General features: G+C 46.4%; 8 protein-coding genes; 4 read left to right on the top strand and 4 right to left on the bottom strand.

Moving 5' to 3' along the window:
* Positions 1–24,691: 24,691 nt before the first annotated feature.
* Positions 24,692–29,409, top strand: GSTUM_00009648001 (uncharacterized protein; the record flags this gene model as incomplete). XM_002840835.2 has 2 exons in its annotated part: positions 24,692–25,658; positions 25,716–29,409. 2 exons carry the CDS (start codon positions 24,692–24,694, stop codon positions 28,208–28,210), a joined length of 3,462 nt encoding a protein of 1,153 aa, XP_002840881.1. The 3' UTR covers positions 28,211–29,409.
* A 4-nt stretch (positions 29,410–29,413) lies between these two features.
* GSTUM_00009647001 (uncharacterized protein) lies at positions 29,414–30,438 on the bottom strand (the record flags this gene model as incomplete). XM_002840834.2 has 3 exons in its annotated part: positions 30,273–30,438; positions 29,528–30,220; positions 29,414–29,480 (listed from the first exon to the last, which is right to left on the bottom strand). The coding sequence occupies exons 1-3, from the start codon at positions 30,389–30,391 to the stop codon at positions 29,414–29,416; spliced, it is 879 nt and encodes a 292-aa protein (XP_002840880.1). The 5' UTR covers positions 30,392–30,438.
* Positions 30,439–30,794: 356 nt separating this feature from the next.
* On the top strand, positions 30,795–33,949 carry GSTUM_00009646001 (uncharacterized protein). XM_002840833.2 has 5 exons: positions 30,795–30,980; positions 31,047–31,949; positions 32,034–32,057; positions 32,139–32,483; positions 32,545–33,949. The coding sequence occupies exons 1-5, from the start codon at positions 30,840–30,842 to the stop codon at positions 32,704–32,706; spliced, it is 1,575 nt and encodes a 524-aa protein (XP_002840879.1). The 5' UTR covers positions 30,795–30,839; the 3' UTR covers positions 32,707–33,949.
* Positions 33,950–42,552: 8,603 nt separating this feature from the next.
* Positions 42,553–45,417, bottom strand: GSTUM_00009644001 (uncharacterized protein; the record flags this gene model as incomplete). XM_002840832.2 has 4 exons in its annotated part: positions 44,729–45,417; positions 44,465–44,656; positions 44,314–44,353; positions 42,553–44,202 (listed from the first exon to the last, which is right to left on the bottom strand). Exons 1-4 carry the CDS (start codon positions 45,361–45,363, stop codon positions 42,553–42,555), a joined length of 2,517 nt encoding a protein of 838 aa, XP_002840878.1. The 5' UTR covers positions 45,364–45,417.
* Positions 45,418–45,603: 186 nt separating this feature from the next.
* GSTUM_00009643001 (uncharacterized protein) lies at positions 45,604–48,398 on the bottom strand. XM_002840831.2 has 5 exons: positions 48,345–48,398; positions 47,356–48,289; positions 46,106–47,139; positions 45,978–46,052; positions 45,604–45,918 (listed from the first exon to the last, which is right to left on the bottom strand). Exons 2-5 carry the CDS (start codon positions 48,164–48,166, stop codon positions 45,811–45,813), a joined length of 2,028 nt encoding a protein of 675 aa, XP_002840877.1. The 5' UTR covers positions 48,167–48,289; positions 48,345–48,398; the 3' UTR covers positions 45,604–45,810.
* Positions 48,399–49,686: 1,288 nt separating this feature from the next.
* Positions 49,687–51,686, bottom strand: GSTUM_00009642001 (uncharacterized protein; the record flags this gene model as incomplete). XM_002840830.2 has 7 exons in its annotated part: positions 49,687–50,360; positions 50,422–51,044; positions 51,116–51,220; positions 51,279–51,366; positions 51,442–51,526; positions 51,591–51,606; positions 51,667–51,686. The coding sequence occupies 7 exons, from the start codon at positions 51,684–51,686 to the stop codon at positions 49,915–49,917; spliced, it is 1,383 nt and encodes a 460-aa protein (XP_002840876.1). The 3' UTR covers positions 49,687–49,914.
* Positions 51,687–51,740: 54 nt separating this feature from the next.
* GSTUM_00009641001 (uncharacterized protein) lies at positions 51,741–53,187 on the top strand. XM_002840829.2 has 3 exons: positions 51,741–52,123; positions 52,193–52,477; positions 52,535–53,187. The coding sequence occupies exons 1-3, from the start codon at positions 51,989–51,991 to the stop codon at positions 53,141–53,143; spliced, it is 1,029 nt and encodes a 342-aa protein (XP_002840875.1). The 5' UTR covers positions 51,741–51,988; the 3' UTR covers positions 53,144–53,187.
* Positions 53,188–54,481: 1,294 nt separating this feature from the next.
* Positions 54,482–55,842, top strand: GSTUM_00009640001 (uncharacterized protein). XM_002840828.2 has 6 exons: positions 54,482–54,724; positions 54,824–54,939; positions 55,010–55,036; positions 55,096–55,426; positions 55,466–55,509; positions 55,568–55,842. The coding sequence occupies exons 1-6, from the start codon at positions 54,710–54,712 to the stop codon at positions 55,623–55,625; spliced, it is 591 nt and encodes a 196-aa protein (XP_002840874.1). The 5' UTR covers positions 54,482–54,709; the 3' UTR covers positions 55,626–55,842.
* The last annotated feature ends 14,033 nt before the right edge of the window (positions 55,843–69,875 follow it).

Below are 69,875 nucleotides of genomic sequence, written 5' to 3'. Positions count from 1 at the left end.
GGAACGTATCAAACCTTTTCCTCTTTCGCCCAGTTTCTGCGATCGCCAGAACATCGATGAAACCTGTGCTAGATGGGGCTCTCAGTTTGGCGTCCCCTACCCCCCTAAGCTAGCATTGAGTGACTTTTCGCATTACCATTTATTTCGCTGTCATTCTCAGTAGAGGTTTCCCAATGAATGGCGCTTCTCGGCTCTCGAGAACTACGCCATCGCGGCTAATAATTCCCTGGCCGTCGAAAGGAATTAGCCATACGTTAAGGGTATTACTTGTTGATGCAACCTACTTCTAACTTAAACTCTGCCAAAGATTCTCCCAGTGACTTCGATGGAATGCATAAAAAAAAAAGTTCAATTACGAAACACCTAGGTTGATTCCTCTGGAATAATGACGGAAAAAGTCGCCATTGTATTGTCTATGCCCCTATGATATGAGACGTCATTAATTATTATGACTATTTATGGGCCTAACATCGCACGGGCCAGAAGATAGCGATGAGTGCTTGAAAGTTTGAAAACGAGATCGAAAGCCAAGTTAGGGAGATTAAACGAAGTAGACAATTCTAATAAGCTTATTGGTTATTCTACACGAGCCAATGCACGCAGTGTTATTCGAGTGCGACTATGCCGATCCGGAAGACGTATGCCGGACTTGTCTGTCGTGTGCTTGCTCTGCAAAAGCCCTCAAACTGCCAAGAGCCGGTTGGTCCTGGAAGAACCTTCAAGTCCACCCCTCAATGAAGTGAAGCGAACGGAAGATCTACTTGAGCAGAGTCCAACCGTCATCAGAGTCGAAAGTGCATGCTCTGCTATCTGCCAGAACTTTTGTCACTCGGGTTGGATAAAACTTCCAGTGTTTTCCGTTTCCAGGCAATTGCCCCTCTAGATCACCAGCTGCTACACCTGGATTAGGTGATAATGGTAAGGGACTGGTCGTTGTGAGTCAGTTCAGAGTCCGTGCTGGGTCCCAGGAGTTTTGGGGAATCCCTGATAGTAGGATGTAAAATAAAATAGCGATACCACACGAGAGAAGGGATCCCTGATCCCCTGTAGCTGGTGTACCGGTATCTAACTGTGACGGACGGCTCATGTCCGGAGAAGATCTCAGTTTGAGGACCTACCGTATGGCAGTCTCCTTCAGGAAGAATGGCACTTCGCAATAGGTACTTGACCGAAAGGCCAATAGGAAATACGTACCAGGGGTTTCGCTAATAATGACCAGGCATGGGAGAACTCTCTGAGGAAACTCATAGCTAACGGAGGATATTCCTGTTGCATGGATAGTTAGACTAGCGAGTTTTAAATATTAAGCACATATCCAGCTGAACTGCGGCCTACCATACTCTATTGGTATAGGCCAGATATAAATGTGCCCTGACGGTTAGCTTTTCAAGACAATATGCCCTGTGAGAAACCACTGGTTTAAAGTTCTTGGCTGGGGTTCAATTATTTGACAAGCACACGTATCTCTGTGGCAATTCTGCATCCCCGCTGGTGCCGAAAGCTTGAGAACGGAACTCCTTGCCAGCGAGAGGGCATTGTCAAGCCAGAGTTAACTCACGTTCAGACTAGAGACCGGTTTGCTTATGCATACTGCGAAAGGGGGATTTCAGGATAGTTGTAGTAGGTTTTGGGGGAACTGCTCACTTTGTGAAATGACGCAGTTGGGCATTTGGTATTAGCTTTGTATTCCTATACTTGATGCCCATGTTTAGCATTTCGAGGAGTGCGCCAATTGTCCTACCTTGGCTACCAAGGGCGGTATTACTTGAGTAATCCTAGTGATAAGTTAAAAAGCAAAACGGGAGGCGCAAGGCAAGAGACCTTCTAGGTTTTGAAAAAATGGGGGCAGAACAAGTTCTCTTGGAGAGAGGAATGGAATGTCCCGTGCCCGTACGGCCTACGGTGCTTGCACCTGCCCTAATTGTGTAAATATTCCGAGGGTAGATCAGCTGGAGAAATTGAATACTGTATCTATAGATACAAATTTATGATAGAGGATGGACTCGGGTGCAGATCTTAGTGATGGGAAAGACGGGGGTTCAAAATGTCAAAATTTCTTACCACTCCCGGCACTTTTCATACCAAGTTAAATATATTTTTCCTTCTGACGGTAACGAGCGCCCGGGCTCAGAACCCCTGTCCATGCCATCACTAGCGTCCACCCCCGAGTATCGGTGGGTAGTCTTGACTGGAGTGGTACTTGAGTTTGTATGGGTGTTCAGATACGCACGGACTTTTTGACATATATTTTGCGAATCTCTCGTTTTCCGATACTTCTTGTCTGGGAGGTGTACCTCTTGGTTAGCTTCTAAAACCATCGGGTATCCATAGTTGAGTGATGATACCTGCAGGCATTCTGTGTGTCATGCTCTTTAAGCACGCTCTCCATGAAAAGACCATCCCGAGTCTCGCGAAACCAATGGTATATATGCCAAATAACTGAAGTACGAAATCGTTATCGATAGGCTGGAGAGAGGTTGTAGATGGATGCTGTCTAACGCTCCTATCTCGGCTCTGCATTAGTCGGAATGGGGTTGGTTAAAAGGACCGGAGAGAATCCCCGTGGATAGATCTAATGCCCACCGGTAGCGAATTAGGGTATGGTGTTGCCGCCGCATTGGGTACTTTTATGTCTTATGATATCAGCTCTGGCTCACTCCCAGAATGAGAACAGACCAAGTGCTACTCATCTTACAAGTGTAATAAACACGACCTAATGATTGAAAAAGCGACTCACCTACCATATGGTTTGCTTATGGGAATGGTGTAATCACTTCTATTGTGGTCTTGCAAGCAATAACAGTCTCTCATCTGAGCCAATGAGGGACTGTAATGTAGGATGCAAAATACAGTAGACGCTTTGTGCGTGGTGGTGGTTCTGAAAACCGTATAATTGTTTGCTGTATTTCCACTATCGTCATCGAAATCCTGTTGCGTAGAATATTGCCGGAGAGCGCCCGAATAAGGTCCTGTCCCCAAAATCTAATGACCTGGGCCTGGGGGATGAAACAATGGGTTTTGAAGTGCCGGTGTCAGGGTCCAGATTTATCGGCCATCGGGCCAAGAGGACCCCAACTGAGTCAGATTCTGGGATGTTGACTTTGGACAACATTGGGTCAGGTCTTTTGCTTTCCGGTCGACCTAGGCTATGAACGGTGTCGGAATCGCGCAGGGAGCAGGGAGGGATAATGGCATGCGGTTCATTGTCTTAGGGTATGATTTATGTCTTTCAAGATTAGCGCCCCCGGGCCAGTGCTATTGGCAACCACCTGCTCCCTCCTCGAAGGTGGTTATGGCTTGCAGGCAAAGCCTGGTTTAAATGAAGGTGCATGACCACTCTCTTGACCATCAGAATTCGCACCCATACCTCATTTCCAAAACCCACAAAGACTACTTCAACTTCCTAAAAGTTTCCAGTATAGCTCTTTCGATGGTAGATCAAGCACTTAGTTTTTCTACCCCCACTCATGCTTCGGCCATCAACCTAAATCACAATAAACACAATAAACACAATAAACACAATAAACACAATTCCCAACCCTTGAATTTTGTCAATGAATTCTTCGAGTTTGTTCCGGGGCAGATATCAGCTCCAGGCGTAAGTCCTCCAAGTGTTCAAATCCCCAATCCATTTAACTTGAAATTGGGTAAATATGGCTTGGACTTAACAGGTCGAATTTTGCAGGTCCCCGGTGTGTTATGTCCTACTTGCGATGCACAAGGCATTGAAAGTTGGGTAATACGTGGAAAGGTCTGCTCTAAGTGCGGTACGCCTTGCCAATGAGCCAGCAACATTGGGGGTGAACAGAGAGCGATTGTTGGCAGGCCATAAATCGTGAGCTGTTTTTGGAACGATGATTTCCTATGTTTCTGTCTGAAGCTTTGTCTATTGTTTTTGCAGGGAATGGGTTGCGTATAGCGAGCATAGCAGGGTGACTCGAGGGGTTTCATTATTCGCGTTTGGAGGGCTCCTTATATTTTTCCTATGTCATGAGAATTAGCATACTTCTGAGCTGTAGAAGTATCCGGAAGTCTTGGCAGGGCTTAGGCCTACGAAATCCGAAATTTCCTGATACTTTTGCAGCGTGCAGGTACATCATTGATATCAAGAAAGCATACACTGGTTGTTGAAACATTATCACACTCAAAGAGGAGAAGATAGGTACCCACTGTTTTCCTATTCCGAATATATTGATTCAGTGTCGGAATAAAGTAGATACAACAACCCACCCAAGTCTTGGGTTGGGAACCCAGCACCAAGTTCGGTCTTTTTTTTCTATGGTAATGTCGGTTATCTTGGTGGCGAAGTAGGTGGGAAATCAATTCGTAAAATTGATGCGGTCTTCCCCAGCAATAAAGCTCAATCTAGGCGTGAGATTATTGGATACTCTCTGATTTTTTTTTTTTTTTGATAGACGAGAGGAAATCGATTGGGGGAGCTCGCGGATACTCAAACACTGCTTTGTGAATTGCTTGGTTAAGGAATATTCGGGGGGGGGGGAGGAGTGGAACTATGGCAGTTGATCACTGTAACTCAGGTCTGATGGGTGTCATAGTAATTTGGGGCGGCAGATCAACTCCGACGTCCAAAGTTGTCCAAGCTGATGGGAGCTGTTTGCCCGAGAGCTGCCGTAGTGGTTAGGAATATCTAACGTTTGGTGAAGGAATTTGTATTTCCATAGTACCAGTGGTAGAAAGGCCCGCGGGTTTTGCGGCATGCTCTTATAGCGGGAACTCTCAGTGGGGCTTCGGGATTTGGGTGAACTAATATTCGCGGTGTTAGCAAGATTTTCTGGTTATAGAGGTTATAACTTATCCTAATCTTCCGCCGTTCTGGAGGCTTTCGAGACAGTGGGAACATCTAACACAACAGAACCGCAGCCCGAGGATGGTTGTGAATTGAGGCCTCATAACCAATAATGATATATGTCCTCAACGAGGCTTCAGAAGGCTACCTCCCTGAGGGGAAGCTAATTCTCCGGATTAGGTGGGCAAGTGCTTGTTTCTTGTTTCTTTCGACCCACTTCCATTGATATTCTATTTGCCGGGGTTCGTGTATCATTCCCTGAGGGGTATGCTCTGCAAATACCTTCCGTTTGAGGGGACGTTTATTAGTATCTTCCCTCAATATGAAAAGTTCCGGGGATATTTTTCTTTTTTTCCCCTTCTCGAAATCATGCTTCTGAGGTATCCCGAATATGTCGGTTGGATACCGTAAATACTCAAATGGGAGAAAAATGTGCCAGGACGTTGTAGTTTCCTCTCCTAGCAAGGCGCTTTGCATATTCCTTTTGCTTTGTCTCAACGGAGGCTGAGCCCGCAGCGTTCCCCCCTTGTGTGGCCTAGAAGGGGAATTCCAACGTCCTGGCACATTTTCTTCTATAATATTTTGGCACTTACGGTCGCGGCTCAATGGCTCCAGATAAAGTAGAAATCCAACATTTCAACATAGAAAAGCAACCGCAAAGTGCATGAATAATAAGCCTAATGAGAGTGATACCGCCTAGCATTAGCTATAAGTAGAGTTCCATTCTTCATCAAGCCTAATTCTTCTGCTCAAGAGTAAAGCCAATTATTCAACCTCGTGGAAGGAGCCATCCACAATCCACAAGCTCCGGGTTAGGTTTACTGGTGCTCCCGCATCGAGCAATATAGGTAATATGCTAATTTCTAGGTAGAATTTATGGGAGTCCTGCTACCGGTATCTCTTTCGCCATTCCGAGCTATCGTTAATATTTATATCTTCTGGGAGTAAGGCATCTAATATTTGACTTACTAAAAGAGTGTTTGCGCAACTGCGCAAGCCCACATTGTACTCCATATAATTATATTCTTCTTTTTTCATTAGCACACAACGACCAACAGCTAGACCATGATCGTATCAGTTCTGGTTAAAGACAGAAATGCTGGTGTTCGGACAAGCGCTAAACATGAAAACCCAAAACCTTCACGGTAAGGTACTAACACCAGCAGTTGAAACCGCTGGTTAGGAGGCGATATCCCGAGTAGAATTGCCGATACACATCCCTCAGTACAGCATTCGAGTGTACTACAACATCCAGTGAGATTGAGAAAACTCCTTCTAACGAAATTGGATAAAGTGTGGTAGTAGACCTGACATATGGCATAGTGCAAAACACCCTCCAAACCAGATAAATTGAATAATTCCTCGTTCTGTAGAAAATTATTATCATAAATTCTTTGCCCGGACTCTATTTGTAATGAGGAGTGCGCCGCAATTCTAGCTGGGTATCGGTAGGTGTTATATCTCCCTGGAGTGCGCCTCTTTCTGGGTATTTATTGGGGGTTTGGCGGCTTTCATGTTAATAGTATCATATGAGAATATTATGATAGAATGGAGGGTCGTCGACCGGTAATTCTGAGGGATGCGCTGAGCCTACCACAGGGGAGGCGGAATTGGGGATATTCGGCTGGGCTGACGCGATATCCTGTTGATCCGGTACTGTACTAATATTTTAGCCCGAATATCGAGCGCCATTGCTCCCGTAGCATCCAATCCAGTCTTTTCATTAGATATTAGATGTTACTTACTGCCCCAACATATGTGATACAGTTGCCACTCCGGTCTGCCCTTGTAGTAACAAGGACAAAAAAGCTAGCCATCAGAATCCCAATAAACCTGTCTGTGGGTATGGACTAGTGCAGTGTTACTCACCGCAAAACTCGGTGACGAACTATTTTTGCAGGAGTGGATCCATTTCTCTAGATTTTGAAACCAGTGCTTAGGACAGATTCTTTTAGCTTAAGGCGTCTAACACGTTATGTTGTACAGTTCAGTAGCAACGGTCATTTATTCTGTCCCATTTACACACCGACAACGCAATAAATTGCAGCCACTCAGCCTTGTTGGCCACCCCTTGTCGCGGCGCTTTTGTACTCCCACTATGTCACCCTAAGAACTCGAAGAGAGGAGAAAAAACGCACTGTACTAGGAAATTGGAATTCCCGTCTCGGCTACGAAAGGGGAAAGCACCGTCGACTCAACTCTCAGTTGAGACAAAATAAAAGTAATATGGAAAGCGCCCTACTAGGAGAGAGGGGCAGGTACAAGTAGGACTACTTAGCATTATCCCCTATTCGAGTTTTTTGGTAGTTGATAATGTGTTCCGTTAGCGAGAAGGCCTTGTCCCTGAATTGAAAAACACTTTTTCGAGCTCACATCACGATAAGGCTATGAATCTCAAGTGGCTCTCATGCCCTCAGGCATCAGCATCAATAATACCAGCTGGCAGTAGTTATCTCCTTGGATGTCTCTTTCCCCGAGTATATGATATGTCAATTACCGATTTGCACCTTGTTATGCACACTAGGTATCGCAACGGGGCGTGAGAGGAAACGCCAACTGGATCGTAAGACTGGCAGCTGTCGTCTCGTATATTATGTATGGTATTCTGCACAGAATTGGGACAATTAGTGTGCTGTTTCTAAATGTTGTTTGAGCTCAACAACAGATTTGGTCCCCAATGATTCGATGGCTTTTTCAGGCCTTCGACCGCTAGACGAGAGCAACCTTTTTTTTTTTTTTTTTGAAAAAAATAAAATAAAAAAGGAGCTGCGCAATACAGTACCCACAAATAGAGAGGTATTAGATGGCGATCATAGCGGGCGAATAAGTTACCTTCAGGTTTGAGAATAACCACCAATAGTTTACTTCATACAAACTTTGTTGACTAATGGATAAAGTACCGGTACTTGTAGGCCACATGATATTTATCTTGGCTCTATTGTATTACCACACAATTGCCAAACTACTGCGCAACGATCTATGCATGTCCTAACCATATCATTCCTTGTGTCCCGAAAGACCCTAGCAAATAGGGTAGTCGGGGGGAAGGAAAAAGGCCGAAAAAGCGTATATACAGTAAATATATAGAGAAGGCAAAGCCCACTAGAACTATAGAGCGGTATTTGATGTGTAACAGAATTTGTACAAGTATGAGAGCAGTTTTACTCTGCCGGAGTCCCCTATCGATAAGCAAATGAATTGGCACTGCTCATAGTTGTGTGCCCCCAAGCGTTATGTTTATCACGCACCACAACATGAAAGAATTAAGTCTTCAATGTTACCCAATGTTCACAACAGTTCTCATGAATGGCCCCCTCATGGGATCATAGATTCCAATTTGTTTCGTTAGTATGGGCAAATATTGTGGTTACAGCTGCCTTTGCCCTATTAAAAGACCTTTCCCTAAACCCTCTTAGTATTCGCGAGGTCGAGTTATGATATTACAGTATCATGACTCGGAAAAAATTCCGCTCTTCTGAAAGAAAACAAAAAGAGCGTCATCCATACAGGCTCGCAGAAGGAAGTAAAGAGCAAAAGAAAAAAAGACGAAATTAACCAATTCGCGTCATGTTTGTGTTTATCGGTACTTTGTCGTCAAGGGAAAGTCTTCGTCGCTCCGCGTTGTTCTCGCACAGAAAAACAGAGGGGAAGACCACCTTTATAATTATTATACACTTCTGAAAACATTTCCCCACACACCTACAAACCAATCCCATAACAACCACCTAACCCATACCCTGTCTCACCAGTGCCCACTACCACCAAAGTAACTTATACAAGTAAGGGTATTATTGAACTCCACAAACCAAGATTTAAAGCTCCACCGTACCTCAGCTTCTTAGTAGACTCTTCTCAAACTTTCTACCCGCTGCTCGTCAACACAACAGCACCACCATAACGAAAAGGGAGGAAAAAAGAGCGTCTTACGACAAAATTTCCCAAACATGCCTGTCTGGTATCATCCTCCACCTGTTCTTGTGCCAGGCCCCCCTTTGCTGTAAGCGTCCCATTTAAAGCCATCCCATATCTGCATCCACTAATATTTTCATCTTAGGCCAGGACAACAGGCACCGGCGCCAATGTACCATTATCCTCCTCCAATATGCATTGATCCATCGCCAGACGCAAGAGTTCCTTTGGGAGCTCCAACTATGCCATCTGCACTATTCCCCGCGCCACCTATTCCACCCCAAGCCGCACAACCCTTCCCTGGTGATGTTGCCGATCCTGCACAGAATAATTTCCCATCGCCTCCCCCTCCCCCTCCGGCTCACGGAAATGGAACCAATGACACCCGCCATCCTTCGCAACATGTCCCTAGTGCATATCCACCGCCTCCATTGGGCAATACACATGTTGTGGCGGCTCCGCCTGAGAGAAATTCTGCTCCCTTGGGGGGTCCTATCACAACTCCTAGAGAGGTCTGTCATTGCCATAACAATTGCGAAGGAAAACATTCTCCGCTGGGGCAAGCCAACTATGAACGTCGAGCTAAATCAGAGATGTTTGACATTCCGGCCGAGCCCCCGCTACGCAGATCAGTTGCTCTACCTCGCCAGTCACAGACTCGTGATAGCCCTTCTTATTACGTTGACCAGCATGGACACAAGATCTCAATCCCCCCCGACTACGGCTCCGGTCACGACAGTCTAGCTCACCGACATCGCCAGACACGTCATGTGGAGTTCACAACAGACGATTCTGGTGGCTTTGCCGTTGAACTTACACATGGATGTGGTTCTTGTGGTAAAGGGTTTCGAATGGCTAGTGGGAGTGGAGCTATAGCAACAGGAAGTGACGGTTTAGGCGGTCCCGGTCGCAGAAGTTGTGATCAATGCATTGCAAATGAGGTAGCTGATGAGCAAGCCAAGAATGATCTACAAGTTAGGCAAGGGGAGGAGGAGAGACTCAAGAATGCAAAACTTAAGGAAGCTAAAAAGGAACTCATGCGCAAGGAAATTAGGGCGGAAATTGAGAGGGAGTACGCTGAGAAGCTAGAAGCCGAGAAGGCTCTCAAGCTGCAAGCAGAGGAAACCGCTAGAAAAGAGGCACTCCTCCGTTTAGCTAACGAGGAGGTTGAGAGAAAGCGCATCCACAAGGAAGTTGAGATCGAAATAGAGCGCAGAAGGCTGGAACAGGCTAGGATCGAAGAAGAGGCGAAGCGGATGGAAATCGAGAGGACCCGGATGCGTAAACAAGTAGAACTCGAACATGAGAGGAAAAGGAAGGAGGATGAACTCAAGGCCCTTGAAGCTTTCAAACAAATGGAGCTTGACAAGGAGGTCGAGAGGAGGATGAAAAATGAAGACGAGAGGGCTCAAAAGGAACAAGAGGAAAAAATACTCCGGGAAGCCGAGGAACGTAGGAAGGTGGAAGCTAGAAACAAGCTACGCGAGAAGATCAAGAGAGACCTGATGGAAGAGGAGGCTCAAAAAATAGAAACTGCGCGTATTGCTTCGCAAGCCGCTAAGTTGAAAGAGCTCGAGGTCCACCGTCTCAGGAATGCCCAGGAAAAGTCTGACATGGAAGCTGAGAGGGATGTATTGAGGTTGAAAATCAGGAGAGAGTTGGAAGTAGAAGAGAGGGCTAGGTTGAGCTTTGAGAGGATGGAGAAGCTCTCTCTCGACCAAGAAAGACTTAGAACCCTGGAAAAAACCTTGGCCGAACACGCCGTCAGAGATGTTATCAGGCAGGAGGAGTATCTAAGGATGAAGGAAGAAGCGGAACTCAAAGCTCAAGTTCTATCAAGCCAGGAACGTGCACTTGAGAAAGCCAAAGTCAGACAGCAACTCATCGAAGAAGCAGCTGCGGCCCAATTCGCAAAAGAGGCGCACAGGGTAGCAGACAATGGGAGCAAGCCGGAATGGAAGGAAGGTCAGTGTATCGATGAGGCTGAACTATTACAGCGTCTTGGAGGGAATTCTAACTCTTCAACACCATTAGATATTCATAAACCTCCCTCACTTCTAGCAAATCCGCCTCTACCAGCACCTCCTAGCGTGATCAGTCCTGGGGTGGGATTAGGCCATTTCAGCAATAGCCCACTCAGGGACACCCCCTCGAAGATGTTCACCAATAGCCCTCATGCCTCTGCGGCTGGTGCCCCCCCCCCTCCTCCTCACGTTGACAAGGTCAACCTGCAGTGGGAGACTAACTACAAGGATGGTCATTATGACGGTAAACAATGGAATCGCTAACTATTTCAAATCTCTGCGAAAATCTACCACGCCGTAATTCTAGGCGAATGGCTGTTACCTACGAATAACCCACATTTTTAGCTAAAAATTAGACTGTCTTTCCCCTCGATTTCCAGGTAGATCGTCCCCGTGAACCCCCTGGTATCCATCTTTTCCGAAATGCTGTATTGGGCGCATATCTAATAGTTTTTAATAAAAATGTGCTTCTCTTTTACCAACAGTCTCTCTTAATCGTATTGTGAAGGTGAAAATGAGGTTTTGTTGTTGTAAAATCCTGGATGATATGCTTAGGTCTGAACTTGGTTTTAGTCGGGTTTCTAAAAGGCTGGGGAAAATAGCTGGTTTATCTAGGGTTTGGTCGGAACAATGAGCAGAGGGTGGTGAAAGGGAATTTTCTCCTAGGCCATTTCCCGTAACTAGGGACGAACAAGCAAGTGAATTGACAACACAACAACGAATACTAGCTTTTGATTCTGAAAACCCAGTGCAATAGATTTGAAAAATAAAAGATTGAGAGTAAGCTGAAGGACTGTGCTACTTTCAATGCAGGCCACAAATTGATTTATTCCCTCCCTTTACTACTCTATTTTTCCTTTTATTGGTCTACTGAATACAACCGAGTCTCAAGGTTTAGCTCTATTCCTAGGTCTGCATTTTTCTTCAGTATCCTTCTAAACAAACCTCTTTGCTTAAGTTAACCCCAATACATGACGTTGACCCACCAAGCTTTCCAAAAAGCAAAAAAAGCACTGCCGGGAATACTTATGGCCTAAAATGCTTCTCTTAGGAGAAGTTCGAGTGACTATTTATGAAACAACGAGTGACCCTTTATGCTTACTAGGGTATTCTTGGTTTGTAACATTTCTTTTTAGCTCTCAAATATCCTAATCCAACGCCACGATATTTGTTGTATTGATCAGTTCTACTGTAGGAGAGTAATTTCAAACTTCCCCGTTCGCTTTCTATACGGACTGACCCTAGACATCAAGCGGTTTCAGATCAGTGAGAGCAACGCTTCTGGAAAGAGATAAACGAAAACCTTGGACCCACCCATCAGCTGACGGGCAGGTAATCTCCCAAGTACTACCCATGTCGCAGGGTTGAGGTTGCTTTTTTTTTGGTGGTGACGCACCGAGGGGGCACACAGCTTCCATATTATGGGAGTATAATGCCAGTACTACTGCTCGCCCATTTGGGGATTTCCAAGACCCAAGAAATGTATAGGATGCTGGAGTCCAGCTAAGGCTTTGGGATAGGATCACCGATTCCGTGCCGTAAGGCTATGGTTGTTATATCACAGTGAGGACATGTGTCTCCTTGCGGATCTACAAACGATATATCCCCCCTCTAAGCTCCAACCAGGGAGAAAAGAGATCTCGCCGCCGCCTACCCCTAGGCAATTCTTGGCACCGCCGATGAGAATATTTGATTTGCTTAATTTCCAAAGATAATTAAAACTTAATAGCCAATCTAGAGTAAATGGATAGCTGCCGAACCTAACTACCTTTCCTCGATATTCCTAGTCAGATGGCGTACGAGTCCCCAAAATATCAAATGCCATCACATCACAGGAGCTCCCGCCCCCAGCATGACCACCCTAGGCACCCGTGCCCAAACTATCACTAGCTATGGGGCTCACTAAAGCTACGACAAAACTACGAGCGACTGCGGGCACCACCGCCCCCTACCCACTAAGCCCAACATCAGGCCAATTCTCCCCCTTTTTTACCGCTTTGTTCGTATAACTTGGCCTATTGTCCTGCTCCGGGGTGGGGCATCGTAGGCAATTGAAAGTCTCATGTGGGGGCCTTGCTAGCAGATATATACCATAACAGATTCGCACTCAGATAGCAATACCGGGTTTTTTTGGGGGGAAGAATTCCAGATTCCAGATTTAAACCTGAGAACAAGCCTCCTGTCGTCAATGAGGTCAATGAGGCACCTGGATGTATAATTAACCAGCATTGAATGTAAAGCTATGGGAAACAATGCTATGGGGTTGTCCTTTGGCACCTTTAATAATTTCTATGAAGAGCTTTCAGAACCAGCCGCCACTCACGTGTCGGATGCCCCACCATTGGATAAATTAGCGTTTAAGTCCCCAAATCTTTAGGGAACGAGAAATCATACTATAGTACTATAATCGTATGTTCTTTCGTAATGATTGTATGCGTTTATAATAATGGGAAGACATTATTAGAATATTGTTGGGCGAATCCCCATCATAATAATATTATCACAATTTCTGTTCAGGCATTAGGGCCCGTAATATTATTATGGGCAAAAAAAAAGGCTTAAAAATTTAATAGGAAAAAGCACTATTTTCCTTATTTTCTTTTAGTGTGGAAATAGACCCCTTTGTCGTCTAGATTCAAGGAGAAAAAATGCCATCCAAGCTGGAGAAACGACACTTTTGGGGAGTGCAAAATGCCGGAGTATACATATATTGTTCCACCTGGCTATAATGAACGCAAAGAATCAGCATCTCAGTCTGAGTTCACTAATTTTTACTATGGGGGTTCACTATAGCAAATTATTTTCTGGTGCAAATTCACCAGCGTGCTCAGACGAACAGGTTCATTATAGCCAAATATTCATTATAACGGGTTCATTACAGCAGCCGCAACTGTATACCCATAAAAACTGCCATCCTCCTCTACCCAAAAAAAAGACAAAACTTCCCTTCCCTCCTCCTATCCTCCTATCCTCCTTCTCTACACCTAAAATATTGCACAGACGCACCGTGCGAACCAACCAATTCTCTGGCTTGCGAGGCTCCAGGTTCAGCTTTGCCATAGGCCTGATAGCGGAAACCGACCCCCTCCTCTTCAGATACGGCCAAGGTGTAATGGGGGGTTACTAACGCTCTCAAGTTCGGTAAAGCTATTCCCGGAAATTGATACTTTGCGCAGCTTATCTACTATGATACCAAGGACACAACTCCAGAATTCAAGGCACCACACCCACCACAACTGCCAGTGCCAGCACCAGCACAAGCAGAGCCGCTCCAAAGACTCCTGTAATTCTTAGTCATCAAACTTCGTAGCAGACAAGCTGATACGATTGATTTTAAGAGTGGCCGCATCATCGTACAATGCCGGATGCCTCATCGGAGGCCTAACCTGCGTGACTCTTGGGGGAAAAGTCGTCAGGTGAAAACCTCGGTTCTACGGCCCTTAGGTAATGGCCATGGAGAGCGATTTTCCAGAAAACTGCATCCTCACTCCGCTCCTTATCGTAGGGCGGAAAATCACCGGCATTGGGAATGGGTTTAGTGCTTCGATCATCCCCAAATGGGGGGCGAAGCGCTCGAGGTCACATTCTAGGGGAGGTTAACTACGACTGAGGGTTTGCCTTCTCCTATGATACCTTACCAGTCCGTACCAGCGGATAACGAATTGGGGGCAGGGCGCGAACTGTAGGAGCATCGATTATCGGCGTGATGTGTCTCATATTAGATCGACTTGGACCTCTCGTTTTTAGAGTTGAGTTCTATATCCTGGCGATTCTTAATTGTTTTCACTGTGGTAATTATGGCTTCGGTTTTGTTTTTGCCGGATTCGCCTAGATGGTTGATAGGCGGGGGGTTCGGGAGTGGAGCTGCGGAGGTGGTAGGCGCGCTAGATCGCCTGCCGGTCGAGAGTAATCAAGTTTTGGCAGAGGTGATTGGAATTAAGACTGTTACTGGGGGCTCAAGGGCTCTAATTGGCGTGTTTACGAAGAGAATGGAACTTCCCCCGAGGGGTAAAGTTATCATACATCTCGTAGGACAGCGAATCAGGTGTTCCTGAAATTAGGGGTCAGCCTTATAACTTAACATGCTACGACCTATACCTTGTTCCCCTCCTCTTTGAGCCCAAACTAACCCGCGCAGAATATATAAACGTTTATCGTACAGAAACTTGCCCAACGGGCTTCCAAATCCTGGGTGTGATTTACTTGGGTCTCATTTATTGGGTTCGAAATCCACTCATCCAATAGAATGGGCACCTTTTCATGCTTTTGAACACCTTTATTGTCTTTCATCAAACCCTGGGGGCGTCTTGGCTCAACCTGTGATATTACTATAGCTACTATGATATACCTTCTGCTATGTGAATTTTAGCCCTTTCCTCACCAAGTTACTCAGGCCAGTTTACCTGCCTATCCCAATACTTTCTACACTCCGTGTCATCCCATCCCCGCCCGCCCCAAATCTCTTATATTATGTAAGTATTGGGCGTTAGCTAATTGAAATTAATTCGTTCCACCCTACCGGTCAAGAAATTCACCTGGTCAAGTAGCTATCCACATTAGCGTCCGGGATGGCCAGGACAGGTTGAGGTTGCACTGGGATTGCTGGCTTTGGGGGCTCGTCTGTCAGGCCTGTCTGGCTGCAGATATCAGCAGATATGTGAGTGATTAGGTGTGATTTTTCTACTTTATAAGCATTCAGAATATGTGTATAGAGCAAAATAGATTGAACGAAACACTAGCGTATGCATTATCAGTCTTTGCGCCTGTGTGTCTCTATTGGCGTGATATGTTATCTCTACCAGTATTGCTTATAGCCCTCGGGGTTGAAGAACCACAACGTATCAAACCAGGTCCTGATCCTGGCCCACACTTATATTCTCACCTGAATAGTTGTCTGACGTAACAATCAGAATCAAAAAAACAGTTTCCGATCAGGAACCATCAGGATGAAAAGTTCTTCGAGAACGATCTGGTGTACAAGGGGTCATAAGGGAGGTTGTTGAGGATCCGATACCTGCAATGAAACCGAAGCGGTGGGAAAAATGGCTTGTTAACGAAATAGTAGTTTTGAAAGTGCATGTAATTTATCTACATTTAAGGGATATATCAAGTGAGGAAATTTTCCCACCCCCCGCTCTGCTCCTGATGCCTTGGATCTGACAGGAGGTTTTGATTGCCTTTGGCATGTCCATGGTCTAATAAAGGTGGAGAGGGCAGCAAACCACTTGCATGCACCTGCTGACACCTGTAGGTATCTGGAGATATGGGTAGCTATTTGACGATATCGACCAGCATCTGAAGGTGTTTGGGAGCATTTGGGGGTACTGGTACACATCTAAGAGTATTTCCGCCCATTGGCAGAACATTTGCCATACACATAGCCAATGCCGAAAAACCGCCCACGCCGCCACACATAACCCGCAAGCTTTGGGAAACCGGGGCCTACAGAAAAAAACCATCTGGATTTTTAATTGAGCTAGTTTTTCCAGGTTGCAGTGACACTGTATTTAGTGAGGCATTCAGGTGCATCCGACCCCTAAATAATTTAGGGGCTAACTTATCTACCACGTACTCATTCGAGCTTTTCGTCATCTCAACACACGTTTACGAAAACATGTTTATCAGATACGAGAAAATGCTCTTCTGCAAGCAACACTTTGCCAATTTTTTAACATGTTGCTTTATGTCGACGTGCTCCCCCGCATGCCACTAGCACCTTTCAATAAAAAGGACTTTTAGAAAATTTTCCAAAATGCGTTTCGAGATGATGAACAACTCAAATAACTGTGTCAAACAGCCCCTAGGTTACCCACTGGGATAGGTAAAAAGTGGTCCAGGGGATGTCCCCATGGCCCCACAAGCCGCTTGATGACTGAGATAGAATATGTCACTTCAATGAAGCCTTCTTCCCTTGACATCGATTATTACTTGCAATTTCCTGACCGGGACTACCGGTCGTAAAGAATTGGATATAAAAAGTCCGGCAGTCATGTTGGACGTCGTGAGTTCTAAAGGCTCGTGCTGGTTTTCACACGAGTGACTCGACATGACCCTTACACGAAGTTGCTTCTGCACCATTATACAAACAAATCCTAGAATAACATCATAATTATCATAGTCACAGTTCCCCTAGTGCTGTTCCCCCTGCAACCGCTCCCTGCACTTTAACAGGCAATAGCTCCCGGGGCTATTTAGACGAATCCTATAACCACTATATCGCCAGAGACCATTCATTATAAAAAGTTTCAAAGGCAGCCTAAAAAACGATTTCGTTTTTAACGAAAAGGACAGCACATCATACAAAATAAAGGCGAGTTCGTCTAAAGAATGTGCAATAAAGGGAAAATAAATAAGAGAGATTTGGGAGACTCTGGAATAGAAGGAAGGAAGGGGAAAAACCGCTGAAGAACAAGGCATAATAAGAGAAACCCGAGCAACTTGAAAAGTGAAATTACTGCTCAACCCAATGTTCCAGCACCTTCGACCAGAATCCTGTATCGGTGGACTGCAGTTAGCGCTCCCCAAGAATGATCGAAGAAAAGAGGATAGGCTAGCTTATCGGTATGACCTGTGATCTCTTTCCCAAAGGTAAATCTACTAGTACAGGTATCATAGTTGTATTCCTGATTTTAGGAGATCAAGCGCTGGTCCAGATTGATTTAGAAGTGGGTCAATTTTTAGATGAGACAGATGCTCCATAATTGACCGAGAATGGTTCAGAAGACGGTCATCAAAGTAGTGGAAGCGAATCAATTGCGGAGGAGGAAATATATATATAAGACAATAATATACAGTTAGCGGTTGCAGATTGATGATGGAAGATTACAATTGTTTGTGGAAGTTTCGGGAGTCTGGTGGGTAGTGTAGGAGTCTGGTAGAAGCTTAAAGATTATGGAGGAGAGGAGATTCTCCAGGCATGTATTTTCTTTATTACCCCGGGAGTGTGCAGAGGACAGACACATGCGTGGAGACATAGATATGGGTGTGGTGATCTAGGGAAAGGTCAGAATGCGTTATTATCTCAATCAAATATATTGTCCTGATTGTGTTTTATTTATACATCTGTCTTTACTGTTAGTTAGTTTAGATGAGAGAGACGAAGCGTGCACAAACGAAGAGAAAAATTTTGTTTGCCATACCTCCCACACTTATCCACACGTCGTCTAAGATTCAAGCAAATCCTCACATTCTATCGTCCACCATTACGCGACTAGTATTCCGCCTTTATCAACCGTCAAGATATACACTTCCCTTTACTACCCCCGTCTTAATATTAACCTTCATTTCCATGCTTCTCCTTGGACTCACTTGGTTTCCCTTCTTTTTTTGTGTTCTAATCAGTTTACTTTGGTGTTGTGCGGATTTTTTTTTTTAATCTTAAATGGTTTTTGCTGTATGTGAGGATGTTTTATCGGCGAATGGTTCGCTGCGATGTGCCTGGTACTAAGTACGATATTGAGGATGATACGAGTACGAGTACGAGGGTTTTCAACCACCGCTAGTCTCCTCTTTCGATCATCAAACCACTCCAATATATTTCCCCATACAGCAACCACAATATGCAGGGCAGAGAACAAGCAATTTAATTGATGCTAGCAGCGATTGAAAATGGTGTTTCCAAGTGAAAAGCGGCCAAAGACTACAGAATTTCTTGTACCATACTGCAAAGCCGACACGCAGCACCAATAAAAATTTAAACTTGTATCCTGTTTGGCATAAATTTGCAAGTATATCAGGGGTATATCAGGTGTACTGAATACTAGTGATTGATCCGAACGCAGCCCCATTTTGACATTGGATTCAGATCTTTCATTCTCTACCATCCCGGGTCTTGATATTACCAGGACACTGACCTCTGCGTTCCCTACATCCTGACAACCTCTACGCCAGCGCCCTGATATATTTTGTCCTGACCATGTTCGATATTGCTCCCCTGCGTCTAAACTACTTGTACCACAATCCTTGTCCATCACATCTGGACAATATCATTTCCATACTCTTTAGTCTTAGTGTCAGGATTATCCCCCATGTTATACCCAATTTATTTGATATCTCCATGTCTCAGATTCCTTATCCCAAGACCTCTCCTGCAGTTCCTGCATCAGGAGATTTGCAATATAAGATATATGCCAACCAAACCCGCACATTCCCTACATAATGGATCTAGACTAATTGCTGACTCAACTCGATGCCTTGAATATTCTCATGTCTTTTAATATTACCTATTATGTCTCCTACCAATTCAAGCGTCATACTAGTATTACAATTAATTAAGTTAAAGAAAATTAGTTTCCCAATATTCTCTTCAAGTTCTTCCTACTACTCAATCAACCCTTAGCATCTCCCGGCCGTGCCACATTGTTCAAACCGGTGATTAAGACAATGCATAGGAAAATCTGGTGTATGCATTACCTATCCATCCTGTGAACCTCCAAGACTGAGTGAGAGTCAAGAAGGAAGAGGAGTACTACCGATGCTATCTATTGGTATGCCAGACCTACTCCCGATATATGAGCATGTGAGAATCATTAGGACAGATTGAATCATAGTTAGGAATACAAGCACATACTAATAGGTAACCGATATCAAATCAAAATCTTACTTGACATCCACGCCCTGCAACTGATTTCAGTTATCATATAAAGGAGCCGTACTAAGAGCATCATGGGTAAGTCAATTACTTCCTAGCTGTGATAAGAGGGTTCTTACAGTGTCTGATTCAACTGCCGGCTTTGCAGTTCGACATCCGCTACATCCTTGTTATCAATTTTAATATAGATATCATAGCTCCAACAAAAATACAACCACAAACAGCCCCATGACCTCCCTTCCTCGCTGGAAAAAATTTTCACCAGGCCACCAGAATTTCCTCAGTACCGATTAGCACACACTTACATCTTTCCCTGTTCCAGGGGCATCAATCTAATCGCCAATCACAATCCCCAAGCGTATATGCTCGAGCATATCTATAGACGGTCATATGGTCTATCAATTTTCGGAGAGGAATAATCAGCCTGAGGTGGCTGTGGCTGAGAATATCATTTTTGGTGAGACCCAATTTTTTCTGGTTGCGTATCACAGGTCGAGATATCGCTATTGTGGGGAACCATACTAATTCTTACACCAAAACAACACCCAAAGTTCACGGCTGATCATCAAACATCACTCCGCCATAGTAAAGAAAAAAAGCTACATCGCAAGATATCATAACAAAAAACTAAACGAAAACACCGTTTCCTTTAACAAGCTACGCTAGTAGACACCGATAAAAAAGAGACCGCCAATACCAATCCAGAAACGGGCACTTTTTACCACCGGTACACCAAAACCCCTCTGAAAACGTACCATAAAGTCAAAACGCCTATACCAAACCCACAAAACAACCAGAAACCTTTTTTCGTCCGAGGAAAAAAGCAAAATGTCCTACGCCTTTGGAGCCTTTTGACCCCACCAGCTCCCAAACTCGACACATTCACCGCCCTGCAGGCCACCGTGCTGGAAGAAGTTTGCCATTAGGTCCTTGTACCACCTGTCCCAGTCGTCCATTGCGATGCTATTTGTTTCACGAAGGATTGGCTCGAGTGACTCTATTAGCTGGGCGAATGTCAGCCGTGCAAGCTCGCGGACAGCCTTCTCCTCTCCCGAGAGTGGTGATTGTAGCGACTGAGATTGGTTTGAGCCAACTGACGTGGATGACCGCCGGTGCACTGATAGACTGTTCTTACGGTTCTTGCTGTCGACAGTGCTAGTAGATTCTACGCTGGTTCGCTTTCGTCGAGGATCATCGGAGTTTGGTGAGCTTTCCCACCATATCTCATCCAACGGTAGGGCCACACGTTTTGTGCGTACGCCGATTATGCCATCCTCCATCAACAGCTGAGGGCCCGCAAGGGTGCAGGGAACTGGTGAGAACTGATATTTTGTCAATGCTTTCGTAATCCTTTCGTTCCAGGCCGTGACGAAGGGGTTTTCGGCAGACGTGGAAAATTGGGTAGCGGAAGTCATCACGTAGGCACTCGAGCCGGGGGTGAAGGGGACTGCTGTGCGCTGGAGAGAGCGGATTGAATAGTCGGCTAAAGTTTTATGAATATTAGCGACCGACCCTAATAGAAAGGCTACATGGCGCATATCGATATCACTCACAGCATTGTAACTCGAGAGTCCCCCCTGGTTTTAACACCCGCACGCAATCCGCTATTTGAGACCTGAATATATCACTAACAGGTGTCACCATGGAAATCTCCCGGCAGAAAACAAAATCGAATTCACCATCAGGGAATGGCAGCGGGAGATTCTGGAAATTGTGCTGCACAAAAGTGAAGTTCACGCCGTGCATGTCAGGGTACACCGGGACTATGTCCAAGCCGACGAATTGCACATCTGGTCTCCCCCGGGCCGCGAAGCTATCGGCAACGCTGGCACTCCAAATAGCCGTCCCGCAGCCAATTTCTAACACCTTGCTTGGAATAGCATCATCGGGGAACTCCGCGCAGTGGTATCCGCCGTACACCTCGCGCTGCACTTCGTGGAAAAGTGACTGTCGACTTAACTCCTGCACGTCGCAGGGGAGGAAATAGTGTATCGATTCGTCGCCGTGGTAACGGCGACCGCCTCGGCAGGTGAACGTTGATGGAGGTTTTGGCAGTGACTGAACACTTGCCTTTCGCGCGTTTGATTCGCGAGAGGACGTTGATGCCTCGAATGAGTGAGGCTGTGGAACCATGAATGCTGTAGGTGGAACATACAAATCCACAAAGCCGTTTCTCAGACCCCCAAGCTGTCCTTTTTTCTCTCGCTATAGACTTTCAAACAAAAAAAAAAACCTGGTGGGAGAACCGATTCTTATAAACTGCTATGAATCAGGGAACAAATTGATGGGATCTCTTTCGCTTGCGGGACGGGGAGGTCCTTGCTTTTCCGATTTTGCTTTTTCGAGCCGGGGTTGGTGGGAGGGAACCTGATCGACCTGGAGGCCCGTGCTTGTCTTCTTCCTACTTGCTTTTGCCAGCAGGCGTCTGGATTGCCAGTTGCCCAATGTCTAAGCAGAAGAGCCTCGTGAATTTGTTAGGTCTGGCAATTGTACCAGTGCCGATGTTAATACTGTGGGATAGGGTGCGAGGGGTTTAGTTGAAATTGGTACATTCGGCGTGTTATCGAAAAAAGAGATTGTGGAGGAGAATGGAAGTGAATAGCTTACTACCCCGCTTGGGCTGAAGCCTTCTGCATAGTCGGATCTCCCAGGCGTAACTATGTAAATCTCCTTTAAAGATGAGACGGCCGGTCACGGTAGACAGAGCTCAGTCAAAGGAATCGCAGAGGGGAAAAAAAATGCGCTGAACAGTTTTAGAACTGTTTAGCAAGAAAAGGAGCGACGGCGTCCTTTTAAAAAGGGCCCACAAGATCCCTTGCCAGAGGCAAACTGTAGGGTTAATCCGGGGGTGAGGATCAATCAATGCTCGTGCAGCCGCATTGTTCTGTGCTGCACTTACGGAGCCTGCTTCAGCTGCCATCACAGTAAATTTTGGTATTTTCTTTTATTTTCCTATTTTTTCGCTGTCCATCATACTACGAGTAGTACAGCCTCACACCCTCCTGGACGAGGTAGCTTTTGGATGCACATAGCTTCTTTGAGGTTTCGTTGTTCTTCCTGTTCCGCCACATCCTCGTAGCGATGAAACACAACCCTCGTCCACTGCACCACACACACAAGCATATCCCCGCTGAACCTTCACTTGGCACGGGAAGGTGTTCTCAACACGAGTCTATGTACCGGTACCCCTACTTAAAACCGAAACAAATCATGGCATATCTGGGCGGCATTGATTTAAACCGTGAAGTATGTGCAAAACTACGGGAGCATGTTAAAACGTTCAAAATTCAGAACCATAGTTGACGGTGCGGGGGGAGGTGGAGGGTGGAAAAATAAAAAGATATCATAGGAAGAGTGAGAGACATGGCTCACAATCAGCGTGGCGGGGTACCGCCCCTTCCGAAAGCCCGGACTTTAATATCCGACGACCTGGGAGTCCAATTAAAAGCTCCATACCAGATCACCGGTGTCGTGCATTATCGAAATTCTGTTTACTGTGTGCTCCACGGCTTGTTCGAGTGTAGTGTGATACCATATGGCTCTTTCCATGCGTTATTATTTACACCCGCAAATAAGGGCTTACCATAACCCAGCCAACAGGGCAAATCCATACACGTACATCATACTTTCATACTTTCTTACCGGCCCAATGCATGACCATTTTCAAACGAAAGGAGTGATGTCCGACTTACCGGTACTCATGAGATTCAAGAGAGTCCCCCCATCCTTTGCCCAAATCCTCTCATCATACCATACCAGTACTGTAGACTACTTCGGATCTCCACGTACTACTAGTACGAGCACATACAAGTATGCGCTCAAGTGGTTGGGGAATCCACTTTCACCATTCAAGTATGAACTTATACCGGGGTCATGTTTGAAGGGCCGACGGGTAATCTTGGCAACGCATCCGGTGGATAGTTGTAACTTGTAGAGGTATCATATCATATGAGCGGCACGCTTCTCCACTTTGCCCACGCATGAGCGGTGGATTGTGATGACTGCAGTGCGGACATCCCTCGCGACGGTTCAGCTTATTGCAGTACCGGTGCCGGTACTCGTCTTGTACTGTACTCCTGGTGATACCCCTCACACATGCCGTACCCCATCCCATCCCAACTCATCTCTTCTCCCACTCTTGATTTTTACGCAGCGTGATCCGCACCCATTACTCGATCCCTACAAGTGGAAGGTTCCACGTGTTTTCCCGTTGTGCTTGTGGGACTTGGATGCATCTGTAACCCGATGCTGATGGCAAAGAGGGGGCTGGGAAGGATTCCGAAAGTGTTTTCCTCAAGATCCCCTATCATCTACCGGTATAATTCAGTGATCCAATTCGCGGATACCGCTAAGCACAGTCAATGGTGATTTGGGGCCAATACCGGCACCGTCTTATTCGGTGGCATATCAGGAATTCCTTGATTCGACGAGTGAGATTGGGTGAAGTACCGGGGACAAGATGGGGGTTCCAACGGTGTCTCCGCCCTTTCGGAGGTTGTTGGACTTCTCTTAGCCCTTAACACCACATGCTCGTAGGCCGTGTCTAGAGATGAAGAAGTTCTCGATGCCTCAGTATTCTAGTACTGTGGTAACCCTCGTAGGGAATCACTCGTTGGCGGATGGGGAAGTCACCGGAGTTTTCGCAGATTTGTATTTTCCAAACAAAATGATACCGGCACCACAAGTACCAAGGGAGTTTCGCAGCTAGCGGCCCCCGGCCGGTATCACCGCGACAGCATTGTTTACTACGGTAGGACAACAAGCGGATTCCAAAGAGTGCGGCTTTCCAGACTTTCTAGGGATTCACTTTATTTATCGCCGTGTCTGATGGATCAGGTCTAGATCTTATTGTTTACCTCGCCAAAAAGAGTCGGTATCATATCTCTCAACTTGGCCAACAGAATTTTTGGCGTCCAGCTATAATTCTTCCTTGTGAGATTTCCCTATGATGTCAATTGTTCTGGAGGGGAATTGATAGCACAGTAATCTCCCTTGTTACAGATGGGTTGCATGCGAATATTGAATCTATCGTGATTCCAAACTTCAAGCAGTCGGTTGATTGCCCTCTGCCAATCGAGAAAATCGAAGCGCAAGGGTCACCCCTCTCCCAACACCGCTTCTCGCACTGTACTCGTACAGTACGAGTTTTTTTTTTCTTTTCCTTTTCACTCGCTAAATTCCATCTCCCCCCTTTCTTTCCTCCGCAAGATCATCGTCCTCCACCAGTCTATCCTGAAGAACTGTTACGCCCGTATACTCCCTTTTTTTTTTTTTTTTTTTTTGACCCCACAATCCTGACTTTTTTTATCTGCTGAAAAAAAGTCAAATCCTCTTTCTCTCCTGTTTCCCGATCCCCGTTTTATGCAAACCGAACACACACAGGCTTTTCAAGATACAGCACCGTCCACAGAACCTCTTCCAACTTCGCGAGCCCCTACCGCTCAACATGGCATACACAGCTTCTCAACAGCCCCTCCTTCTCTCGACGATCTCTCCCAGGGAGCCGGCGCAGGCGGCGTTCGTGGAATTGGCGGCGAACGGGCAGGTAACGATGAGGCAGAAGATACTGGGATGAGTTCTAATTCCAATGGCCTGGGGGATATGACACATCCTAAGGGTGATTGGGATACAATCTCCCCATCAAAGCGGAAAAAAGACATAATCAGCCAGTATGAAGCGAGGGGTACCTCACCACCTAATCGTGGCACTGGGTTTCATGTTAAAAAGACCAATTGGCAAGGCAGACTCGATAGCCCAATCTCTAGATTTCCGAATGGTACCGCCTCAATTCTCTTGTTTGCCCAAAACTCTGGTCTAACCCTAGATATATCTACAGAGGTTCTTATCCACTCTTTGTCATTCCTTGATCCACAAACACTACTTGTAGCGTCTCTCGTATCTCGCCGCTTCCACTCCCTCATTTCGTCTCCCGACGCATGGCGATCCGCATTTTCTAGGCATTTCCCTACTACATCACTTGATCAAAGTTCCTCAGATCTTCATGAATCTGCCGCTTTTTCCTCGTCCCAAGATCGCCGATTCTTTACTCGATTGTCGGCTGGAGGGAGCGCCGGTGATCTTTGGAGAAAGGAGTACATCCTTCGCACTCGCCTTTTAAGGGACCTTGTGAAAGGGAAACCCCATAAATCTGCAAGTCATTCAAACCCCATGAGCAAAAACTCTCAAGGAAGCGTCGTTATAACTTATAATGCGTTGACTAGCCCAATGAGTGTGAGCCATATTGCGGCAGGTTTCTCACCAAGGGGTGTGAGGCTGTTACATGCATCACTTGATACTATAACTGTCACGGCAAGTGATGCCACTGTCGGTAGGGGATGCTCGTAGTATTGGATATTCACCGGCGGGGATGCTAACTCCGGTATAGGGAAAGTTGAGCGACCTCCGTTAGCTGCGGCAATGCTTGGAACACCATCTAGGCCTGACTTGCATCAGCCCGTTCTGGGAGCTGCAGGCTTTGACGTCGCTACAGATATGGATACCGTGGGAGTTATGGATCTTTCTGAGGATGTTGGTTGGGTGTATGGCGAGAATGTGCCCAATGGAAAGTGCTACGTGCACCCATACTCATCTCCCTATCGGTGTGCTTCTGAGCAGGGGTTCTTCCTCCGACAAGACCAAGTGGCATCTCGTTGTCTCGAGCCCGCTATAACTGCGGTATGGATTACAAAAAAGCGGACAGGCGGTGTCCTTGGAACGTCTGAAGGCCAGGTTGGGGTCATGATCGGCAACAGCAGGGGCTTTGTCTCAATATACGGACTAAGTTTTGGTAAGGAGTACCGAGTTACCCCTACCAAGATGTTTTGTATATGTCCAGGTATACCGATCGTCTCAATCAAAGTGGACGAGGACTATTCAGTCAAGAGAAAGAGGCAAAAAAGTATTTGGGCGTTTATTGTCAATGCGCTAGGCGAGATTTATTATCTTGCAGACCCCAAAGTTGGTTGGGAAATTATTCCCCAAACCGCTCGTATACCGACCGTAGTCCACAGCTCGATTTTTCAACCACCCTCAAAAACTATAGCCAGGGAGGGTATGGGGAAAAAGGAAATTGAAGAAAAAGAATTGCTGCTTGATATCGAGTACACCCGATTGAAGCAACTCTGGGAGGGTTGGGGGATGGACTGGTTTATTGAGTTGGATTGGCCCGGTACTAACATTATCCTTGGAAGGAAAAGAAGTTCCAATCGGCCATCCACGGGTAATGAGCAAACATCAAAACTTATCAGATATCACTTGTCTTACACACCCAATATCGGGGCTGAAGAATTCGTACGTGAGGTGATGACTAGCACCCCGGAAGGGACCGGTGCCGGGACAACCTCAAGATCTGTGTTTGGTGGAGAGTCACAGTCACAGTCCTCCGAGAAAGTAGGAACAATTGAAGCTTTGGTGCAGTCGTCTCAACTCTGCGAGCGCCTCGAAAAATGGGTTGCTACAGACTTTTTGTTTGGAGATGAGAATGTTGGCATGGTTACCGCTTTAGCAATTGATATTTCCAACCTCGCCTTGCTTTCCCCCGGTGAAGATCCTGGAATAACTGCAGATGTGCCTGGTGGAAATGCAAGGTTATTTGCAGTTGGTACCAATATGGGAGATGTCTTCATTTGGAACATTCGGCACCAAGCACCATCCACCGGTGGCGATGGCACGCCATCCATTAGTTTGTTGCCACAAAGAGTGGTCCGGACTGATTCACCCCGAATTTCAACGTTGGCCCTCTCATCGCTTTATCTTGTTCATGGAGGAAACGACGGGCTCGTTCAAGCTTGGGATCTTCTGGCTTCCACTTATTCACCTGTGAGAAGCATTCATTCTAGATTTTCGACTCGCGCACGCCGAAGATTAGCACAAGCAGACGCAGCAACATTGGGCCTTGGTAATGATGCTCTTGGGGATAACCAGTTTGCAGCCCGATGCCTAGTTCTTGATCCTGATCCGACTCGCCTTCGCGGAGCGGTTGCCTTAGGCACACACATCAGACACTGGTGTTTCTCTTCCTCCTCAGGGTCAAACACCCCGAAGCGATCAAGGAAGCCAAGAGTTGGTGGTAGGGTCTGTGGTACACCATCCAGCGATAGAGGTGACATTAAGGGCATCATCAAATCGGATTCCAAAAACCTTCTTAAGGAGCGCGAGCGCGAGAATAAAGAACGGACTGAGCTGGAGAAACGGTATGGAATAAGCAGTGGGTGGGCAGCGCTCAGTGAAGAAGAGATGTTGGAATATGCTAGGATGATCAGTATGGAAACCTATGAAATTGAGGGTGGTGGTAGTATTGAGAGTGGGAATAACAGCAACACTATTACGCCTAGAGACTCGAGCGGCGCAACAAGTAGCCATAGGACCACTCGGGGGGTTGAGGATACTAAGGAGGAGATTGAAGACTTAGAGTTAGCTCAAGCGTTAAGGCTGAGTTTAGAGAGAGCATGGATGGAAACTCCAGCCGTACCTGGTGACACACTGGATTCAGGGATTTGGGGGGACGCATCCGAATATCCGGATCGCGAAGTTCCTCCGAGCCCTGTCGTTGCTGGCCCAGGTCATCAAAGACGCTCTACCCCACATCACACCAATTCAAACAGGAGTTCTGATTTTGCAACTCCTGGTGGACGGCCCGGTGCAGAAAGAGAATGGCCGAGCATCAGTGGGATCACAGAAAAGGGAAGAGACAAAAGGCAGCGTCATACTTCAAGGACTGAGGAGGAGGACCTTGAAATGGCAATCCAGTTGAGCATGAAGGAGGAGGAATGCAGGGGGATCATAAGCGCCTTTGAGAACGATGATGGACAGAATCAAGCGATAGGGAAAGGGAAAGCGACAGGGAAAGGGAAAGGGAAAGGGAAAGGGAAAGGATGGTAAGGTAGTGGTGGCAGCAGTATTATGGCTTGTTTCAATGCTTATGGTGGTGATTGACGGGTTTTCGGTGGGTACGGTAGTGTTAGTAGGAGGTTCCTCTAAGCAGTGGCCTTTTTATTATTCTTTTTTTCTTGTCTCGCGTAATCTGCAAGTCTAATACGATTGACTTTTCTCAGCCCGGTGCTAGAGTGTACCCGCGATTAGTTAAAGTTTCTCATGCGTAAAGTGTCTAGTCTCTGTTTGATTGATGCGCAAATTATCTTCCTATCATAGTCTACGCACTACTCAAGCTGTGTTTGCTTTGGTCTAGACTGGGACCTTTTTTCGGCCGGTAATGATCCTGGCTTGGCGGCTGGCGGATCCCTTTTTGAACGATACATCATAGTCCCACCCACCATTCCACCATCGACTTGCCCACAACATCTGCAACATCCACGGCTCCCCACGTTCCTATCACGTACATCGCATCGCTTACATACTTCCTCCTCCTCCACTGCCTGGAACAGCTCGGCTCGGGCTGGACAGAGCCCACAATGCCGACCCTAATAGCGACCTATGTATCCCCCCTCACCCCCGCCGCCCCCCACACAATCATCAAAACACTCCCAGAAACATCCGATAAGTCTGCCGCGCTGGCAGAACTCCGCGGTGCGGTGGTGGGATTGCAGAATGAGGTGAATAGATATCTTACCGCGAAGATGGAGGAGGAAAAGGGTGGGGGTACGGTTGAGGAGGAGAAGTATGGTGAGGATGATGATGAAGGAGGGGAGGAGGGAGACAACGTCAAGGGCGGGGTAGCGGCGAAGTAGTTGTGGAGGGGGGGGTTTATAGTTAGGTGTGCTTGAGAAAGGGAAGTTTATTCTAGGATGGGTATGATTTCTATGCTATGCGCTGTTATGTTACATGTGCGGCAGTTACAGATATGGTAGGTGGATGCTCATCGCTTCTTCCCTAGCTTTTCATGCCAATTCTTCTTTGCGGGGGCCGTGTTTTTTGCAGGGGCTGATGATGTTGTGGATGATCCTGCAGCGGCTCTAGGTTCTGCATCTCCGGATGGTGTGAAGGGAACGGTGGTTCCGGCTAGGAGTGTGTGCCAGCCCTACGAAGGTTTAGGTCATTGGCACTCGGGAGGAGGGCATGGTACATACCTTAATTGAGTCCAATTCACATTTGCTTGTGCACTCCTCTGGCACAGCGGCTTTCCATTTAGCCATGAAGGCGGATTCTGTGATCAAAGTTGCTGCGTTCAATCGACGCGCCCCAATTTCCTGAGCTTTGATTTGGTCTATCCAGTCTTGCAGTAATACATCTCCAACGAACACACAGCATTTATCTGTGTTTAATCGCCAGGCGTTGTCGTCCATGCTCTCTTCTACCCGATCGCACATACCCCCAATCACCGCCATGACAAGACCAGCGGGCATCTCTACATCATCCAGCATCCCAAGAATAGCGGAAACCGTAAATCCCGAAGGCGTAGAGAGCGAAAATGATTCTGCAGTAGCCGAGGTATTGATTTCGGAGATCGCCTTTAGAATTGCTGCTGCCGAAGGACGAAAAGCCTCACCACTATCCGTCTCAAACGCAAGAAGCGCATCCCAAGCAATAGAAAACTCCGCGTCACTGACGGGTATGGAGTCGAGCAGTCGAGCTCTAGATATTGGTTCCTCCATTGCCGGAGGCACCGGATGATTGTCTGTCCATCCATGGTATACTGGTATCTTTTCTCGTAGAATGCTTGCGCAGTCTGGGGTCACGGGAATTAATTCCAACCAGGAACCAGCCGTGGCGACCGCCTTCAACCCCGTAGATGTGAGAGGAAAGGCCTGCTGCTGCTCGTCTTCAACTGGACTTGGAGGCGGGGGCTCCGAAGGCTGGATGAGGAGGATTGAATTTGAGCAATGGACGTGTCGGAGGGAGAAGGTCTGCGTTGGAGTACAGAGGACCGCGTGGTCCCCTGATCCTCGGGGGCCGGTGGTATTTGCGGGTGTTGGGGCCGCTTTTATTTGGATTCTTGGGGCGAGTGTTAGTCTTGGAATTGAAGGGAGTGGAGAGAGGGGCGCACATCGGTGGTGAATGAGAGGTAACGAGTGACAGGAGAGCTGGCGGGAGCTCCAGTAGACGAATGGGAGATTGTGACTGGGAGTATGAGAAGGGAATCCCGGTGTTTGCTTGTGTAGACATTGTGGTGATATTATGAGAATGTTTGAAGAATTTGACGGTGGTTATGCAGAATTTGGAGCATGATTACTTGGAAGACGCGACTCTCGACGTGAATTTAAAGCAAGGGAGCGTTGGTCATAGGCTCTCTTTTGCTAGCTAAGTTGGGAAATGCTCGACATCTAAACTAGATTTCCGTCAACAATGTGAGCGAAAGGAGTAGTGGCGGTGGGCTCATTACTGTAATTTTCTCAAGTCCTATTCTCCCAATATTCGATTCTATTCTCGAATATTTTTTGCTATCATACTTTCTGTGGCACGAACTCCAGGTCTGTGGCGCAAAATTAGGGGATAAACCCTTGGCGCACCGCCATTTAATCAGCCAAGAAATCGCTAGCTACAACTTTGGTATCATGAATTTCCGTCCAAAACCAAAACCAATCTTCCCCAGACCACATCACGCTCCTTCGTCATGACATCTCTCGCCGCAGGTCTGTCAAAAGCGCTCCCAGCTCCCAAATATTCCGCCGAGGAAGATGTTACAGCCAGCCGGAAACCCACTGCACGAGTGCTCGGGGGGGGTGACCCTGACCAACAGGGCTTAATTCTTAAGGTAAACTTCCGCTCTACAGTGCTTCTTTTTCATCTCAACCGGGGAGACTAATGTTGATACTTCTAGAGAACTGGTCCGCCCCCATACGGTCGGCGATCAGCATGGCGACCTCGATCAGCAGACGACTTCGGGGATGGAGGTGCCTTTCCCGAGGTTCCGATGGCACAATACCCGCTCGACATGGGTCGCAAAAGGTCGGGAACTAGTAAAGCTCTTACTCTCCAGGTCGACAATGAAGGGAAAGTGAAGTACGATGCAATTGCCCGACAAGGCCATAATGATAAGCGAATAGTACACGCGTCATTCAAAGATCTTATCCCCCTCCGCCAGCGCGCAGACGTGGGCGAGATTTCATTAGAGAGGCCCTCGGAAGAGGATGTAGCGGCTACAACGGAGAAGACAAGGCAGGCATTGGCAAGGTTAGTTTCGGGTGCCGTGGCCGCTCAGAAGCCGAAGAATGTCAAGGGGACGAACAGAAAGGACGCTCAGTATGTCCGCTATACACCGTCAAATCAACTCGGTGACACGACCAAGCGCAGCGACAAGATCATCAAGATTGTGGAACGACAGCAGGACCCTATGGAACCACCGAAATTCAAGCACAAGAAGATCCCCCGAGGACCTCCGTCCCCACCTCCCCCTGTCATGCACTCACCTCCGCGGAAACTGACGGCAGCAGATCAGGAAGCATGGACTATTCCACCCCCAGTCTCGAATTGGAAGAACCCTAAGGGATACACAGTCCCGCTTGATAAACGTCTAGCAGCCGACGGCCGCGGACTCCAGGACGTTACCATTAACGACAAATTTGCACAGTTTGCCGAAGCGCTCTTCACCGCCGACCGGCATGCAAGAGAAGAGATCAAACAGCGGGCATTAATGCAGCAAAAATTAGCCGAGAAGGAGAAATCACAGAAAGAAGAGCACCTGCGAATGTTGGCACAGAAGGCCAGGGAGGCCGCTCACACTGTTTCGCGGGGCCGCTCCCGCTCAAGATCGTCAGACGGCTCGCGAGACGACAGATCCCGCTCACGATCCCGTAGTTCGTCTGAGGATTCTAGGTCAGACGATGAGGCAGTGCGTGAGCGCGAGAAGATGCGTCGCGAACGTCGGCAGGAAGAGGAACGTCAGCAGCGAATGAAGAACATGGGTTCCGAGCGGAAAATGCAAATGTTAGCTAGGGAGCAGGGGCGCGATATTGGTGAGAAGATAGCACTGGGTCTCGCGAAGCCGACACAGAGTCAAGAAACGATGTGGGATTCAAGATTGTTCAATCAGTCATCTGCCTTTGGCGCGGGCTCCGGCTTCAACGAGGATCAGCCGTACGATAAACCGCTCTTTGCAGCGCAGGAAGCAGCGAACAGCATCTACAGGCCAAAAGTCAGTGTCGACGACGACGACGAGGACACTGCCCGCAGCGAGATGGACAGAATAAAGAGGAATTCTCGATTTGAAGTCCTTGGGAAAGCGCAACAGGGGTTCAGAGGTGCTGCTGACGCTGAGGTTAGCCCTCCAAACCCCGTTACTCTACTAAGTTTGACTTTTACTAACGAATAATGAGTAGGCCCGTGACGGCCCCGTCCAATTCGAAAAAGACGCCGCGGACCCATTTGGTGTTGAAGCGTTTGTTAAAGCCGCAGGTGAGAAAGCCGGTACCAAACACGGACTACAAGAGCGAGATTCTTCGCCCGGAGGAAGTAAGCGGTCGAGAGCAAATTATATGTGATTTTTTTTCCTCTTATTTTCTTCCCCCCCACTCGACGCCAACGGTGCCAATTTGGAAATTTGGTAGCGGAGACCACTCAATGATGGAAGCGGGTGGCAGATGAAGGGGGAGGTGGCTTGCGATCTTGTATACCATCATGATTTTCCTTTCCTTTCCTTTCCTTTCCTTTCCTTTCCTTTTTTTTTTAATGCACTCTCTCCTGTATTTGGATCCTTCTTGATGAGTGGGGGATAAAAATTATATCATAATTCCGTTTCTATCAGGGCGCTCTCTTTTAAATTCTTGAGATGTGGATGTGGGGTTCTCATCGAGTGAGTGGGTGAGCTTTTGTGATCATGGTAGTTGGTGACTAATTGGAGTATATCCGTTTACCCACAGGGTGTGCTAGCACTTGAACCCCATATACCGCTCGGCGTTCTTATATGATACGTAAAATATTGACCATTATCATGGTTGTATGGAAGGAAGGAAGAAAGGAAAAGAAAGAAAGGAGGGAAATCTACCTCTCGCCAACACCCAATGCTTCCATGGGCCTGCGCCAATACCCGCGTCCTCTAGCGACGAAACCACATCTCCACTTACGATACTCTGCCGAAAGAAAGGAACTACGTATGATACCCTACTTTATCTATTGGTCCCATCAATCTCGAGTCGGACTCTGTGCTACCATATCTCGCGTGTGTGGGGGGGGGGCAACCACTATCGTGAGAAATCACCTGTGCCATCGTCCGATGTGTCCTGTGGAGGGAGCTGCGAGAACCCACTCGGGACAACTCGCGGTAGATAGACTATCTAATCTGCACGATCTGGGGCTACGGCTGATGATATGGGCTATTGGCATCTTAGGGTTGAAGGGTTGGGTTGGGTTTTCACGCTGGCCTCAAGGAGAATCAGTGTTGGTGCAGTATCGGATTCCAAAAAATTGAGTCTTTTTCTTTCTTTTCTTTTCTTCCCCTAGCATGTTTGAATGTTTGATATCGTTGATTAGTCTAAGAGTGTTATTTCTTCGGCAACGTTTTCTTGGGGTGCGTTCTCTTTACTTAGGTTCCGGGTAGTGTGTTAGGCTGCTGTGCATCGTGCCAAACAAGAGGTATCATAGGTTTAAGGGAGGGAGGGAGAGGTTTTGAGATTGCGCAGGTATCATATGATGGAAGTTTCTGCGGTGTCCAATAGCATCGCTAGAAGCATTCAAAAGCTGTAAGTTGCATTCAATCATATCCATTGTAGTAGTCTAATGAGAAAACACTCGACAAACATCTATCACTCACAAGAGAAAAGTTTTTTGAATGTATTAAGGAGAGTTAAATCTCCCTTTAACACGTAGTTTTTGAAGAATTTTTGCGTAGGGTCCCTTTTTTGAAAAATTAGGAGTCCCGTTTTCGGTAATGCAAGGTACAGTCGTGTCTGAAAAGTCTACGTACCCCTCACGGCAACGGCACTACTACCACAAATAATGATATTAACTGCACCAAAAAAATCATATGAGTACAATTTTAAAATAGATGAAAGTAGAAATAGAAAATAAAAGTTTCCTAATGCTACCATTTTGTATGGCTACCATCTGCATCCAATACAGCCTGAATTCTCTCCAGCATTCTCTGAATCCACCCATCAAATGTTCCTTGGGGAATGAGGTCCCACTCTTCCTTTGCTGCCTGAAATAACTCAGCAGAACTATGGAGCCTTCTCTCAACCTTGGAGAATCGCTTTCTGAGGGCTTTTTTGAGAATTACCCAGGCATTCTCAATAGGGTTGAGATATGGTGAGTTGGGAGGCCAAGCCAATCTCTGATATCTACAGTCCTCCTGCAATTATTTTTTTTCTGCTCCATTGTGCCATGATGCATTATCAGCAGCCATATAGATGGTTTCAGAAACCCTATTTACCCCTTCTATGAAGGGGATAAGGTATGGCTGGTAGATCTCAGTTGCATATTGGTGGGTATTGAGATCAACCTGTCTCTTATGCTGGTTCTTTCCTCCTATCATGAATGTGGCTTGGCATGGAAAAGGTTTTCATGTGACACATGGTTATGAGTCACAAGTATGTTATTGTATTACGCATATGACCCATTTGGGTTATATGATTTGTTATGTGTGGGATTTGTGATGCTTTCGCACATGGCTCAAGTATGAATCATGGGACGTGCACTTGGCGAATATACCTTACGAGTGTGCCTTGCGGGTAAGCCTTGCGCATATGATTTATGTTTTGCACATGACCTCGTTATGAGGTCTTGGGTTTCGCCCATATGACTCAGTCGAGTCATATGACTTATTTATTGCGTTATAATTGGTTTATGAGTTTTTGCACATAACCTTGTTACGAGGTCATGGGTTTTGAGTTTGTGATCACTTTGGTCATATGACTAGTTTGTTATGATTTGGTTTCGCACATGTGATCACTTTAGGTCACATGACTAGGGGCGGGAAGAACACGATATAAGGAGGCTGAGGCAGCCGAGGAAGATAGGTTCTTCACGCTTTGTTCTAAGTACTTTTCCTACTTATTACTTTAACCGAATATAAGACATCTTTACGATCTTTATCTTTATTGCACCGTTATTGTTATGCCAAGAAAAGTCCTTCACGAAGACGAGCTAGAGAAAGCTTACGATAGGCGTTCCCGATAGAAGACAAAGGGCTTGTACTATCGGTAACGTAGGCAGAGGCCTAGAGCTATCGTAAGACAAAGAAAGAAGAAGACAGAAAGAGAAGTATCATTCCCTGTCGCCAAGAACTAACCATCCAGAGAGGGATTGTTACACCTCCTCACTCCTCTTTCTCACAAGAATCAACTCAGTCCTTCCTCCATGTATCATTATAGTATATACACCTATATTGGTGTGTCCTGACTTAAAGCTAGACTTCAAATTCTTTTCTTCCAACTCTTCACCTAGTCTAAGTCTGACCTTCCTTCCCACTGGATTTGGATTATCTTCAATTGTAGCCTCATCCACAGAAACAACCCATTTCCAAGCTCTTATCCAGTTTCTCCTGACCCTAGCAAACTCCTTTCTCTTCTCCTTCTGTCCTTTTCTCCAAAAAGGCTTTTTGTAATGTGTTCGCAAGGTGCTAATCACGTTATCAGTAATGGATACGATAGTTAGCAGGTGGTCTGCTCTTCCAGAGAGGAGTTGAGAGCTGAGAACTAAAGAAGGCTTTGGAGGTGTACTGAGAAACAAAGAAGTAACCGTTCAACCAAGTATATTGAAATACTGTTTGTCGAAGTCTGCCTTTTCTGTCGTAGAAACAGGCGGTCTTTAAATACAAAAATCTATTCATGTCTAGCATGAACAAAACTAATCAAAGGTATCAATCGATACACTTTGGTGAAACTAATTAAGTATCAAAGCGATACTTAAAACAAAACATAAAACAAAACCAAGTATCAAACGATACTTAAAATAAACTAAGTATCAAATGATACTTAAAATAAAACATAAAACAAAACCAATAACCGAGTACCCGTACCGGTTACACTTTTTCCTAGGTATCCTAAGCTTAAAACCAGCTTCTTTGCATATCTTGCTAACAGTATCTTTTCCTAGACCAATATTGGCTTTGTGAGTAATGTCTCTTAGTGCTAAATGAGGCTCAGCATCGATAATACCAAGAATTACTTACCTTTTAGTATCAGTAATCTTGGTTGGTCTGCTAGATCTGGGGGCATCAAGGGTGTTTCCATCTCTGGATTTCGCATTTTTGACCACTGTTGAAACAGTTGACTTGGAGAGGTTTATAAGCTTTGAAATTTTACCATACCCCATATCAGTATGTTTATATGGGGCATAGATTTCCCATTTCTGGTCTTCTTTAGGGGTTTGAGAATGTGGTGGTACCATGGTAGAGGGGGTGGTATTGAGGTGATAGATGGTTGTGGCGTTGCCAAGAGGGCTACGTAGACTTTTCAGACACGACTGTACACGAAATAGAAGAATGTGCAACTGAAAAACCTCCACCAAGTTAAATGTATTGTCCAGGGACAAAATTAACTAGCTGTTAACGGCCGGAAAATCTTCAGTGATGACAACCACACTCTCCCACCAACCCACTATCATGAAAACCCAAAAGAAAATTAAAAAATATAAATACATAGTAGAAATTAATATTTAGTATACCATCCATTAGCCTTAATCATTGCTTCCACCCTATCTACCATTGATCCTGCCAAAGTATCAAAAACCTTTGGGTCCAGAAGTTCTCAACAATGAGTGATAGCCTCCTCTATAATTTTTTTGATCTCATTGACAGGGCCCTTCAGGAGAAACAGCTCAGGATAGTGCTTATGAAGCTTGTCTTTCACCAGAGACCAAACATTTTCAATTGGATTGAGGTCTGGCGAATAGGGAGGAATTTCCATCAGAGAAATTCCATTTCTCCTGAGTCATCTCCTGAAAGGCAAGTGAGTCTTAGCATTGTCAATGATCAAAAATACCTCTTCCTCTCCAACATGCTCCTTGATATCCTCCCATATTCCTGGAAAGTCATATTGATCATAAACATCAATAATTAACTTTCCAGTCACTCCACCTCCAGCAGAAGTAGGATTAGGAAAAACAGGTAAAAAAAGACCATGAGTTTGACCATAGAAACAACCAGTCATCATCTGACTAATCTTTCTCTCTCCTTTCCTAGCAGTAGGTTCAACACAATCCTTATTCCACTTTTCTTTTGGACATCTAAATACCCATTTTCTTCTCTTTCCTCCTCCCCTCTCCACAGCTACATCAACCTCCCACATTGCCTTCCTTCTCCACATCTGCCTTGTCTAATTCCTATGGGCTAATGCCTATTCCAATCTCTTTTGAGCTAGGTCCTCATCCAAATGAACCCTCTCTTGTGCCATCCACTTTTTAAGAAGCTTTTGTGCAAGTCTTCTCTTCACAGTCTTAGCAGAAACATTGGGAGCCACTCTCTCAGCAATCTCAGAGTAGCTGGTATGGCGATTTTTGAGAGCTTCCTCTACCATAGCATCATCCTGCAACTTGGTAGTTTTAGGATGTCTTCCTCTACCTTCATTCTCCTTGCCCTCTTGATCTCTCTTTGCAAATGTGCTTTTAACAGTACTGAGAGGAATGTCAAGGTAGTGGGAAATTTGATGATTTGTCATCTGAGACTCGCGTAACCCGAGAATTCGTCCCCTTGTAAACTCAGAAAGGTGCTTGGAAGGAATAGGCTGTTTGGCATGACTGTGAAGAATAGGAGGCATAGTTTATTGAAAAAAAAATTTAAGTAAATTGGTTTGGTTTTGGTTGGTGTAGAGTAATTTCTTTAGGAAGTATTGAGGGAGCGGGGTGATGAGGAGGGGAGCGTTGCCATTGCCGTTGAGAGCTAGTTAATTTTGTCCCTGGACAATAAAAACACAGTACAAGTCATAATATACCCCGTTCCCATTCCCGATTTTTTCTTTTTAATAGTGACAACTACTCGAGTATTGTAAACCCCCCGCTCGATAACATCGGTAGATAACAAGGGAGTTTCCAATGGGTTATTGCGGAAACGTGCCATATTCATCTTCGAATCGAAGGTGGTAAGAAAGACTGTGCCTCCCCGGCCGGAAAGAGCGCTAGGGTTTGCAACTTTCCACGCTGTAATAACACCATCACTCCTCACGCCTAATAATAGTGGCTAGGAGAGTGGCGTTTGGCCCCATACTTGACTTGTAAGGGTCGATATCCTCTCGTCCCAGCAGTAGCTTCAACACTACCTCATCTCCGTCTCTAGCTGCGAACGAGAGTGGTGTTCGTCGCAGTCGTCTGGTTTGTCGGAGTCGACATCTTCACGTTCCAGCAGTATCTTCACCACTCCCTCAGATCTCGTTTCAGTAGTGAACAAGAGTGGTATCTTACCACAATGATCTAGTTTGTTGGTTGGCATCGTGCCGTTCCAATAGCAGCTCCACTGCTCCTTTACACCCCTTCCCAGCAGCCCGCTGAGCGGTGTTCGGTCGAAGTTGTCTGGCCTATCGGGATTAACGTCTTCTCGCCCTAGCAACAGTCTCGCCACCCCTTCACACCCCTTGTAACTAGCCCAAGAGAGCGGTGCTGGGCAATAAACTGTGTCTTCCCTGTTGGGGTCGACATTTCCCCGTTCCAGTAGTAGCTTCACCACTCCTCACCTCCCTTCTCATCAGCCCACGAGATGGTATTCGACCGCAGTTGTCTGGCATGCCGGGATTGACCTCATACTGTCCCAACAATGACCTTACTGCCCCCTCATATCCCTTGCCTGCAGCCCACGAGAGTTGCGCTCGGTTGTGCACCCGATCCGGTACGTCAGGGCAGGCATCTTTCCGTTCTATAAGTAGCTTTACCACACTTCGTACCAATTCCTAAAAGCCCGTATGAGTGGCGTGCAGCCCAATATGTTCGGTCGATTCCACAACCCTCCATCTTTATCAAAGCAGCCACAGCTTCAACAGTTCCGAAGAAAGATGTATTTCAGTGAACAGCATAAGGGCTGTAAGATAGTAGTGGCCGGTCACTTGGTCCAAAAGTAAACTAGAGGGTATGCAATTCTCGTGCTGTTTCAAGAGCGCCTGGCAAGAAATATCGTGCCATTTGAAGGCTGTCTCGCATGGAATCCCCAATACAGAAGAAATGCTGCAGAAAGGGATTTTCTTGAAAGGTAGTATGGCATATGAGCGATAGGTCCTTGATATGCTGGAAATTCAGATAGGTCAAACAGGTTTCTGCGATAGTCGACTGTGCTCTGCCGAAAAGGTCTGGATGCGTGGAAAGATACTCTTGGAGGGTAAAGTGGATCAAGCGGGCAGCCGAAGCTTCTTTACCCACGACAAGTCTTTGGCGGCAGAGTAGCAGTGCCATATCCAAGGAACATCGTCGGTACTGAGATCCATAGATCCAACTTCGACTGCCAGAGCGTGGCAGAGTGCATCCACCTGTAACGGCCGCTACGAATGAGATACCTACATGGGAGTCGCCGTCCCAAGTTTTGCTTTCTCATTGGCCCGAGCCTTTATTCCTCCAGCGCCGCACCGTGCACATCCTCCAAACTTAGGCAATTCATCATTCACTTCAATATAACTTATTATCCTTGTTTGCCGACCCGGCATCACTGAGCTTTTGTCGCCTGCGGTAGATAGATAGTTGCTTCTTTGAGGATTGCCCCGAAATTCGAGGAAACAAGTAGAAATCTAGGTATACATCAGCCAGCGGATAATTAAAAGTAGGTTTCCTAACATCCTTGCTCTTACTTACATTTCCGAAATTGTTTCGGGAATATCTTCCAAAATATCTGACTCAAGACTACTGTCCATCACTTCGGGTGTTGTGTTCATAGTCGACCTCGCACAGATGTATCGGATGATATCATCTTTGCTGGCCTTTATATTAGAAACGTTGCTCTTCCAGCAAGGCGCTTCTCGGCATCATCTAGGATATAGGGTCTTCCGTTCAGAAAAATTCGAGTCCCTGGCGACCTCAGGACAATCTCTCTTAGCGAATCTAGAAGCTCGAGTCGATGCTCAGGGACATATTCGTCAAGAGCGTCAATGCAAATAAAGTTCTGTTGCGAGGCCGAGATAGTCTGGAACATCTTCGCATCTTCGGGAAGTCGTAGCTTCTGTCCACCAATGACCTTTTTCCGGTCACGAAAAACCTTGACGATTTCTTCCGGTATCTTATCCAGCTCCCCAACGAGCTGTTTCAACGGGGAACCCAGTATACTCGCCGGGGTCTGTTCCTTCTGGAGGGCGAAGTCAAAGTAAAAACATGCAGCCGCAAAATTTTGCCCTCTAGCCCGATCGCACAAGGTGTTTGTCACTAGGGAGCTAGCATCTCGGCGTGTCAGAAAAAAAAAAAACCTTTTTTCACTTCAAGAACCGCTTCTCTTACCTGATATAGATCTTGCCGACTCCCGGATCGCAGTAGCAAAACAATGTCCCGCTTCTATCCGACCCAACTCCCCCACTACTATCACACCAGCTTCTAAATCCATTCGTTTCAAGAAGCCAGCCTCCAATGTTGTCGACCCGGCGGATTCGAACGTCCTGATCCCGTAGCCTGGGTTCTAGGGGAGATAACCAGGGCAGGATTTTAGACCGATCGTCGGCAACGGTATGACTCGAGACATTGAAAGAGCTAATACTGGCGTTAAGATATCGAGACATATTTTTCCCTCTCCCGCTTGGAGTGTTGAGGATGGATGGATGGATGGGACAGAGTATTGAGGAGGTTCGGTGGATAGTTCCTGAGGGCAGGAGGAAAGCGGGGTCCCACTGCACGATGTTTGAGGATGGTACGATACCGATGACCCACCCAAAGTTCCCGCTTTTATTCAGGCTACCGGATTGGGAGGAAGAGGCAGCACACATCACTCCGGGCTTATCTATCACACAAACTGCGCACTAAATGACTTGTCACATAAGGCATCAAGGTCAAAATTATTCTATAGATACTATGGATAAAATATTAGGAATACAAGTATCATTCCCATAGGACTCGTGTCATAAGCTACAAAGTTCTCTCGGTATGCGACTAGGGGTGTGTTATTTCCGACCACACCGACACTTTCGTCAGAAGTTTGGATCTTTCTCTAAAAACTTGGTAGAGGTATCATACTCCCGAAATATGAGCCAAACCAGCTCTCTTCCAGTCCACGATATATCCTCCCTGAACTGCGTGTGCTACAGTACTGGGGTTGGCTACCCCAGTGCACCACACTCTAACTTAAACTTAAGGGCTTTCATCAAGCGCACCCCTTCCCCGATAATCCTGAGTCAGTCGGTCGCAAGGATGAATGAAACTTGAGTTCGATCGTTTAAAACCCTCATCATATACAATCACTCGACAGGCTGCCGTATAAGAGCTGACATGGATTTGGGCGCAGTGCTCCGAACAGGATTATCCTAAGCCATGAATACTGTAGTGCTCCTTATGTTATATAGTTGTGAACGCACGGCGTCTGTCCAAGTCCTGTGCTTGCCTCAGCCAAACTTACCCTTCCCTTCATCATCGATACCCCGACTCCGACTGCCATTATTTCCTTTAAAACCCAAAGGGGTCTCGTTCTCACCGACCGATTAGTGGGCAGTAACGTGGACGGACATTTGTTCTTAAACTCGGTCGAAAAGGACCCAAATCGACCTCCCTACCAGTCGCAGTCAGTGGGTAAGATTTCGGGAACGGATTAGTCCCCTGTGCAATTAGCAGGAGCCCAGGAGCTCTATTCTCCTCATCAGCCATCATGTACCACAGAGCAGGTGTTTATTTCTCAATACAATCAAGCTCCGGCTTCTCGTACGTGACCTCTCGTAGTGTCATTATATATGATACAGTAGTGCCAAGTGACAATATATACCTGTAAGCAAATACCCCAACCAAAGTCACCACCAGAGGCTAGACAAAAGTCACTACAACATGACGTCTGGCTTATCATATAGGATAATTTAGCAAACATCTGCTGCATTGCCATAGTACCTAGAGATGATGCATCCCGCTTCGATTAGGGACTTGCGGTTTAGGCATGATAAGTGACCAGACTCAATTGAGATGTGATCTCTGAAAAAGTTTTTCAGGGTCAACTTCCGTCTAGTTTTAGCGGTGGTCATATCCCCGAAGCCCCGGGCCCCTGGGCTATCGGAGTTTTGGGGGTCTCGACCGTTAAGTGGTAGGTGCCACAGGCAACGCTGCTTTGGTTTAACAAGTGGGTGTGAAGATTCTCAATGTATTTTAGAGTACCGGTATCATAGTAGCGTGCGACAGCATTGGGGGCTACCAATCTGCGCGCCGGTGCAGTACCATAAGAAAAGAGTTACCATAAGAAAAGAGTTCTGGCCCCAACTACTATACATATCGAACATAAGCAATGTAAAAAATCGTCACTACCGCCTTGACGGCAGATTGCTCTTCTCCCTCCTCCGATTCTTCAACTTCACCTCTTTCCTAATCTGCTCCTTAGTCTTGATCTCACTCTTCACCGCCCCCTTAACCAACCCCTTCTCCTTCGCTTCATCAAACCTCTTTTTCCGTACATGGTAGTCATCCCTCGCCTTATCCGCGGCCTTGGGAGCCTGAACACCCTTATGGAACATTCTCCCACCAAATCTCCCACCCATCTTCCCCCCACGCCCAGGCCCGCTGAACCGGCTCCTGTCCTCCATCTCACCGACACGCGCTAGCTTACCGACCTTGTGAGCCAACTTCCACGCGGAGAAGCGGCCAGACTTGAAAGAAGCGGCGATTTTCTGGCCCGATTCGCCGATGATCATTTTTGCGCCTTTGGACCCGTCTTCATCGTTTGCGCGCTGGACGTACTTTTTTGCTTTCTTGTCCCAGCGCGTCCCCTTCGCTCTGTGGGCTTCTGCGAAGCCCTTCCCGCCATCGTCGTTTGTCAGATCCATGGTTGCGTTTCTGGCCGCTTCCGCGAAGGAGGAGGATACGCTGTATCCACGGTCTTCTGCCAGGGAGGTGCTGGGGGCGTATGACATGTAGTGCTCTGTATCTATGAAGTTGTTCATTTTCGCCTTTTTCTTGGCTCGGCGGTTAGCGGGCTTTATGAAGGTTGAATCTAGGTCTGCGTCTGAAGCTGAGTCCATGTTTGCTTCTATTCCTTCTGTATCGCGGTCACCGTCGTTAGCAGTAGGTTCAATCGTGTCTTCGTCATCGTCCGAGAGGTTAGCGCCACCCCTTCTCTTACTGGGGTTGATTTTGATCTTTGCACGGCGGGTTTTCAGTACTGCTGCTGCGGCGGACTTGTTTAACCCTCGCTGGCCGATTTCGAAGATGGTTTCTGAGGGCCGGAAATTGGTTACACGGGTCAGCATCTTCGCTCTTTCTACTTCCGCATTGTTGGCATTATCCGCGAACAGCGGATTAGTGGTTGACCATCCTTTTTGTGCAACGATCTCCCGGGCACGTTTAAATGATTCCACCGACGCAGCGGTTTTGGTCTTCTGGTAAAGCTTTTCACCCTTCGCGCTAACGCCCTTCAAGTTCGCGAGCTCAGTATCTTTCGATAAGAGCATGTTGACCCACTCCATGCACCGTTCGACCGAGTCCTGGAGCAAACTCCCAACAATAATATCAGAAGCAAAATCAAAGCCCTCTGCGGAACCGCTCTTTGAAAGGACAAGCTTCTTTCCCAAGAATAACTGTAAATCAAGGAGGTAAGGCGCATCTTCGGCCCTGACAAAACTATATGCCCATCCCCGCCTTCCGGCTCTTGCGGTTCTTCCAACACGATGCACGAAAACCTTTGGCTGCGGTGGGAAGTCGTAGTTGATCACGTTTGATAACAGGGGGATATCAATTCCCCTTGCTGCTACATCCGTAACGACCAATATTGATGTATCCCCAGTGCGAAAGCGAGCAACTTGATTCCTACGCGCAACTTGGTCGAGTGTACCATAAACATATGAAACCTGGAACCCAGCCTGGGAAATCAACTGCGCGAGGTACTCCACGTGATGCTTGGTTGCGGCGAATACGATTGTGGAATGAGTTGAGGCAGTTTCATGAAATTGATGTGTGCGCTTTCTCTTTTTGCCTTTTTTATATTTCTCTCCCTCATTATCTTCCTCGTCAGAGGCGTCAGCTGCAGTGTATTTATCCTTGGGGGGAGCACCCTTAGGAATCTGAATTACATCTTGTAAGAGATGTAATAAAGCGCCCTCCTTCTCGCTACTCTTAACCGTGAAAAATGCGTTCTGAAGGTCCCGAGAAACCTTGGAGTCTGCATCCAATCGAATTAGGCTCGGCTCTTGCAAGCCGGCCTTCGCAAATTCGACAAGTGACTTCGGAAGTGTAGCGGAGAAAAGTAGCGTTTGGCGATTAGACGGTAATGAATGCAAAATCTCCGTCAATTGTGCCGAGAAACCCATTTCGAATAGACGGTCCGCTTCATCGAAAACAACATATTGAACAGACCTAAGATCCAGTTCCATCTCAACTTTCAAGTGCATAAATCGTCCAGGCGTCGCAATAACACTGTAATTCACCAATCAGATATAAAGGTCTCAGGGATTAATGGGGGGGCAAAAAAGAAGAGAGAGGACACACATATCCGGATTCCCAGCCATATACCCAAACTGCTCTTCTAGACTATCCCCTCCAACCAACAGCACAACCTTCAAATCCGTACCTCTCCCAAACTCCTTAACAACCTTCATAGTCTGCAGCGCCAACTCTCTACTCGGCGACAGTACAAGCGCCCTCATCCCAACCCTAACGCTATGTGTCTTCAACCTCTCAACCATGGGTATGACGAACGCCGCAGTCTTCCCACTACCTGTCCTTGCCATACCAACCACGTCCACCCCATCAAGCACTAAAGGTATAGTTTTTCTCTGAATAGGTGTAGGAACAGAGAAACCCTTTCTGGTGATCGCCTTGAGAAGAGTCATGTTTAGTCCCATGGATTGGAAACCGCCGCCTTTTTTGATGGATTTGCATTTTATCGTCGAGCCACCTTTGCGGTTTGACGCGGCTTGCTGGGCGGCGATGAAGGCTTGATCGCCATCACTGTCGTCGCTTACCTCAAGAATGTCATTGATTTCTGATAGGTTGCTGGCGGATTTTGAAGCGGCTGTAGTGGGGTTCCCGCAATCCGAGCCTAGGAAATCTGCATCAGCGAGGGCGTGGGAGATGTCGAGTTCGAATTCACTCCCTGTGGGGGAGGAAGCGCGGTGTCGCATCGCCGCAATTAATATTGGTTCACGTTAGTGGTTCGCCAAATTGTTGTGAGCTCGGGGACAATTGAGATGGGATGAAGATGCACATGTAACTTTTTTCTTTACCAAATGTAGCACACAGATCAGCATTAGCCCTAACCCTGACTAGGCAAGGAGTGATTTGATGTTACACGAACTTATTTCACGAACTTATTTCACGAACACTCGAGCATTTCCTTGTATGATATCATAGAAAAAGAAGTCGTCATAGCTAGGGTAGAGTACGAGTACATTTTGGCCAACAATCAAATGGAGAAAAACAGTGAAAATAGTAAAAAAAAAAATCCCAACCACAGTATGCTCTCTACGGAACTTGGTTTGAAAGTAGAGGAAAAAAAGCAAAAGAAAAGACTCCGAGGGCTCTGACCATCACAATAATGCCTCCAATTTTTGTAACACCGCAGTAAACCTTTACCTCATGCTCCTATAAGAAGATGAGGGAAAGTAATCCTCATCGCCCCCCAAAGCACCACCTGCACCATCCCTCGCCTTCTTCTGGGCTTCATTGATTTTCTCGGCCTTGAGAGAGGTTCATTAGTATTAGAATCAATAGAAAAACCTAAATAGAATTTACTGACCATAGAATTAGTATGAGAATCAATCCACTGCAAACTCGAGAGATGATCGTTCAGAATTTTGACAATTTGAGAAAGCTATATCATAATCAGTGCTCTGAATCATATTATGGGACATAGTGTATGCCTACCGGATCATCAGCGTTAGTAGTCTTGTTGATTGTTGTGCTTGCTTTATTGATTTCTTTAATCATTCCACCGAGCTCATTGCCCATGCCCGCCAACTGATCATTCAATTTCTCAGCCAAGTGATAAGCCTTCTCTCTCTCCTGATCAGCGGGCTGCATCCCTTCAACCCCACCCATCTGAGCCTCGAAAAGATCCTTAATCTGAGCTTCATAGTAGTCCAGCGCTGTTCCCAATTCCTCCTGGTCACTCTCGAGTTGTTGCAAAACAGTATCCATCCTTCCTTGGGTCTTCTCCGCCTCCAAAGTCTCAGAAAACAGGTTTGTTATCTTTTCACCATTCTCAATAAGGATGCTATCCCATTTCTTGATGTCGTCTGCTTGCTGAACGAATTCAGCCTTATACTTCTCGAGGTCACTGGTCCAACGGTTGATAATTTCCTCCATAGACTTGTTCTTCAGCCTGGACTGAGGAGGAGGCAACATGGTAGCGCCTGGGATAGAGGCCCCCGGCGCGTTAGCCTGGCTAGAGGGTCCAGATGCCGCCCCTGCAGTGACACCTGGTGTAGGAGATTGAGCAGCAGAGGTAGCAGCTGTAGTGCCGCCAAAGAGTCCACTAGGTGCAGAATTTGGGGCGGCTGACGCTGAGGTAGTTGCAGTGCTTGTAGCGGGTCCAGAGGTGGCTGGAGGCTTTCCAAATAGACCCCCAGGAGTCGGGGGGGCAGAAGAAGCTGGGGCACCGGGAGGCTTAGAAGCGCTACCGAACAAAGGTGGAGTGCTGGTCCCAGTTGATGCTGCAGTAGCTCCAAAGAATGGGGGGACCCCTGTACCAGAAGATGACGAGGGATTGGCTGGGGCTGACGACGCACTGGGAGCTGTCCCAGAAGCCAGATTCCCGAAGAGGTTTGGCGCCGACGACTGAGACGCACCATCTTTGGCCGGAGTAGCACCAAATGCTGCGGGAGCGGTGGGTGTAGAGGCTGGTGCACCAAACATCGAGGCCTGAGGGGCTGTACCTGCCGGAGCTGTTGGGGTTGCCGCTAGATGGAAACAATTGCTATCAGCATTGGCTCACCAAACAAGGGACTGCACCCCCCCCCCAACCTGCACCTATATACAACAGGCAAGAGGCATCCGAACACAGGGATCGGGTAATATGGCAAATTATCTGCGCGCCCATACTGAACCCAGAGCCCGGTGTTCCAGTACTTCTTGCCTATTACCTGTAGCATCTAGAGGTGAAGTGTAATACTTACAACTTGAAGGAGGGACAAAAAACCCTGAAGTAGGAGGCTTTGATGCGGGCGTTGTAGAGGGGCCGGCACCACCACCAAAAGGGCCACCCGGTTTCTGCTCCGCAGGTCCACCGGCAGCCGATGCTGAGGAGCTGGCGGCTTGTTGAGCCTGTGCGCCGTCAAACATACCACCACTGGAAGCTGCTGCCGCAGGTGTAGATCCGAAAAGACCACCAGACAACGGAGCAGCTGCAGCCGTGGCACTAGTTCCGAATAGTGGCTTCGACGCCTGACTAGCTTGCTGTGATTGCCCCCCAAAGAGACCGCCACTGCTACCAGACGGCTGACTCGCATTTTGTCCACCCCCGAAAATCCCGGGATTTCCTCCGCCAAACAAATTTTTGGGGGCCGATCCGGGAGGAGGCCCAGCAGGGGTAGTTGAGGCACCACCACTAAACGGACCTCCAGAAGGGGTTTGGGTAACTCCAAATAAACCACCGCCAGAAGGCTTATTGCCGAACAGGCCACCTGGGGCAGGTGCAGACGTAGGTGTAGCAGACTGGGCGCTAAATAACGGACCTCCGGATGGATTTGGGTTGGATCCGCCGAATGTAGGCTTCGGGGTACTTGCGCCGGAAGCCGCACCACCGAAAGGGAGCCCCCCGCTTGGTGGCCCACTGGTTGCTCCAGAGGCTGCAATTCCGAAAGAAAAACTGGTTCCTGAGTTTACACTGGTGTTTGTACTTGGGGCACTAAAGGAACTACTCCCGCTGGTATTGGTACTGCCAAGCAGGCCGCTGGAGCCAGTACCAGACACAGGTGGATTAGACATGACAAAGTGATTTGCGGATTGTTGTTCTCGTCAGTAATATGTGTAGAGGTTGAGGTACTTGTGTGAGAAAGCTGAAAAAAGAATGTCGCGCGTTCCCGTACACGCCTAACCGACTAGGTAGGTCTAAACAAAACTTATTAATACTTCAAAACAAACGAGGATAGAAGTAATAACTTACCAGTCTGTTGATCGGTAGGGTAAAGCGGAGATAGGTGGTGAAGTTGGGGAGGTGTTGCTGTGGTGAAATAGGGAGTTTTGCGATGATCCGAGAAGACGTGTAGCCTCGCGATGTCTTGGCGCTCCCCGGTGCCACAACTGTGACAACCATCAATTGTGCCCTTGCATTGAACCTCCCTGCCCCCGTCCGGGAAACACGCTTCACCCTAAAGACAAGAATTGACCCTAAAGCACTCCAAAGCACGAAAAAACGCGTAGAAAATAAAAGTAAAAATCTACACGTATCATAAGATTCTACTCGAGTACGGTAGTTATATTATAGCAATAGTTCCCAAAACCAGCGTTCTCATGTTTTTCAAGACACAGGGTCCCGACATGATATACAGTAATTATATGATATAAAAATTTAATTCACAGTCACCAACAATATGCTAGTAAATTACAGTACGAGCTTGGCGACAAAAGAGACTGACGCCCACCTGAGTAGCCGTAAATTACAAAATGCACAAGTTTAGCCAACCACCACAATGTTACACATCAAACTACGATATCTCCTTCAAACAGTAATGAGGTGGAAGAGGATCGCAGGGAATTTGACACATAGATTTGTGAATTTTTTTCCCCTTCTACTAAACACTGACAGTACTCGAGTAAAGTAAATGAAGTTGGCAGGCAGAGTTGTCGTGTGGAAATCCGGTACTCGAATACATATTGCCTACCCCGGTAGCGATTTTGGGCTCGTGGTCTGGATCTAGCGCTCACAATTTTTAAAATTGTTTCTGTAACACGGCCTTCAATCACTCGTATGTGAATCTTCATGTCAAACTCTGCCACCCAGAAAACCATTAGATTCTTCGGAGATTATGGTGGTGGGTGAGTAAGTGCCCGTTGAGTTTCTATGGACATTTGGTTATGATATGGAAAACCCGGTTTCTTTTTGTCGCCAAGTCCGTACCACCGGTGTGGAGTGAGAATTGAATTGATAGGGTATTGTTTGAGAGCCATGAAGCATGAAGTTTCTACCCTTGTGGAATTTCCTGTCTTATATGCCTTGACATTCGGGGAAATCTGTATATAAGCCAGAATACCCCCTTCTTAGCTGGACAATCTCAACCACACCACTTCAACAATGATTTAGATCACGTCAATCCTCCATTCGCTCGAGTAAATCAGGTTCAGCCTTATCTCCTTTGCTTCATCTGTATTAGTCTATTTACTGCGTCTGGATCCAAGTCAATTTTCCTCCCTCTATCTATCGGTATTCTGCTCGAGAACAGGATCCTAATTCCCCACGGAGGTATCGACACAACCTTCAAACGTAAGTTACCGGCCATCATCAATTGAAAGAGTCTCAAAAGAAATTTTTTAATCCCAAACCAAACCCCCATAAAGTAGCAATTTGATCCGTGAGACCTCATACATAATTTATCGGTGTGCAAAACTATCAGTCACAAAAACCAAACCCTTTATCACCCAGCCAGACATCATCGCCCACTTCTAAGGTACTACTAACAATACACATTGTAGGAAAGAAGAGAAAAGAAACCGTCCAAACATCAAACATCAAAGATTCAAGCAGCAACCTTCTTTGGCTGCTGCTGCTGCGCTCTTCTCTTCAGCCAATCAGCAATCTGTTCATGCCTCGTAACAAACATACACCTCCTCGCGGGTTTCTTCCACTTAAGAACACCCAATTCCTCCGCGTATTTAGCCACTTCTTCAAACTCCTGGGTAGAATGGAAGTCTTTAAATAGGAACCCTGTAGTAGTCCTCATTCTTTCCCCTTCAATCTGCCACAGGCGTATCTGGTCAACGACTGTTGGTGGGAGAGTGACAAGTGATTTTCGCATTTGAGGATGAGCGTGGGCGCTTAGGTAGTCTATCACTTGATCCGCTGTGATACCCATTTTTATGGCTTCTTGGATTGAGCGTCGAGATATACGGCCGCTAACAAGGTTTGGATAGCGAGTGCTGAGCTTGACGAAGAGGTTAAGCACAGCAATTTGAAGGGGAGAGTCTAGAATTGTGATTTAAGTGAGTCAATGATATTAAAACATATGGAAGTAGGGGACAATTACCTGTGTATGCGTAGACACGATAATTTGTCTCCAAGATGATAAACCCCTTCCCCTCTTCGGCGTCTTTTGCCATAGCAGAACTCATGCTAGCAGAAGCAGACCGAAGACCTCCCGATTCTGAGGTAAGGGTGGTAGCAAGCCTTGTCGGATAAAATCTATCAGAAGATGACTTTCTCTGATAAACAATCCCGTAGTCTCTCAAGTCAGCTAACATAAGCTTTTGTGTCTCTGTTAAGGTATTAACAGAGTATGCTTGTCCCAACTCCAGACTACCTAACATGAGCAGGAAATGTAGAACATCCGTCTGCTCCATTCCCAACTCTTCAGACATCTCTAGATATTGAATCAGTAGTGCCCAAATTTGTGGATTCCCATCCTGGAGCAGAAAGCTGAATCCATTCTTAGTGATGGTGGCCGATGAACCCGCCCCATAGCGTTCCATCAACCCACCCTTGGTGAGAAGAGTGATGACGCCCTTGCTAGGCTTGACCTCGTTGTGCGTCCCAACCATATAATGCAGTATAGCCTCGAATTGTCTAGTGGCATAGTCATCTAGAAATTGGACTGTGATCTTCTTTTTGTCTTCCGCGTTACAAGGTACACCGAACGAATGATGATCGCCCCTAGTCACACAACACCCGTTAGCAACCAGTCGTCGCAGCCGTTCGGCAGTTAAACATGCCCCCCAGTTAACGCCAGTCGAAAATTCTTTTTAAATACGGGGTCAAGAGAAACGTCTAAATTATTCTCGGTGATGATATGCAGTCTGCGCAATTTACTAAAAGCATCTTCCCGCTCTCTACTCCTCCAATTAGTCATGCCGGGAAAGTATGGGACCAAACCAACAGCAAGCTAACCGATAGCTCTCAGGACGGACCAGAGCCTCTAGGTCACCGAGGGTAACAGGAGTTTCATTGTACAGTAGAGTTGTGACAATTGTCTTAGCTATAGCACACAAATATTAGGCCTTATCTCTTTACCTATCTCAACGCCCCCCCAATAACGGAAGTTTAAACAAACCTAAATTAGGCAGCATACGCCGGAAAATGGCCAGTGCGGTGGCGGGCTGCTGGTATAGGCGGCGGAAGGTAACCGGAGGAAGACTCTAGAGCAGAAAGTCCATCGTTAGTTGATCAACCCAAGCGGGCTGCGAGAATCTTTAAGCAAACCTCCAAGTACCCGAAGCTATAAAACCCACGGTTAGTCGCCTAGGCACACCTCGGGTTAAGGATAGGAAAAGCCTACCCACGAATATTGCCGGACATGGTTATGACATGTGGAGATTTGTGAGGTTGTGAACTTGAAAGTCTTTCATGGGTAGGAAGGGGTAACGAAGACGGTGACGATGTTAATTACGTCGCGGGAGTGAGTGAGGAATAAGTTTTGCCCTAAGTTACGTACTGTACTCTACATGCGAAGGATGTTGTGCAGGCAAAGGGTTAGGGTTGTTGTTTTTATTTAAAGAAAACGATTTCCCAACCCTTTCCAAAGAGCTTCATTAGTCTACTGACTCTACACAACTCCTTCATGCTGATTGACATTAGCCACCGGGAGTAGCCCACAAATTATGGCCTTCAGGTTCAATTTTGCTGCAGACGATACTGATGATGACTTCATTCCTAATTCTCTACCAGCCCCTGCGCCGCAGGCTTTACCAGCCGAGGTGCATGCACCAGCTAGGTACCATATTCTTCAAGAGCTGGTTTGGCCGCCCCAATCCCTTCACAACACTCCCCCGACTTGTTCTAACCTATCTACCCCTTTGGCGTAGATGGCTCGGATTCCACGAAATATATCCTACGCTACCATATCCATTACACCCACCGTGTCAATCCCCCGGCGAGAGCTTTACGATGTTCGAATGCAGATTATGGATGAAGATGAGCTTAACGGAAACGGGTCGGAAAGGAGCATAACAGTAGGATTGGACAAAGAGGATATCAGGTCCAGTTTGTACGAAGGCGGATTAAAGAGTTGGGAATGTTCAGTTGATCTGGTGAGACATCTGGCTAGTCTGTATGAACAGACTGGCCCAGAGAGCAAGAAGGTTCTAGAGGTAAATCATGTAGACATCCTGTCCGAATTTTGGCACTGATAGCTAATATCCCAAAAGTTAGGCTGTGGGACATCCCTCCCATCCCTATTTCTCTTCCAAACCACCCTGAGTGCAACAAAAACCGCTAAACCCCCGTTCACCCATTTCACACTTGCGGACTACAACTTAGAAGTCCTTCGCCTCGTCACTCTCCCGAACATCCTCCTCTCCTGGGCGATGCTTAACCACCTCTCATCCTCCCCTGAACCATGGAAACCCGAAGGTGACCTAGACGTCACTGAGACCTTGACCGCGGCGTTTCTCTCGGACCTATCTAGTCGTGGAATAGCTTTGGATTTCGTTTCTGGGGGATGGAGTACTGAGATGACAGAACTACTGAAACCCACAAGTCCATATGACCTAGTGCTAGGATCAGAAACGATTTACTCCCCTTCGACTACCCCGTTATTTACGGATGTTTTATTGGAAGTGTTGAAAGGTGGAGAGGGAAGCGGACTTGTCGCGGCAAAACAAATATATTTCGGCGTTGGAGGTGGTGTGACAGATTTCGTCAACCTCGTAAGGTCGAAGGACTCAAATGTTCAGATCCGGGTAGTCAGGGAGGAGAGGGAGGCGGGTGTTGGAAGGTCTATTGTGGAAATATCCAATAAATCGGGCCAGCCGTAGTCGGACTAGAGCTATAATTACGCAGTGCAGTTTATGATGTCAAAGCAGTTCCTGCCGTATCCCCATTGCCCGGAAGCCAAAACACTAGCAATACCCTCGAAGCCGTAAGGTGCGCTCAGATAGCACCCCATTTTCTGGGGAAAACCGCTCGACCGAATCAATATACACGCCCCAAACTGCAGTACAGTACATGATACTGGCACCCGTATCTCCACACAACAAAAGCAACCTCAGGGCACCTGTCAAGCTAGTGCCACCCTCTAAACTAATAGTTGGCGAAAACCACCCAAGTCCCGGTTTGGATGGGTCACTGTGGCAGGTCACTTAGCTATGATATCATGGCTCTTTGCTGCTTCCCGGTAGGATGCCACTACGAGTACAGTTTATTTTTCGGGACAAGGGCACAGGTGTCTCCTACCCTGTTCAAATCCTCCATGACCTACAGCGAAAAGTGCGACTGCAGAAGAAAAGGTTGTATCATAGTAAAATCTAATGCTATGAATTTTACTATGATACCGATGCTCCAGGTGGGTCAATGATTCTCAAATACTGCGCTTGACATGGCCGGAAGGGTCACTACCAAACAGGAAATACCGGTTGACTATCATACAAGTACGAGTACGGGCATAGTACTCTCCACACCAGCACAGTACCATACCCGTACAACGTGCGGACCCATAACATTGGTCTTCATTTTATCCTGTACTAGTATCATAATATTATCTTTAGCGAATTTTTACTTCAATACCACATCCTCAAGCACCCTAGAATGCATGTATGGCCTGCTCGCATGGTACTGGTACATCACAGCAAAGTGGATAAGTAAGTTAGAGCGACTTCTGGGAGGCAGCTAATGGCTCTCTGTCCTGTATCTAAAACACGCTCTCATCCCATCACTCTCATCGAGAAACAGTGCTTCCCCACCCCGCAGCACAGGTACAAGCACAAGACCCGAGTCAACTCTTCCCAGATCCCGCCGACACCTTATTACACTGCTTGAGTACTCGTACAGTACTTTTACACAAAACAAGCCCAATCAATCCCATGCAAATACCATTACCACCACCCAGCCGCCGTCGGCCCTTGGCTACTTCGGGTGGAAAGCTAGAATCACATGCAAGTGAATCCCCTACCCACCCACACAAGGAACCCTGCACTGAGCCTCACAAAATTACCGATGTCCGAGCCTGAAAAGATTGGTACTGTACGAGTACTGTACAGTACAGCACATACGTAGGAGGCGCGGGTAAATATAATAATATTATTGAGTTACCAGTAGCACCATAGGTACAGTACAGTGATAATCTTACTCCTGCTCTACATTCCCATGCCCCCATAGATGTGAAGGGTGCGGACCTTTTTTCCCCATCCCCGCCACAGCCGCAGACTACTTTGAGTTCCTGAGGATTTTGAGGTTGAAGTAGGCATACGAGTAGGCTACCGGTAGTCGGTACTACTACCACTGCTGCTGCTGCTCTTTTCGAAGCTTCAATAACCCCCCCCGTGATACTCTTAACGTAGAGATCGGTATTGTTAGCAAAAGAGAGGAACGAAAGAGTTGGCAATATGGATGCAATACAGGTACTGCACAGTGCTTGAGCTCACCCCTCCCTTCATTATTCACCGATTTTCGCCTCCCTTGAGCGCAAACGCACACTGACTGCCGAAAACAATGTGCAGCGAAAACTCACCGCCTTCATCCTCGACCCGGTGAACCATGACCTCCTCGCCATCTTAAAGGGCACCCGCAACGGGCTGGTATATGGAACTAAAGTCCGATTCCCTCATGCTCTCGTGTGCGACACTCCTACTCCCTCTCTCGTTCTTCTACTAAGCTTTGCTCGAAACTGACCGGCGATATGATAGAATGACCTTTCTCTTCCGCTCCGGAACGTTCGTCCCCGCACAACGCCCCTCCACCATTCCGCAACTGCATAGCTAACTCCCCACAGCTTCCGCGAAAAACTCAGCCAAACCTTCCTGGCGACAAAAACCCACGCCAAAAACCTCGCCACCTTCGTGACAATCTACAAGACCGTCATGCTCCTCCTCCGCCGACTGTCGTCCGCCGGGAAGGAGCGCTCTAGTGATTCCTTCTTCGCTGGCCTGCTAGGTGGCTACCTGGTCTTCGGCCGGGGCGACCAAGGCACTGTCAACCAGCAGATTGTAATATACGTGTTCGCCCGGGTGGCGCTCGCACTGGCAAAGTTGAGCGTTGAGAAAGGTGTTATCAAGGACCCCCAAGGGAAGGTCAGAGGGAATTCCTGGGGAGTTTTCGCCGCGGTTAGTTGGGGGCTCGTCATGTGGTTGTTTAGGTGGGAGGAGGGCAGTTTGCAGGGGAGTTTGAGGAGTAGTATGGAGTATTTGTATGGTCTTTCCTTTTCCCACCTTGCCCCATGGCGGTGGTGCTAATCGTGGCTTTAGGTACATCGATTCTGGGCGGTGGGATTCGCTGCGGAATTTTCTTATCCACAACACTTAGATGCGTATATAGGTCTTGGTGGGGGTTGATGGAGTAACCCCATCGTGGTATGTTAGGTTAGGGCGCACTTGTGAGTGTGAGCAGGACTATTGACCAGACTGCATGATGGTGACTGGTATTGTGTGAACCCACGAGCGGGTCACCACAAAACTGTATATAGTCTGAGCTAAGACGCTTGCATGCCTTATGGGAACACACACTTACACTCTTCAGTGAACACTTGTCATATATATCGAATATTGAACACATCTCCGTTTTCCTGTCAGCAACTGACCAGTCTTTCTTGTGACGGCAGTTTGGCCACTAGCTGTGACATTGTGGCACCTGTACAACGGCATATTTCCCTGTGCAGTATCAGACTTCCATTAGGTTATGAGCTCAGCCTAATCCATTGGGATTGCAGGCCAGTAACAGGTGAAAGTTTTTCCGTACACAAGCAATAAAAAAAAAAAGTTTTTTTTTCTTCTGTTTGCGATTTTTCCGGTATCATCTATTACCACAATACACTGGCCTACGTACACTTCTGTGTCTAGCTCTGAGAAGTAGCACCATCGGTAGTAGGAGCGAAGATGAATGAACAAAATGGTTCATCATTGTTGGTTGGCATGAGCTTTGCGAAGCTAGACAGAATCAATTACAGGTTGTGGGCAATAAGAACGACGGATTATCTCCAGCGAAAGGGACTCTGGAACCTAGTAAATGGTCGTGAGGTGCTACTGGAGAAACCAGAACGAGAGGAGAATGGAAAGGAGGAAAATGTCAAGGAGCACAAAAAGCAATTGGAGAAGTGGGAGAAGCAAGATCTTCGGATGCAAAAAGCAAGTGGTACTCTGCAGATGGCAATGAGTGACGCTATCGCGATTCAGTACTACTGTTAGGAATACCAGAACCCGATACCTAGGAACCACCCTAAGTAGGGTAACCTCACTTGGAATCGGAATCTCTGGTCTCCAACACCCCCCTCCGGCTCTATTATGGGGCCCGCGCGTCATCATACATATCAATCTCAGTTGCGTCCTGTGACTACATTACCACAGAATTGAAGGTGTTAGGATAACACGGTATACGTCGCCGCTGTCCGTCCGACCAGATCCTGTTCGCAGGATATATGAGAGGGGACCTTCGGCTAGGCCTGGGAAGTGGAACGGAGTAATTCCGTCAACTACTCAGAGAGTTACTTGGCTTCAAAGACATAATACCCTTGGCATGGGCCCTAAGTAACGGGACGATTTCGCACAATGAGATGGTATCAAATAGTAAAGGATCTCTACTAGAGACCAATACAATTACATACACCAGAAGAGTCTAGAACTCCAAAAGACACTACCAAAGAAGCCAACCAACTTCACGGAGTGTTGCAACTGGGTTTTGGAATACATTGTAGCCATGGGGTGATTCTCAATACTACAATGGTTACTGAAACCTACTACCCAGAGAGCAACCAAGGGTTGCCAACCGAGGGATTAATTACTAGTCTAGTGGAGTGGCTTCCTGCGAGTGAATAGGAAGTCATCCAAAGAAAATCTATCGATTGGGTATGGAGTTATAAAGGATCGGAATCAAATGACCTACGATGGTTGTAATGATGACCACCTTTGCAGATATAGCCGTGGATAAGACTGATTATTTTATCAATAGCGAAGACAATTGGAGCCAACTCAGTTTGACTTAAGAACTAGGCTATAAGTCTAAAGACTCTACTAATCCGGATATTACTATTGGGGACAGTACGTTTCCTAAGAAGAAATATCGTAATTACCGAAGAGGGTGTGATGGTTTTCAGGGTCCACAGGTGGTCGCACCTGGGAAGAAAACTCGACATTGCTAATTACGATTGAAGAAGTACATAGTTGTATGATAAATAGATGTAGTCCGCGAAACACTCAGATGCGGAATATAAATATTGAAGTGCCTTCTAAGCTTTAGACATCATCAAGCAACAGAGAAGAGACCTTAACAATATAATATTGTTTTTACGATTCTACCCTACTTTACCTATTTTACTTTGCTCCTAGTAGTCATAAATGAAACGAGTAAAGTCCAAGCCTTCCTAGACAATCTCCATCTACTGAAACGAATCTCGATTGGCCTAGACAACTGTGAAGTCTATCAAGTTGTCTCCGCCTAACAACTACGATGAGAGGAATGGATTACAGCCTCAGATATCTGGCTTGATGTGCATGCAAATTATCAGACAGCAATAAGCTACGACTCGAATGATCTACAACAAGAGCTATACGAATCGACTTTTGAGGAATCTGGTACCATACTTGAGTATATTAACTACATCCAAGAACTCAGAGACAAGCTTGTAATATGTAGACAGACACCGTTGTATGTGTAGTTAATCTTTCACACCTTGGAAGGTCTACCAAAAACCCCTGAGTGGAAAATGTTGGTAATGGTAACCAAGGTGGCACTTCCGGATCAAACTTCTCTCGCTGGATTTAAAAAGGTAAAAGAGCTACTTCTAGCTTATGAGACAGAGCTTTGCCGAGAAAAGTCCCAGCTTCCCAACCAAGCGCTCTTCATAACGATTAAGAGGAGTAACGTAAAACGTCATGAAAGTGCAAATCCAACTACCTATCTGACTGCGAGAGTGAAAGGGAAAAGCCAGAGGTATAATACCTTCAGTAGTTCATATCATGGCTGTGGCAAAAAGGGGCATAAGAAAGCTGAATGCTGGCAGCAGAACAACAACATCACACCCAGGGTAGGAAGGAGAAAGGAAAGCAAAATGAGACTATCACTACTCCAACGAACACTGGATTTTGGAGAAACCAACGATCGTGTTTTACTGAGTGAAGAGAGGGCAGCGATCACTGCTGAGCATAGAACAAAAGCCTTAAGAGAGAGAGAGAAAGAGACTTATACGTAAGAGGAAATAGACCGCGGATATACGGTCGAATGGATACTGGGAGGAGTAGGAACAGCAGATGAAATGGAATAGGTAGTCGATTCTGGATGTACAAACCACATGACAGGAGACCGTAATGCTTTCATTAAGGAGACCTATGTTTCGCTACCAGTAAACCGACACCAAATGAGGACAGCGACAGGAGAGCTTGTTTCCACCACTGGTATTGGCACAATTCAAACATATACTTGGATGCCTGGGGCTGGTCATCAACGGTTGTTCTTAACCGAGGTGCTTTATGTAACAGGAGCAACAGCGGCTAAATTGATATCAGTCAGCTGGTTAACTAGAAAAGGCATCAAGATCATGTTTACAGATGACGCGGCAGAGTTTTACCAGGATGGAATTTTAATAGCCATTGCTGAGAAATGGAACAAACTCTATAAACTAGTTCAGAGCGCTAAATATCTCGATTTCAGTCTACTCATTTCAAAGAAAGATGACACAATAACAGCACTCTGGTATCGTAGACTTGGACACCTACACCTGCCAGCTGTACTAAAGATGAGTAACATAGAGTTGGTAAGTGGCATGCCTTGCCTGCAGGCAAATAATGGAGAAAATCGCTGCACCGCATGCATTACGGGAAAGATGACCCGTATACCATTCAGAGCGACAACCCACCGAACCAAAACGCTACTAGAACTAGTCCATTCAGACCTATGTGGACCGATGCAGAGTCCGTCCCTGGGGGGATGTCAATATTTTATACTCTTCATTGACGATTTTACAAAGTACACATCAGTATATTTTCTCAAGTCAAAGAATGAGGCAGCCAGACATTTTCAGAACTACAAAGTGGCTGTAGAAAGGTTTTTCAGTGACAAGGACAAGGGTTACAAGATAAAAGCTATCCGGACTGATGGAGGAGGAGAGTACTCCAGTGGTGAGTTCCAGTAGGAGTTGGAGTGTTATGGCATTGAGTGGCAGGTTACGGTACCCTATACTCCACAGGAGAATGGAGTCTCAGAAAACAGCAACAGAGATCTGGTGAAGAGAGCCAATGTATTGATACAGCATGCTGGAGCACCAAAGAACTATTGGACTGAAGCGCTTCAGGTGACTGTCTATCTGAAAAATGTGTCAATAACAAAAGGGAGACATGGAGTTAATGCCACACCACATCAGTTATGGTTTGGATGGAAACCCGACATCGGGCACCTGAGGGTGTGGGGATGTATGGCATACAGTTTCATTCATCCAGCAAAACGGGCCGATAAGAAATAGGGTCTTAGAGCGGAAAACATAGTTTTTGTAGGCTATACACAAACAACCAAACAATACCAGCTCTACAATCCAGCAACAAAACCCATTGTAATCACATGCGATGTGATTTTCCATGAGGATACGTCATATTTCCAACCATCAGATCAGAAGATCTTTCTACCTTTCGAGAAGCTGAATGAACCGGATATGCCCCCACCATCCGAAGCCATTGATGAAACCCCCGAGGATAGAAGAACTCGACCGTTACTACCACTACCACCATTACCACAACTTCAGTGAAGACCAGTTTCCAGAACACCGGAATCCGCTGAAAGGAAAGCACGGATGCAGGAAAGGGAAGACAATGATAAGAGGGGTGAAAGTAGTAGTACCATTAGGAGAAGACGGATTGACACAGAGCATGTAACAAATCTTGGTCCATTTTAGGATATGGCTAAAGAGGACAAAGAGAGAACACCCAAAGCCCGTAGTACTAGAAGTAGCAGGAATAGAAGCAGGAAGAGCAGCAGAAGTAGCAGAATAGATAGCAACAGACCGGAGAAAGGTACTGTCAATGCTGGAATCGACTACACCCTCATGGTAACCAATGGACCGAGATCAATCACGGCGGCATTGACCGGTGGATACCGGGGAGAGTGGGTTAAGGCTATCAATTCAGAATTGGATTCGCTCGAGACGCATGACACATGGACAGTTGTATCAGATAAGGATAAACCTAGGGATCTATACACCATATCATCATGCATGGTTCTACAAGAGAAGTTGGGAGAAGATGGACATGTTGCATGGTTCAAAGCACGCTTGGTTGTACACAGTTTCCAACAACATCCCGGTGTTGACTTCATTGAAACCTATAGCCCGACAATCTCATTTCCTGTAATTCGAATGGTCTTATCAAAGGCTGCAGCAGAGGACAAAGAAATAATACAGCTAGACATCGTTACGGCTTTTCTTGAAAGTAGATTACAGGAGAAGATCTACCTCCAGCTACCAAAGGAACTTGGTGTATCGTCCTTGGGGAAGATAGTACTATTGGAAGAGTATGACAATGATAAGAGTTGGACACGAACAACTAATGTCATGGTTGAATTGAAGCAAAGTCTCTGAACTACAGCAAGCTGGTTGCAATTGGTACAACATACTCGAATCGCATCTGAAGAAAGAACTGGAAATGGAAAGTTCTAAGTACGAAGCCAGAATTTATACGCATGAATCCAGAGCGACTATCATTGTTTGGGTGGACGACATGTTACTTATTGGTAGTAAAGCGGAAGTTACATGAATGAAGTCAGCAATAAGCAAGTGGTTTAAGATAAAAGATCTTGGAAATGTTAAGTTTTTCTTAAGTATGCTAGTAGAATGAGACCGAGGCAAGAGGAGGATCTACCTCAACCAGAGCCCATACATCGGAAATGTTCTCACCCGGTTCAAGATGGAGAACTGCAAAGGATGCCCGAAACTAATTGTTAGGCGGAGACAACCAGATAGACTTCAGAGTTGTCTAGGCCGATCGAGATTCGTTTTTATAGACGGAGATTGTCTAGGAAGGCTCGGACTTCACTCGTTTCGTTTATGACTACTAAGAGCGAAGTAAAGTAGGGTAAAGTAAAGTAAAGTAAAATCGTAAGAACAATATTATATTGTTAAGGTCTCTTCTCCGTTACTTGATGATGTCTAAAGCTTGGGAGGCACTTCGATATTTATATTCCACGTCTGAGTGTTCGCGGGCTACATCTAACTAACATACAACTATGTACCTTTTTCCAATATAACTCGCAACGTCGGGTTTTCTTCCAAGGTGCGAACACCTGGAGACCCTGAAAATCATCACACCCTCTTTGATAATTATAATATGACTATTTGGAAGTCATGCTGTTTCCAATAGTAATTATCCGATGGTGAGAGTCTTTTTAGACAATTGGCCCAATTCTCAAGTCGAACTATGTTGGCTCCAATCGTCTCCCTTGTCGATGAAATGATCAGTTTCGTCTGCAGGTTGCATCTGCAGGAAGCCTTTCCATAGGGTTGGTAGATAATCCCTCGGTCGGTAACCCTTGGTTACCGTGGATAATAGGATTCTGGTTACTGTCACCGGTTTGGGAGTTACCCCCTCGGTTGCAGTATGTACCGGAACCTAGTTGTAACACTCCTCGAACTCCATTGGGTTCGATGGTAGTATTCTCAGGAGTTCCAGACTCTTCTGGTTATCATAGGATGGATGTGAATGTATTGGTCTGTCATTAAGATCCTTTACTATTCATCATCATCTCTTTGCGCGAAAACGTCCCGTTACTTGTGGCCTATACCAAAGATACCTTGTTCTTGAAGCCTAGTAACTTTCTGGGTAGTTGATGGATTCACTCCATTATACTTCCCAGACCTAGCCGAAGGTCCCCTCTTATATATCCTGCGAACAGGATCCGGTCGGACCGACGGCGGCGACGTATACAGTGTTATTTTAACACCTTCGATTCTGTGGTATAATACTCACAGGACGCAACTTGGATCGATACGTATGATGACGCGCGGGCCCTGTAAGGGGGCCGGAGGGGGGTGTTGGAGACCTGAGATTTTGATTTCGGGAGAGGTTACCCTACCTAGGGTGGTTCCTAGGTATCGGATCTCGGTATTCCTAATATGAGCTCCCTCCTCTTAAGGCTTCATCCCGAATGCCTTTTTTGGTACATTCAAATAAAAATTAAAAAATTTAATTAACACAACTAATTATTAAACCTTAAACATTAATTCCTTTAGGACCCGATAAGAGTAGGGTAAAAAACCTCCCGCGTTTGCTTGGCCACGGTAGTAAAACCTTTTTCTCATCGTCCTTCCTCTGCCCGCCGTGGCATTTCCGGGTTATCGCAGTGAAATTCATCCACCATTTCTCTTGCGTTATCCATGCCCGTGGCAGGTTCCCAGGTGTTCTCATCTTCAGAACATCCTTGGCATTTAACAAAGTACCATAGTTCATGTACCTCCTGGTAGCGACTACGTACTCTTTTTTGGTAAGAGCGTATTTCGCTTCTTACTATTTTTTCTATCTCCCATTGTAAGTCGCCCTCAATATCCTCGGATTCTCTGGGAGGTTATTGTCGGTTGGCGTGTACCGACTCCCTGTAAGGTTCTAACAGAGATACATGGAACACTGGGTGGATGTTCCATCGATCCGAAATGTTGAGTTTACAGGCAAGGTTTCCCCGTTTCTCCAAGATCACGAATGGTCCATATAGTTTTGGACTCAGTTTCTTCGACTTCCGACGCATGCGAATGTTTTTTGCATTTAACATTACTTTGTCACCGATTTTGAAGTCAGGTTGTTGTTTGGCCTTTCTGTCGTAGTATTTGGCCATAGCTTCTCGTGTCTGTTGAAGTGATTGCCTTGCTTGTTCGTGGATCGTTCTTATCCAGTTCGCATAGAGCGTGGCTCCTGGATTATGCGCCTCGCGTTCCTTCATCCATTCGGTTGGTGGGTGGAAACCATAGTTTGCGTAGAAAGGGGTTAGTCCATGTGCATTGGTTGCCGAGTTATTATAAGCATGTTCGGCTAACGGTAGGAGCTGGTACCAGTCATCCTGATCATAGTTGACGAAACTTCGCAAGTAACCTTCCAGCACTTGGTTGGTTCGCTCAGTTTGTCCATCTGTTTGGGGATGATATGCTTTAGACATCCTTCTTTTTATACTTAGTGTTTTGCACAAGGATTCCCATAATTCTCCAGTGAACTTGGAATCCATATCCGAGATAATTTCTGTTGGTAAGCCATGTAGCTTCCATATTTCTTTTGTAAAGGCTGTAGCCACGTCCTTTGCGGTAGCTGTTCCTTCTAATCTGATGAAGTGGGCCATTTTTGTAAACCGGTCGACCACTACCATAATTTGGGTACAGACCTGACTTTGTGGTAATTGTGTAATGAAGTCGACTGATATTGATGCCCATGCTGCATATGGTACTGACAGTGGTTGTAGTAGACCATATTTCGCATGTCGTGGGGATTTGTTATGTTGACAATCATCGCACGACCATACGTAATCGTTTACCCAATTTGCCAAGCCCTTCCAATAGAAGTCCCTCATAATTATCTCAAGGGTTTTTTCTTGTCCGAAGTGTCCTGCTATCTTAGCATCGTGATATCCTTCAGCTATTGTCATATAAAGGTCTTGGTTATTTGGTACAAATAGTCTTTGTTTGTAGTAGAGCAATTCGTCAGATAGGGTCCAATCTTTTGGGAAAGGTTTGTCATTGTCTCGTAGTTTTTCTAACTCGTTTCTTCTCTTAAGCCAATCTCTATCTTCCGTGATGGCTTTTTGGATCTGTTCCAAGAATTCCGGGTTGAATTGTTTGAGTTCCTTATGGGCTAGTATAGAGCTAGTCATGAGGGTTCGTTCAGGTATTTCGGCTGTGTCATACCAGTGTATATTCTGTTCCGCTGAGGCATGTAATTGGCTAACTACTGGTTCCAATTCCCGGATCGTAATAGCCCTTGTTGCGATGTCCGTACTGCCAAATCCCAACGCGCCCCTTTCAGTATCTTCTAGATTGTCTATTTCTATCATATCTGCAGTATTAATTTTTTCTATCACTAGCTGGGCAATTCGGTGGCCAGTTTTAATGTGACAGTCTGCGTTTTGATGATTGAATAGTAATACTTCGAGTTCGCCGGTATAATCCGCGTCGATTACTCCAGCACCTGTAGAAATACCGCTTTTGACTGCTAGTCCACTTCTAGGAGCAATTCTTCCATAGGTTCCGGTTGGGATTCCGATTGCGATTCCGGTTCCCACAACTAATTGTCCCCGTGCTAGAATTATATCCTCCTGCATCGCGTAGAGATCATGTCCCGCTGCCATCCGTGAACCCTTGGTTGGTAGCCTTGCTCTTGTATCTAACCGTTTTACTCGAATCACAGAGTTCGAGTTATTCCAGTTTGCTATTTCCTGTATATCACCTGTGCTTATATTAACCGGTGAGCCACCTGCTATTAAGCATATTTGAATTTCCCTTTTTGTAGTTCTTGTTACGGAATTGATTTGGAAATGTTCGGGTTTTAATATCGCCTGTTCGCGATGTGCAACTCCCCCCTCAGAACGGTACTCCGGCCGTCTGCTGAGTGCATCAGGTTTACCTCCCCTTGTGCCTGGGCAGTAGACAATCCTGAAGTTGTAGTCTACCAACTTCTGCGCCCAACGGATTTGGCGTCCGCTCCAGACCTTCGAGGTAAGGAAATATTGCAAGTTTTGGTGATCGGTATAAACTGTTATGGGTTTTTCAGTTCCGATAAGGTATTGACGCCATTCTTTGAATGCTTCTAGTATTGCCAACAGTTCCTTATCATGGATCTCGTAATTTCGCTCTGCAGAATTTAGTTTGTCGGGAGTGAAAAGCCACAGGATGCAGTTTTTTCTCCACAAACTGGGAAAGGATGCAACCTAAAGCGAAATCACTGGCATCCGTTTCCACCACCGTTTCTCTTTCTAGGAAAAAATGGTGTAAGATTGGGGCCGAAGTAAACCTTCTCTTAAGTTCCTGAAAGGCTTTTTCTTGTTCCGGACCCCACTGGAACTTCTTAGGATCACCTTTCAATGTTTCTGTAATTGGAGCACAAATATTTGAGCAGTTTTCAATAAATCGTTAGTAGAAGTTTGCAAATCCTTGGAATATTTGAACTTCCTTGACTGATGTAGGTGACCTCCAGTTTAACACTGAATCCACCTTTCGAGTACTCATAGATACCCCATCGATAGCTACCATGTAGCCTAAGAATTCCACCTCTTTAACGTGGAAAAAGGATTTCTTGATTGAAATCGCAAGTTGAAAATCTGTTAGTCTTTGTAATACTTTGGTTACTAGCTCGATATGTTCCTTCTCGTTTTTTGAATAGATGAGAATATCGTCCAAATAGCATACGACCCCTTGGTCCCGGAATTCTCGGAGGACTTTATTCATCATGTCCTGAAATGTAGCTGGAGCATTGGCTAATCTAAACGGCATGACCTTATATTCATAGTGTCCATAACGCGATCGGAAAGCTGTTTTCCATTCATCCCCTTTTTTAATTCGGATGAGGTTGTAGCCATCTTTTAAATCGATTTTTGAAAAGATACTAGCTCCTGCTACCCGATCACGTAATTCCGGCATTAACGGTAGTGGATACTTGTTTAAGATAGTTATCTTATTTAAGTTTCGGTAGTCCACTACCAGTCGTAATCTTCCATCTGCTTTTGGTGTAAACAGGATTGGAGCACCGAAAGGTGATTGACTTTTCGTGATCTTTCCTTCCCGTAACATTTAGTCAAGGTATTCTCGTAACAACTTAAGTTGTTTCTCAGACAGAGGATAAATGGGTCCCCAAGAGGGTTTTGCTTCTTCGACTAATTTAATTTCATGGTCGAAGGTTCTCCTAGGTGCTAACTTTGCCGCAGTTTGGGGGAGAAATAGCTTTTTAAATTTCCAGTAGTGTTTTGGAACAGAATCGAAGTTGATTTCGTTAGGATCCTCTATAGTTCCAATTCTTCCTACTTGGATCGCATTTTCATCCCCGGCTACTGTCTCATCGTATTCGAACATATCTGCAATTCCTTCATCTTCTTCTTCCACGCAGTTCTTGCATTTGGAGTCTTTGAATTCCCACTTTGCGGGTTCTCCAATGTTGGATAAGGTGTGTTCTGAATGCCACCATCCGAAAGGGATTATCATCCCGTAATCACCTGCTGCTGCGATTTCGCACGCAACTTCAGACATATGTTTGTTGCGACCTATTTCAAGCCAAATAGGATGCGTATAATATTTTCCTCCAGACGGAGTTGATACTCCATCAAAGCCTTGAATATTGACCGGATTCGGCCTCTCTGTGAACGGGATTCGTAATTCCTTTACGAGTTCTTTGTTGATCAGGAATACGTTGGATCCTGAATCAAGTAGTATTCTTATTTGGTAGCGCTGACGTTTTGGGTTTATAATGTGGATAAAAGCATGTCCCTCAGGACAGTTATATCTTGTAGGTTTTGGTACACTAAAAGCGCGTTTCTTTGGATGAGGTATCGAACCGTCATTTTGTCGTTTCGACATGTCTGAGGTGTGATAACAACTAGGGTGTTTGTTACCGCGCCTGTGCAGTTTCGACCATTCAGGTCTCCTCAGACAAACTTTGTTTCCTTTTGGTATATTGGGCAGCCCACTACTAGCGGTCTTTACCCCCTGCCGAGGGGTTCCCATACCTTCCACTTTATACTTCCTGTGGAACCAATCTAGGGGGTCTCTGCCATCGTCCAGATATCATGGAAACAAAGGCCGGGTGCGTAGGGCTGGTCGGCTGTCTCTTGGATAACCTTCCCGAGCTTATTCTCCACCCTCGCTTAACCGTAGACAGTGTCCTTATTTTATCGAGTTCCGTTTAGTACCAGCGTGGCACCTAAGAAGCAGTAACTAAAGGTAAGGTCTAGAGCTCTTGTACCTATTTCTCGTAAAGATCGAAGATGTGCTTCGCTCATCCTCTAGATCCTTCATCTTAGCCCTACTGTTGCTCCCTTCGGAACCCTTGGTGCTGTCTGTTTCCTGTCTAGGCTTTGGTCCTTATCAGAGACCTTTCAGTATCCAGGTCACGTGCCTGACTACCCTAACGGTCATGCATTAGGTCATTAGACTGAGCTTGTGTCACTTTCTTGGGAAGCATAGAGGCGCCGCCAATGCATACATTGCTCTTTATTAATCTCCTTGTCCTTGCGGCAAGAAGGACGCGTGTACTCCTACTCAGATCATGATCGCAAGGTCGTTTTCTTCGCTTCGACATCCCCTTAATTTGCCGTTGATTTCGATTCCTAGAGAGTATGTCTCTTCTAGACTACCCGATCACCGTAGTTGTCGGTACCAATGAGATAACTTAAGTCATCTCTTCGTCATCGCCGAGTTCCCAGAGTTTATTACCTCTTGGAACTTGGGCGGCAGAAATCTTTCTGGAACGGTTGACTGTTGCCACCCTTCTAGGCCTTAGTGTCTTGAATGGTCGGTCATCTGCCCTTGTTCTAGATACTTGAATTTGTCCCCAACAGGTTTCGTAGTCGTGGTTTTTCTTACCACAACGAGTACAATTGCCATCCTGCTTTCTTTCATCGATAGTTGACTGAGGGATTCCTTCATGGGCAGTTTTGAAGTTTGTGTGTGTTAACTTCGTAGTTCCAGCAGATTTCTTTACCGGTTTATTGGGTTCCGGTCCCCGTTTCCTTTTCTTGGAGGGACCACCTCCTTTTATGAAGGGTTTCTCCCTTTTTGTTTGAATTTTGTCCGTAGGTTTCTTATCTGAAGACGTCCTTATGGGTTTTGATTTGTCCCGGTCCAGGTAGTCCCGTTCCTGTTGTTCCTCCTCATCCCTTCCTGCTTCCCGGACTGCTTTTTCCCATTCGGTATCGGTATCGAATTTGTTTAAGGAGAGTCGCCACCTAATCTTGGAGGGCAATTTCCTGTCACATGCCATTTGCCAGGCTGGTCCTGTTAACCGGGCGTGGAGATTAAGATTATGCATTTTCCCTATGAAGGTCTGAATATCGTTTTTGTACTCCACAGATTCCATATCCCGTATGGCCTTTCGTCCTTCTTCGAGAGGGGCGTATCGACTAGTGAATTCGTGCTCAAAGCGAGTCCAGGAAGATAGTTCTGGATCTTGTTCTTCTCCTTGGAGACCATCCATTGCGCGTCGGTACCATACAGCTATTGGACTGACCTGATCCACTTTTGTCCTTCCCAAGGCGTAAATGATGCGTTCTCGATCATCATCCCAGATTCTTGGGTTCCGTTCGAAGTAGTCTACACATTGGGTTAACCAATGGTAAATACATTGACTGGCCTTTGCTTCAAAAAATGGGGGCGGGTCTGCCGGTCGTTTAACTGTTTGAGCCAATGCTTCTGCAAGTACATCAGCTATTCCACGCTGTTCAGGGGTTAATCCCCGTTTGAATCTGGATGGCCCTCCTCCACGTTTTCCTTTATTTCCATCGTCATCTTCATCATCACTTCCATCATCCGGGTCACCACCCGGTATTAGAAAGGTTGGAGGTTCTCCTTCTCTTTGTTTCCCCTTGTCTCGAGAAGGGATTTCTTCAGGTTCCCCTCGTTCTGCAGTCTCTTCCCATTCCTCTGGGACTGATTCCAACAAAGCGTGCCGACCACCTGGTTGTCCGCTATCTAGTGCCTTAAGCTTGTTAAGAACTAGTGATAGGGTATCGAATATGTGGGTTTGATCCTTTTGGATGGTACGGGTAAAGTCACTATACCGTTCTGAGTCCCTATCTTGCCTTGCAGCCAAATTGGATATCAGGGTTCGCATTGCGGTATTTTGCTGGGTCTGTTGTGCTCTGAACCCTTGGAAGGCACGTTCCAGGGTGAGGTCTCGTTCTACAGCTTCTCGCTGCAGTTGGGTGGTTACTCCTTCGTAATGTTCTTGCCGTGCATCTTGTGCAGCCAACTTGGCGGCAATTTCCCTATTGATCCTTTCTTGGATTTCTCGAACATTTGCTTCTACCATTGTACACTGACGTAACATAATAGCAATGTCATTGTCATGTATATCTTGTCCTTCCAACAATCGTTGCTGGACAGCTATCAGTCCTCGTGCATTGGTTTGAGAATCTACTGATAGCGTGTCAAATGCAATATTGGCAGTATCAATACTGGTTGATATGTCTTGTCGGATTTGACCTATGACAATCCCTACCCTAGCGGCAAGTCTTGTGAGATCTGCTGCATGGGTATTTGGACGTGGTGTGGTAGATCGTGAAGCAGGAGAAGGGGCTCTTGAGGATGGCGGGACACTGTGAGCCCTGCCCTCTTGTCCTCCAATAGGTTTCCGAAGAGCGGGAGGAAGTGAGGAAGAATGGCTGAAACTTGTAGAGTGATCATCTTCTGAGGTATCCATTGGTTCTCCTGGAAGGATCTGCTTAGGAGGGTAAGCTATCTCTCTTGCTCATTTGCGAGCTTCTTTTTCTCGTAGGCGGGCTATGAAGCCCGCGTTTTGGGACGTTTCCGTTTAAGTAGAATATGCGGCGGGATACTTGGTGTCCTGGCCGCGTCGTGCGGTAGGAGGAGATAGATTTTAATGAGAGTTCAGATGGGTTCCG

The sequence above is a fragment of the Tuber melanosporum genome (assembly GCF_000151645.1).
Source record: "Tuber melanosporum whole genome shotgun sequence assembly, scaffold_6, strain Mel28".
NCBI classification, from domain to species: Eukaryota; Fungi; Ascomycota; class Pezizomycetes; order Pezizales; family Tuberaceae; genus Tuber; species Tuber melanosporum.
The sequence above is the reverse complement of the archived record's forward strand: the minus strand, read 5'-3'. Positions and strand labels throughout refer to the sequence as shown.

Bases quoted from the DNA above. Each gene is read 5' to 3' on its own strand.
- GSTUM_00009646001 (XM_002840833.2), top strand. From the start codon at position 30,840: ATGACATCTCTCGCCGCAGGTCTGTCAAAAGCGCTCCCAGCTCCCAAA. The intron at 30,981-31,046 runs GTAAACTTCCGC...TGATACTTCTAG, and splicing joins AACAGGGCTTAATTCTTAAG to AGAACTGGTCCGCCCCCATA. The intron at 32,484-32,544 runs GTTAGCCCTCCA...AATAATGAGTAG, and splicing joins GAGGTGCTGCTGACGCTGAG to GCCCGTGACGGCCCCGTCCA.
- GSTUM_00009643001 (XM_002840831.2), bottom strand. From the start codon at position 48,166: ATGTCTAATCCACCTGTGTCTGGTACTGGCTCCAGCGGCCTGCTTGGC. The intron at 47,140-47,355 runs GTAAGTATTACA...GTTTCCATCTAG, and splicing joins TTTTGTCCCTCCTTCAAGTT to CGGCAACCCCAACAGCTCCG. The intron at 46,053-46,105 runs GTAGGCATACAC...ATTATGATATAG, and splicing joins CTACTAACGCTGATGATCCG to CTTTCTCAAATTGTCAAAAT.
- GSTUM_00009641001 (XM_002840829.2), top strand. From the start codon at position 51,989: ATGGCCTTCAGGTTCAATTTTGCTGCAGACGATACTGATGATGACTTC. The intron at 52,124-52,192 runs GTTTGGCCGCCC...CCTTTGGCGTAG, and splicing joins ACCATATTCTTCAAGAGCTG to ATGGCTCGGATTCCACGAAA. The intron at 52,478-52,534 runs GTAAATCATGTA...ATATCCCAAAAG, and splicing joins AGAGCAAGAAGGTTCTAGAG to TTAGGCTGTGGGACATCCCT.
- GSTUM_00009640001 (XM_002840828.2), top strand. The intron at 54,940-55,009 runs GTGCGACACTCC...GCGATATGATAG, and splicing joins CGATTCCCTCATGCTCTCGT to AATGACCTTTCTCTTCCGCT. The intron at 55,037-55,095 runs GTTCGTCCCCGC...AACTCCCCACAG, and splicing joins TTTCTCTTCCGCTCCGGAAC to CTTCCGCGAAAAACTCAGCC.